General features: G+C 36.3%; 5 protein-coding genes across 5 annotated transcripts; all 5 read left to right on the forward strand.

The window, feature by feature from the left end:
* Nucleotides 1-15,725: 15,725 nt before the first annotated feature.
* LOC120543283 (protocadherin-10-like) lies at nt 15,726-18,038 on the forward strand. Its single transcript, XM_039776317.1, has one exon. It carries the CDS (start codon nt 15,726-15,728, stop codon nt 18,036-18,038), a length of 2,313 nt encoding a protein of 770 aa, XP_039632251.1.
* A 7,033-nt stretch (nt 18,039-25,071) lies between these two features.
* On the forward strand, nt 25,072-27,378 carry LOC120543284 (protocadherin gamma-A8-like). The gene has a single exon (XM_039776319.1). The coding sequence runs from the start codon at nt 25,072-25,074 to the stop codon at nt 27,376-27,378; it is 2,307 nt and encodes a 768-aa protein (XP_039632253.1).
* Nucleotides 27,379-33,265: 5,887 nt separating this feature from the next.
* Nucleotides 33,266-35,578, forward strand: LOC120543285 (protocadherin-10-like). Its single transcript, XM_039776320.1, has one exon. The coding sequence runs from the start codon at nt 33,266-33,268 to the stop codon at nt 35,576-35,578; it is 2,313 nt and encodes a 770-aa protein (XP_039632254.1).
* Nucleotides 35,579-44,258: 8,680 nt separating this feature from the next.
* On the forward strand, nt 44,259-46,571 carry LOC120543286 (protocadherin-10-like). Its single transcript, XM_039776321.1, has one exon. It carries the CDS (start codon nt 44,259-44,261, stop codon nt 46,569-46,571), a length of 2,313 nt encoding a protein of 770 aa, XP_039632255.1.
* An 8,942-nt stretch (nt 46,572-55,513) lies between these two features.
* LOC120543287 (protocadherin-10-like) lies at nt 55,514-57,829 on the forward strand. Its single transcript, XM_039776322.1, has one exon. It carries the CDS (start codon nt 55,514-55,516, stop codon nt 57,827-57,829), a length of 2,316 nt encoding a protein of 771 aa, XP_039632256.1.
* The last annotated feature ends 14,260 nt before the right edge of the window (nt 57,830-72,089 follow it).

A 72,089-nucleotide genomic window follows, 5' to 3' on the forward strand; every position in this document is an offset into this window, starting at 1 on the left:
TGAACTCAGTGTTAATAAAATGCTGGACTTCGAAGAGGCCCAGCAATATGTATTATTGGTGCAGGTGAAAGATAACGGGCCAAATCCTCTGAGCGGGCGCTGCAAAGTAATTATTCAAATCATTGACAGCAATGATAATAACCCAGAAATCACTGTTGTATCATCGCAGAGTTCAGTATCTGAAGATGTACCCATTGGCGCAGTTATCGCACTGTTTAGAGTCACAGATCTGGACTCTGGAAACAATGGCAGGGTTATCTGTCATATATTAGATAATGATGAGTTTGAACTTAAGCAAACTATGGATAACGTTTATGCTCTGGTGACTGCAGAGCGTTTAGATCGAGAAAGAAGATCTAGCTTTAATATCACTATTGTCGTCAAGGATGAAGGAACTCCGCCTCTCACCAACAATAAAACAATCTCTTTAAATCTTCTCGATGTAAATGACAACGCGCCATCTTTTTCGCGTGATTCATATGAAATACCAATTTCAGAAAACAACATCCCAGGTACTCTGCTGTGTTCAATTACTGCAAAGGATCCTGATGCAGATCTGAACGGCGCTCTGAAATATTTCATACGTGAAAGAAATGACTTCAATAACACCTTCCCGAAATATTTTTCAATAAATCAAGACAATGGAAATATTTACTCATTGCAGTCATTCGACTTTGAAAAACAGACATTTTATACTTTTAATGTGGTAGCTATGGACACTGGCACTCCTCAGCTAAGCAGCAGCGTGACTGTCAAGATAACTGTCCTCGATGAAAACGATAACACCCCGGTTATTGTTTCACCTTGGCGACCTCATGGATCAATAGTTAGCGATGTAATTCCTAGTTCGGCTGAAGAAGGATATTTAGTGACAAAAGTTATAGCAATTGATGACGACTCGGTTCAAAATTCTCGAATTACTTATCATTTACTTCAAGTTTCTGATCAGACATTATTTACATTAAACCAATACAGCGGGGAGCTTCGAACAAGAAGACGCTTTGGCCTTAGAGACTCTTCCAAACAAAGACTTGTCATTCAAGCCCGGGACAATGGCAACCCGTCGCTGTCATCAACAGTTACGATCCTCATATCAAGATCTAACCCAGAAATTGAAGGTCTTCCGACAGTAAAGGATGAGCTAGAGACAGAGTATCTATCTTCATTGAACTTGTATTTGATGATCGGCCTAGCATCGGTTTCATTTCTGTTTCTTTTAACAATAGTGATCTGTTGTGCAGTCAAATGTCGTCATAATCCATCTGAAGAAGGTGAAAAATCAACACATCGTATTAGCTGCTACAGCCAAAGGGATTCAATGATTTCTGAACTGCCGGCACACTCGACTTTATATTCGAGTGACGCTTACTGGCATAGCGTGCTTTTGGCGGAATCAAGAAAAGGAAAAATGCTGGTGAGGCAGTCAATGCCCAATGGAACTGGCTTCATTGTATCAAGTTTGGAGAGGAATCAGGAGCAGGGAACGATTAGCGAATTAGCTGACACACCGATTCAGGTAAAGTTTCAATGTTATTCTTATGTTTATTGTTATATCTTCGTTTATTTTTTATTTCAACGACGTGGATAAAATGTAATAAATGGTATTGAACATTTTCATAATTAATATACTTTAGGATTTTCAGTGTTTAATAAAGTTTTCTTAACGTTAAAGGATATTATTAGAATATATGTTAACTTATTTTTAAAGACTGCTTGTTTGTCGCCACGCTGCATTAAAATACACTGCCAAATTTCATTTGTAGTATTAAGTAGCATTCTATTATATATTTTAGTCACTTTGATTGTACTTTACCCGAATATTTAGGCAAAAAGAATGGTAATATCAATCTGAATGTAATGGAATAGTAAAATTGTTCACGATGAGAAAAAAAGAGGTACAAATTTTATGGACTCTGGTCGAAGAGTTTCCTTCACTTGTTCCTGAATAAAAGCGAAACTTGATTCATTAATTGAAACATAGCCGAATGTCACGTTTAATATTATTTTTTTATAACACCTACTCATTCATCAATTTTCCAAACCTCTGTTTTATTATAGTTTTGTACAGAGCAACAGCCATTACTGTTAATTTGGTTTTATAAGTTATAATTTTAAGAAAAGTCCAAGTTAGTATAAACTTTGAACTAAGTCATTGACAACTCTGGCTGTCCTGGTGGCAAAGGGTGCAAAGTAGGAGCCAACTTCGAGTGAGACGTTACTCACCCCCAAAGATCGTGTGGAAAAACAATATTCCCTCAGGGATTAACAAAGTATATCGAATCAAAAATCAAAAAAATAGAAAGTGAATATTCTGTACTCCCATACTTTTTAATACTGAATTAATCTGCAATTGCAAATTTAGACACATACACATTTGGACTGACACCAGGCTGTGCACATACATTTTAGAAGAGCATGCCACGTCTCTGGATTTTCAATCAAAAATGTGTTACGTCATTTTTAAATAATTTGAACAGCATGACTTAAAATGGGAATAGATACTTCAATGCCAAAGCAACTAACTGCTCCTTAAAAGTGAAAGAAGACACACTTGAAACTACCAGAGTGGTTCTTCAGAATAATGCCATAAGGCAGCGTTTCTCAACCTGTAAGTATTTGCGACCCGAATTTTCATAACAGTTTTAATTGCGCCCCCCACCAACATTTTTTCTGAAATGTAGATACATATTTTATTATACCTACTTAACTTTTATCGACATTTATCTAACTTTATAATTATTGTTCTAGTATCAGAATGTAATTTAAGTTAATTTGTTTTGGCTTCAACAGATGTTTTTTTCATATTTTTGATTCTTGTTTTCTTTTTTCACATCTTCGCGCCTCCTTTTGTTACTTTGTGCCCCCCTAGGGGGGGCCAGCCCCACACATTGAGAACCACTGTCTTAAGGGAAGTATTTTTCTTTCCCAAAAGAAGCATTGAGAATAAAGGACTGAGAAGAACTTCAATATATAACAGTGCTAAGAGATTTGTAAAATGCCAATGGTGTTTGAATTTTAAAGGGCTCTTGCTTCATACCATAACACAGGCTACGTTTTCCTGATCTGTGTATCCTGAAAAGTAGACATTAAAGTTTTTTTTTTTTGTTTTTTTTTTGTCGTTGTTGTCATATTAGAATTTTTTTCAAGCCCAAAGAACCAACTACATATGAAAAGTAGTTTTTCTGAAGGAATGGTTCTTGCAAAGAACCACACATCCCAGTAAAGTACCCTTTAGGAACCATTGTTTTTATCATTCTCTCAAACTTACTTTTTAATTGCCAAACCTAGTTTATTCCATCCATTTTTACCAAGTCATCATAGCTTATTTTTAAAAATGTTTATTTAATGCCCAATGTCTAGGCAAAGATTAGATGTAATTCTATGCTTAAAGTGTTTTTGAGCTTAAAAATCATACTGCAATATGAAATAGACATCCATTCATATATACTGTCAATACAACCTTATAAAATGCATTAAATCGTAACCAAAACTTGTAGCCCAATCATAACCAAGTTTGTTATGCTATGTGAATAAAGGCACACTGTAAAATACTTTGTTATATATATATATATATATATATATATATATATATATATATATATATATATATATATATATAACAACATAAAGAAAATCAGCAATTTATTTTAGAAGAACCATAATAAAATCTTTTCAAATTGTAAAACATGTCAGGAAATATGATTTTAAACATTATAGTATTTTGCTATCCAATTGATCCATGGAGAGTGTGATGGTATTCTTCTTTTTTAAAAAAAATATAAGTCAATATGCAAGTAATCTACTCTAGGAAATATCCATTCATTTATTGCTACATAATCTTCTACCATCTGGTGTTACTGATTAGGTGAAACTCTGAAAATGGGGTAAAGCATTCTGGGAAAAGATCCTGCTCAGTTAACACTAAAGATGAGAATTTTCTTTGCTGCTGTATAATGTTTGGTTTTGCATCTTTCTAATGTGTAGGGGCTGTGGAGGATATGGTACTAAAAGTGCAATGATTTGGCTTTTACAAAATGTGATCACAGTTTTAAAATTACAAGAAAATAAACAAAGTTTTCTATTTAGGTTTGTTTCTGTTTAGCCTGAAGTTCTCTGCGTATGCAGCTATTTGGTGAAAAACTTCCAGCAAGCAGTAAAGAATATAATGTGTACTTAATGGTTAACTATGGTTCAAGTGAGAGAATTGAAAGTAATTCCATCCATCCATCCATTTTCCAACCCGCTGAATCCGAACACAGGGTCTAATTCCTATTTTCAAATGAATTTCTAGTATGCATTTGTTATGTATTAACTTTGCTTTGTGTCAAAATGAAACAGTCAAATGGCAAATATGAAATAATCACATGAAAAAGTGACACATACGAGTGATGTTCCAAAAGTTTCCACATTTTTTTTTTAACTCTATTTATTAAGAATTTCAAAAACAAATGACATCACTTTTCTACACAGTCACCTTCTTTTGTGATGCAATTTTCCCAGCGTCATACCAACTTTTGGATGCCCATCTCTTCCTGCTTTCACCGTTTCCAACAGAAATATAAAAGTGCGGAAACTTTTTGAATGTCCCACGTATCTCTAAGGAATCATTGTGACAAAAGCTCATAAATAGTACTTTATTTGTCCACAGAGGGTAATTTGGCATCATAACTAAATAAAAGTCATCTATTTATTATAAAACACAATGCTATCATTTTATTCTACTGTAGTTCAATGAAGTAGTTACCTTACATTTAAATTTGGCAGGTTTTGTTCAGAATTTTCTTTTTTGCACTTTTTATTTGGATGTCCAGTTAGAAGTGTAATAGTGTAATAGTAACAGTGGCAATTCTGTACATAAAGTGAAAGCAGCTTATGTCAATCATCTGCCATTTGTTTCTTTACGTTTGTTCATTTTCTTTGCTAAGTACTGCATATTCAGGAAGGTAGTTGTTTTGATGATGTCTTTATCTATTGGTAATCAGCTGTGTCCCTGACTCAGAAACACCACAAGCTGTCAGAAGAGAGTGACGGTATTGAAGCATTGACAGGCAGTTCCATGTTAACATTTTCAATTTAAATTACAGCCACAGATGATCAATATGTACCTTATAAGAAATATTACAGAAGATCCTAAACCATTTAGACTTGTGGTTCACCAGTTCATTCCTAGGGGACCGCTTTGTTGTCATTTTTTTTTTATTCCAAAGAGTTTCTCAACCTCTGATTCATTCTTACTTTTATTTAATCTCATTGTTTAGTGAGCTGTTATTATTTATTCTCATATTTTAAGAAATTCTACACATTTTTAACGAAAGATTCCTCAAAATTTAACTGAATAAGTTCACCATTTTCTGTTATTTCATTTTTTTCTATAATGTATACTTTCTTGATTGTTTTCAGAAGCTGACGATACTAAATACTACTTGGAGAATTTATTTAAATGGCATTATTACTAGTCTGCAAAACTGAATGCAGTGAAGAAATTGTCCCCTTTTAGCATTAAATGTTCAGGTTTACTTTACATTTATTATCCACTAGTGTGAATTTTCTTTGATTCAGCCAACAAAGAGTACATACCTACTTACAAGGCATCCAGTGTTATACAAATTTTAAAGTATATTTTTATACGTAACAAGCAGAATTCCAGAAAAGTTTGACTACATTGAGTTTGGCCCATTTAAAAGTTTCTGTTGCTGTTGGACTAAAACTGTTCCTATTGCTATAAAATGTATTATTAATATTACTACTTGTTTTAAATTTTGGCTGTTAGTAACGCATCCTAAGTGGCAAAGTTATTTAAGAAATGGGTACTTTCCAATCTTATCCAACTTTATGTTTACTCTTTTGTTATTCAATTCTTGAATCCCTAATTATGATTGTGCAGAGAGAATAAACCCCAGTTGGATTATTCCTTAAGTTTTTTTTTATTAGTTACAGTTCCCGAACCAGGCCAGGAATGAATAAGTCAGTATGCTCTCAGTTTAACATATGAAATAATTCTGTAGAATGCTAATTGAATTTTAATTTTTTCAGTCTTCTTAATAAATAACTGTGCTCTTGGCATTTTTTGTAATTATATTGCGCGTTTCCATTTCAAACTGTTATCCAATATGGTTGCAAGGTACCTAAAGTTACTAACTCTTTCAACTTCTTTTGTGTGATTATACTGGTTTGACTGTCTTCCTAATATGAAGGGCAACTCTTTTGTGTTCCTCACATTTAATTGGATGATCTGCCCCTGCCACCATCTCTGCATCTTCTTCACGTCTTCCTCAAAATGTGCCACATGGTTAGAGGAATCAGTCAGTGCTGTACCATCTGTAAATTTGGCAGTGAAGCAATCGTCTCTCATGCTATTAGTGTAGAAACAGAAGAGTATAGGGACAATCACTCTTCCTCGTGGAGCTCCTCATGATGTATAATGTAAATTTTATTTTCATAATTAATAGACTGTTTCCTGTTAAGGAAAAAGTCCACAATTCTTTATCTGCACTGATCTTTGCTAATCATCAGCATTTTGACACCGTTAAGGCCAGAAATTCTAGACAACATGATAAGTTACTAAAGAAAATGGCAAAAGAAACACAATTATTTAAAGCTATGGCAAAAATAAAAATTGTTTTTGAGTCTCTAAAAAATATTTGTAGGCTATATACCTAAAATATGAGATCAATTACAAGTAAAATGTCTGACTGATTGTGAAATTGCGGTGAAAATGAAACCAACAGTTATGGGGGACTCAATACTGTACTAACTGGTATCTGCTTGAGTGTAGAATGCTTTATTGTAATGTCTGGAAGACATTAAGATATTAATGTTGCAAAATTTTCTGACTTTAAATGATATAAAAACAGAGATTGTGTGTTTTGGACCTTCTGATTTTAGTTGTGCTCCTGCAATTAAAAATTGTCCCTTTCACAACCTACTGTAAACCCTTCTCAAAAAATCTTGGTGTAATTTTTGATAATGCCCTTAAATCTGGTAAACGAATTAACAACATTGTTAAAGCCTGTTTCTGTCAGCTCACAATTTTAGTAAAGGTCAAGCCCTTTCTTTCTCTACATGATTGTGAAACATGTTGCATTTGTCTTTTCACAGCCTGACTATTGCAGCTCATTATATATTGAAGTTAACTGATCATCCCTCGCTTGTCTTCAGCCAGTCCAGAATGCTTCTGCCAGGCTTCTAACAAGCATACAAAAACAGAATCACAACACCAGTCTTAGCTTCTATTCACTAACTTCCTGTTCACTTCAGGATTGAATTGAAAATTTTACCGTTTGTTCATATATCCCTGAATCATTTTGCTCCCTTGTATCTTACCTCCTGCGGTGGGCTGGCACCCTGCCCGGGGTTTGTTTCTTGCCTTGCGCTCTGTGTTGGCTGGAATTGGCTCCAGCAGACCCTTGTGACCCTGTACTTAGGATATAGCGGGTTGGATAATGGATGGATGGTATCTCACCTCTTATACACTTACTTACTTCACAATCACTGAGGTCCTCTGAATAGAAGTTATTGGTTGTTCTGAGTTCCAGACCTAAGCTTAGAGGGACCGTGCTTTTGCAGTAGCTGCCCCCTTTAAAGTAGTCTACCTTTTTATATTGGGTCAGCAGCAACTTTGGTCACTTTTAAATCCCTCCTGAAAACCTATATATATATAGGTGTGTGTGTATGCACAATTATTAGGCAAGTGAGTATTTTGACTATATCATCATTTTCATGCATGTATTCCAACTCCAAGCTGTATAAACTTGAATGCTTATTGGATTTAAGCATATCAGGTGATGTGTATTTGTGCAATGAGGGCCTAAAGAGATCAACACCCTATATCAAAGTATTCATAATTTTTAGGCAGCTTCTTTCCCTCAGGCAAAATGGGCCAAAAAAGAGATATACTGTAACTGACTCTGAAAAGTCAAAAATTGTAAAAAGTCTTTCAGAGGGATGCAGCATTCTTGAAATTGCTAAGATATTGGGGCGTGATCACAGAACCATCAAACGTTTTATTGCCAATAGTCAACAGGGTCTCAAGAAACATGCTGAGATAAAAAGACACACATTAACTGCCTTAGATTTGAGAAGAATCAATCATGATGCTTTCAGGAAACCATTTTCCTCCAATGCTGTCATATTCTTGAACTGCAACCCACCTGGAGTTCCCAGAAGTACAAGGTGTTCAGTGCTCTGAGACATGGCCAAGGTAAGGAAGGCTGAAACCCGACCATCACTGAGCAAGACACACAAGCTGAAACATCAAGACTGGGCCAAGAAATAACTGTAGACAGATTTTTAACAGGTTTTATGGACTGATGAGATGAGAGTTACACTTGATGGACCAGATGGATGGGCCTGTGGCTGGATCAGTGATGGGCAGAGAGCTCCACTTCGATTCCATTAAGGTGGGTACTAGTATGTGCGGGTATTATTAAAGATGAGCTAGTTGGACCTTTTTGGATTGAAGATGGATCCAAAATCAACTCCCAAACCAACTGTCAGTTTTTAGGTGACACATTCTTGAAGTAGTGGTACAGGAAAATGTCTGTATCTTTCAAGAAGACCATGATTTTTATGCAGGACAATGCTCCATCACATTCATCGCAGTACTCCATTGTGTGGCCAGCCAGTAAAGACCTTTCAGATGAAAGAATAACGACATGGCCCCCTCACCTGACCTAAACCCTGTTGAGAACTTGTGGGCCCTTTTTGAATGGGAGATTTACCGGGAAGGAAAACAGTACACCTCTCTGAGCGGTGTCTGGGAGGCTGTGGTTCCTGCTGCACAAAAAGTTGATCGCCAACAGATCAAGAAACTGACAGACTCCATGAATGGAAGGCTCACTGATTTTTTTTAAATGTCAGAAATGTTTATTTGTAAATTTTGAGTTATTGTTTATTATTCTCATTTTAATAGATGAAATTAAACAAGTGAGATGGGGAAATTTTAGTTTTTCCTTTATTTGTGTAATAATTCTGCACACTAATAGTTGCCCAATAATTTTGGACATATGTGTATCCCCTTGAGAATGTTCACACTCACAGTTCTTTCGTAAAACATTGTGGATTGACTGATAGCACTGTATTTGTTCCATATTAAAATTAATCCTCAAAAATATAACTTGCCTAATAATTGCGCACACAGGTATATATATATAAAAAAGAAACGTCCTCTGACTTTCAACTGTTTTTACTTTCAGTAAACTTAATGTGTAAATATTTGTATGAACACTAAAAGAGTCAACACCATAAGACATAAACTAAAAATGTTTCACAATGTGTCCCTGAATGAAGGGAGGCTCAAAATCAAAAGTACCAGTCAGTATCTGCTGTGGCCACCAGCTGCTTGAAGTACTGCAGTGCATCTCCTCCTCATGGACTGGACCAGATTTGTCAGTTCTTGCTGTGAGATGTTACCCCACTCTTCCACCAAGGCACCTGCAAGTTTCTGGACATTTCTGGGGGGAATGGCCCTAGCCATCGATCCAAATCGATCCCGCTCCAGGGTACAGGCCTCGGTGTAACGCTCATTCCTTCGACGATAAACATGAATCCGTCCATCACCCCTGGTGAGACAAAACCGTGACTCATCAGTGAAGAGCACTTTTTGCCACTCCTGTCTGGTCCAGCGAAGGTGGGTTTGTGCCCATAGGCGGCGTTGTTGCTGGTGATGTCTGGTAAGGACCTGCCTTACAACAGGCCTACAAGCCCTCAGTCCAGCCTCTCTCAGCCTATTGCGGACAGTCTGAGCACTGATGGAGGGATTGTGTGTTCCTGGTGTGACTCAGGCAGTTGTTGTGGCCATCCTGTACCAGTCACGCAGTTGTGATATTCGGATGTACTGATCCTGTGCAGGTGTTGTTACACGTGGTCTTCCACTGCGAGGATGATCAGCTGTCCTTCCTGTTTCCCTGTAGCGCTGTCTTAGGCGTCTCACAGTGCGGACATGGCAATTTATTGCCCTAGCCACATCAGCAGTCCTCATGCCTCCCTGCAGCATGCCTAATGCACGTTAACGCAGATGAGCAGGGACCCTGGGCATCTTTCTTTGGGTGTTTTTCACAGTCGGTAGACAAGTCTCTTTAGTGTCCTGCGTTTTTAGAACCGTGACCTTAAATGCCTCCTTTCTGTAAGCTGTTAAGGTCTTAACGACCATTCCACAGGTGCATGTTAGTTAATTGATTATGGTTAATTGAACATGCATGGAAAACATTGTTTAAACCCTTTACAATGAAGATCTGTAAAGTTATTTGGATTTTTAAAACATTATTGTTGAAATACACAGTCCTGGAAAAAGGAACGTTTCTTTTTTTGCTGATATATATATGTGTGTGTGTGTGTGTGTGTGTGTGTGTGTGTGTGTATGTGTGAGTATTGGTGTATTTATGGAAGCTGTACAGCACTTTGGTTGACTTCTGTTGTTTTAAATGTGCTCTATAAATAAAATTAACTTGACTTGACTTGTACTAATTGTGTCTAGAGTCAAAATTAATATTTTGTGGACAACCAAAGAAAATAGGTTTTGAATGTCAAATTACATTTTGTGCGATGTTTTGCGTCTGATTTATTAATTGTGTTAATATAAATTACTTATGAATGCTGTCACTTCATTTTTTTCTCTTTAGCCTCCTGTCTCACTATTGTTCAACTCGACTTAATGTCCATTTGTGCAAGTGTCAAGCACTTTGGGATTTCCACTATTTGTAGCCCTCCCGATCTGAAAAACTTAGCATTTCTAGGCCATTTTTAGACCATATTTTCTGCAGCATATTAAATAAAGAGTAAACCAACAGATATTGTCATCAAAAATGATCGAAAGGTGTGTATGCCACATCAACCAACCCCAGTGGTTAAACCCCAATGGGATACGAGGTGTACTCCATTTCACAAAACTTTGACAAAAAGAGGATGGGTAATATGTAGGCATATAGAATGGTGTTTTTTGCTATTTTGAGATTGCTAATGATGAAAAGTGTAATGCTTTTGATATTTGATTCTTTACTGGTGGTTTAACTCCAAGACCTCTAAGACTCATTCCTAGAAGGTTGAAAATGACAAATGTCATAATGTGAGGTGCCATTTAAAACTTTTCAAGGTCAGTGAATATGAATATGATGTATTTTTTTTATTTTTGTCTATTAAAATTGAAAATATTTAGACTTTAAATATTTACACTGAAGCACAAGTTTTAATTTTTGAAGTATTTGATGCAACTTTTCTCATTTATTATGTACTCCTATCCAGTGCTGGTGCTAGGTTATTTTGCGCTTTATGCCAAGTTTATTAATGTGCCAACCAACTGTTTGGTAGCTAACTGCATCTGGATATTCCCCCCTAATGCTCTGTTCCCTAGATGTTTGCCTAATTTGTCTTAATGGTGGTGCTGCCACGCTCATGAGTATCTAATTTTTGAGCAGATTATGCTAATTCAGACTTCTGTCTCTCTATTATAAAAAATAATCTTGGGATGGCAGACTATGGAGACGAGATGTAATCTTCTCAGAAGACAATTTGAAGTCCCATGAGAGACACTTTAACTTGCTCCCAGCTCTTAAAACAATGACAAGCAAAACACGCAGCTTGCAGCAAATGATCCGACCACTTCTCCTTGTGTGCATTCAGCCACCCTAACCACCCCCACAAAACGCAAGCAGCAGAGACACAAATTGGCAAAAAGGACAGCGGCTGTACAGGCATTAGAAAGATCAACGGGCAGCACAAAAGCAGCTGCCCCCCCCTCCCCCTTCACAACACGAGCAGCGTTATATGTCCTGCAAGAAAGAGATTTAACCACGGCCAGGGCCGGAAATAAAGGACAAGTATTGTTTTTACAACGTCACGCCAGACAAGGCAGTGAGCCATCAATTAAAACAAGTCCACAGACATCTAACGTAGCACTTGTTGGATTGCTTTTGGCAGACACGCATCATGTGCTCCCAGCTCTTAAAACAACGAGATGCGACAAGCAGAACAGGCAGCAGAAAGACAGCAGATGATCCAACCGTTTCTCCTTAGTGTGCGTTCAGCCGCCCCGCCTTCACAAAGCGAGTAGCGTTATATGTCCAGCGAGAAAGAGATGTAACGACTCCCGGGGCCGGAAATAAAGGACAACTACTGTTTTTACAAACGTTTTTAAAGTAAAAGTGAAAATAATGCATATGTTACAATTCCCATGAAAACAACAATCTCTTTAAAACGAAACACGGTGGTGGGCAAGCAAAGCAAGCAGGGGGCAGAGCCCCCTAGCCTTTTCGAAAAGAATGTTATTTATTTTGCACCTTTCCTCTATGAATAACAAGCTGGCTCTTACTTGGAATGAATTATTTTCATGCACTAAGCCTTCTAGATAATTTCTAATTATAATTTCTATCATTTTATGGGGTAAAGAAAAGGTAACATTCTCCCTTTGTCAATCTTCTTGAGGACTGGTATCACATTTCCAGATTTGTCAGCCATTACGTTATTCCCCCATCTGTAGTGATGTTTGATCAGTTTAATAAAATGTATCATTTTCTTGCTTTTCAGCAGTGAAGGTAAAATTTTACCAGGATCTGTGGCCTGGCTAGCTTTCAAGATACCTAGTGCCTGAACCAGTTCTTAAGCATAGTGCTCAGTTTTACTTCTATCTGTGGTATTCCTTTCTTTGTAAACTAGCTGACTGAATATTCATATCATTAAATTTCCAATCACTGAAGTCTAAGACTTTAAAGTGTTAAATTTTTGCATTTTTAGCAGGAGTAATATTGAAGGAATTTCCTTCTGTTTGGATTACAGTTGATTATGCTTGATCCTCTCCCTCTCTCTCTCTCTTATGTGTTAGAATTTTCCTGAAGTGATAACATTCATTTGTTTTAGTATAAATCTTTTTATTACATCTTTCTTTTTTTCTTTTTTTATCCTCAGAATTAAAAACATTAAAACAAGTATAGAAAGATTTAGGTATAGGATTTTTATCTAATCAAACAAAAGACAAAAACATCACTGCAGTTTTATTTGGAAGTTCTCATGCCAGTAAAAGTTTTACATACAGAATAAAAGTTCACCACTGAAAAAAAAATGTGATGATTCACACTTAATATTTTCAATCTGAACCAATATAATTATTTTTAGCTTATTGATCCCACAATTGTTAAGTTGAGGCAAATCATTTAGAGTGATTGGGTGCAATTCACTTGTTTTATTTTACTGAAGTAAATCTGTTTTTTAAGTTGTTCTTCTTTTTTGGCAGTTGGAAAGACATAACGCTGGAAAGTTCGACCAGAAGAATATACAAATGGCCCCTCAAACACAGCACATGAACAACCTAAAATATTAAGTTAAATGAAATAGGATTTTTACGTTTTTTCCCTCCACCATAACTTAATTTGGTACAAACAATTGTTTTTTACTTTGATTGAGATCTGAAACCAAATATTTCAAGCTGCAACACTAAATGGCTAATCTTAAGTTGCTTGAAAGAGAAAATTTACATTGAATGAACAACATCAATGTTATACTTTTTTCAGTGATAGATATTTCAAAATGAGTTTTAGGTCTTTTTGAAAAAATGTAATGTAGACAAAAGTAGAACCAGTCCCAACCTTTGTCCATAGGTTCCTGGTTGCTAGTAGAAAGCACTACAACTGACCTGTGAGAGCACAGATGTCATAGTTCTTTCATCTATTACTTTTCCAAACTGTCTTCTATAATAGGCAAAATGCCAAAGCAAACATTGGGCACATTGCTAGTTTGACATATAAAACCCTAACATATACTCCTGGATTCATTTAACAATTGAAAGTAACTAATTAATCTAATATACACATTTTGGGATGTTGTTGGGAATCTTAGATCAGGAAATCTCCAATGGTTGAACAGGGCAGCGTTATGCCTGAGTTTCAGAGTCTGAAGATGTAAGGCAGCAGTTCTAATTACTGTGGCATGTTGTTCTCTAAATGTGTGATACTTTACTGTATTCTCATTTTGCTTTATATTTTCTCTTTGAACAAATTCACATTTGATCATTTCATTGACAACAGTTGTTTGTACCTGTTCTTTGCTTTATGTGATATGACAATCTTTTCGTGATACTCAATCTGTGTTGATGAACAATGATTTGTTCTTTACAACTGCACATTTTCAAAATCCAATGCATTTTGTAGAATGTCTCTAACAAAAATATATTTTAAAAAATAGAACTAAAATAACCTGAAATGAAGAAAATTATTTTTTATTAAAACAACAATAAATGGAAGTTATAATAGAGCAGTGATTAACAGGGCTGCATCACAACTAACAAGTCCTTTGAAGATAGAATATTACCCTTTGCTACAATATCAATACATTCAGACGGTTTTGATTATTTGGTGACTCACGCCTGGCCTGTAGTGTAAGAGTAAGTATGCCCTGATATTGTGTGGCATCCCATCTAGGAATGTTTCTATCCTTTCCTACATTGCATCAGATGCCACCTTAAGAAGTTCTGCCTTCCTGCAATTCTGTAAGGATTGAAAAAGCAAATTCCAAAATATGGTAAATATATTTGAAGACTATCCTGATGAGATCATTAGTGATGTGTCCCAAATGCTGTAATTTATCAGTGATTTTTACAGGTAGTCAGCCATGAGCTCATCTAATAATGTACATTTCTTCATGTATTTTCTTTTAATTATTGTTACTTGCTTAACAATATGTGAAAGCTTATGACTGAATCACATTACATTTATTTGTTAAAGAAATTAATTTAAGTAATCAAAGAATTTCCCTTTACTTGGAAATTCTTAGTTTACTGACATAAATTGTTGCAGAAGTAAAGCAAATGTATAATAGTAAACTAAGGAAAGAATATCCTGAGATCATAATTAGTTGGCCAATGTAATTACTGTGCACTTCAAATAATTTAGTTTAAATTACACATAAACCAAGCAAAATAGACATATTGTTCTGTTATTAGTTCTTATAAAACTTAGTATGCATGTAATCAAAAACTTTAAAACTGCAATAAAAGAAAACACACAGCACAATTTTCATTACAATTACAGTTTGCTTTTATGAGGTACATAATAATACAGAACACCTCATAAAATCTTATGAAAGACAAGCTGTGAGAGTTAAGTTGAAACCATATTTAATGGGCAAATACTAGATTTTACAAAGTCAAACTTTAAGTGGTGAATATTGAACAGTAGCACAAACCAAATGAACCAAAATATTTTAAAAATATTAATATTCCATGGAAAGTGTGAAATTAAACATTTAAAATGTTAAATGCATTGTTTTAATAGATGCCTCTGTGTGTCCTAAAATGATACAATCGAATACAGTTGACATTTACACGCAATTATTGATGGACTAAGAAAACACTCCTAACTTAAATTTAAGTATATAAATAAACAGGTAAAAGATGTCTATAAATTATAATCTATCCAAACACAATAAAAATAAAAGTAGGTACTGTACGTACTTTTAATTTTGCCGTGAACTATCTTCCTCACCCTCAGAGTGTCGCTGTTGCCTAATCCTAAAAGGAAAACAGCTTGAATGCTTCTGAAGCAGGCGGATAACAAAGACGTGCTACATATTTTTTCCTCTTTCTCTGAAAGGATATTTAACGGAAAAATCAGTCATACTTGATATTTTACAAATATTCAGTTGTACTCCTGGAGATGCTGAGGTTAGTGAATCTTTTTTTAATATTCTTTAAAACAACGAGCATATTTTGCTTGAAAATCCGTTATTCTGTTCCTGAAGAAATGGAGCACGGAACAGTAATTGGAAATATATCCTCCAATATTGATGTAGATACTAGTAATCTATATAAACGGGGCCTGCGGATTGCTTTGGGGAGTGGAAAGAATTACCTAGATATTAACACAATAAACGCACAGTTATTTATTAAGGAAAAAATCGACCGTGAAAATATTTGCGCCTTTAAAGATGAATGCATTCTTAATCTAGAAGCTTTACTACAAAATCCACTGCAGATGTTTAGCATTGAAGTAGAAATCTTGGATGTGAATGACAATGCTCCGAGATTTCCTTTCAGAGAAAGTCGAATAAACATTTCAGAATCGAAGCTAAAAGATGAAAGGTTTTTGTTGGTTAAGGCCGTGGACCGTGATATTGGTAATAACTCCGTGTGTGATTATAAATTGAGTGAAAATATGTATTTTGAAATCGACGTGCAGAATTGGAAGGATGGCTCTGTTTCTGCTGATTTATTAATTAAGGAGACACTGGACAGAGAACAACAAGCGGTGCACAGTTTAATTCTGACGGCCATAGATTGTGGATTACCTGCCTTGTCTGGCTCGATTAATATAACGGTTACCATACTTGATGAAAACGACAATGCTCCCAAATTTGAAAGACAGATTTACCAAGTAGAGGTTTTAGAAAATACATTAATAGGAACCACCTTTATTACTCTAAACGCAAAAGACGCTGATGAAGGCTCCAATGCTGAGTTATTATATTCATTTAATCCTCACACCTCCGAGGAGGCGCAGATAAAGTTCCGTTTGAATTCGAGAACTGGTGAACTCAGTGTTAGTGAACTACTGGATTTCGAAGAAGCTTCCCTGTATGAATTATTTGTACAAGCAAAAGATAACGGGCCGAATCCTATGACTGGGCATTGCAAAGTAATAATACGAATAAGTGACAGCAATGACAACCACCCAGAAATTGTTGTTGCGTCATTGCAGAGTTCAGTACTAGAAGATGTACCCATAGGCACAGTCATCGCACTCTTTAGTGTCACAGACATGGACTCTGGAAACAATGGCAGGGTTAACTGTCATATATCAGATAACAGTGAGTTTGAACTTAAACAAACTATGGATAATGTGTTTGCTTTGGTGACTGCAGGACTTTTGGATCGAGAAAAAAAATCTAGCTTTAATATCACTATCGTCGTGAAGGATGAAGGCACTCCACCCCTCTCAAACAATAAAACAATTTCTTTAAGTCTGTTAGATGTAAATGACAATGCGCCATCGTTTTCACGTTATTCATACGAAATTCCCATTTCAGAAAACAACATCCCTGGCTCTCTGCTGTGTTCCATTACTGCAAAGGATCCTGATGCAGATCTAAATGGCGCTCTGACATATTACATAAAAGAAACAAATGGGTATAATAACACCTTCACGAAGTATTTTTCCATCAATCGGGACAATGGAAACATTTACTCACTGCAGTCTTTCGACTATGAGAAACAGACATTTTATACGTTTGATGTGGTAGCTAAAGACTTTGGCAGTCCTCAGCTAAGCAGTAGTGTGAATGTGAAGATAACTGTTCTTGATGAAAACGATAACACCCCAGTTATCGTTTCACCTTGGCGCCCTCATGGATCAATAGTAAGCGATACAATTCCGAGTTCAGCTGAAGAAGGATATTTAGTGACTAAAGTTATAGCAATTGATGACGACTCGGTTCAAAATTCACGAATTACATACCAATTGCTTCAAGTTACTGACCAGACATTATTTACATTAAACCAATACAGTGGAGAACTTCGAACCAGAAGACGTTTTGTCCTTAGAGACTCTTCCAAACAAAGACTTGTGATTCAGGCTCGGGACAATGGCAATCCTTCACTGTCATCGACTGTTACGATCCTTATATCAAGATCTGACCCCGAAGTAGAAGGTCTTCTGACACTTAATGACGAGCTAGAGACGGATTATTTCACGTCTTTAAATATTTATCTGATGATAGGTCTCGCAACTGCTTCATTCATGCTCATTTTTACTATAGTGATCTGTACTGCACTTAAATGTCATCGTAAGCCATCTGAGGAGAGCACAAAAGCGGCGCATCGGATAAGCTGCTACAGCCAAAGGGATTCAATGATTTCTGACCTGCCGGCACACTCGACTTTATATTCGAGTGACGCTTACTGGCACAGCGTGCTTTTGGCAGAATCAAGAAAAGGAAAAATGCTGGTGAGGCAGTCAATGCCCAATGGAACTGGCTTCATTGTGTCAAGTTTGGAGAGGAATTCGGAGCAGGGAACGATAAGCGAATTAGCCGACACACCAATCCAGGTAAGGTTGTAAGAATCATATTTAATAACGACGTTTTTGTCAAAGTCGCTTGTTTCAGTTTAATCGAGAAGCTTTCATTGTACAAACAATTTAAAAAATAATTTTATGTTTATAATGAAGATTTTTAAAGGTATTATTTACGAATTAATCAGAATTCCAACATAGGACTTTGGAGTTATGAGGCTACAATGAGCATTGTGGTACTGCACTTTACTTCCGATTAAAAATACTGAGTTTCTTTAGTCTAATAGAGTGCGTATAGTCTTGGAATACAGTTGGCTTTTCAACTTGGCCTGATTTCTAGTGCAGATATATATTATTTGCTAGCACTGTGGCAAAGGTTACACCAGTTATGGCCTGACTAGAACATTACAGAGGCCACGGCTAACTTTCCTTAAGTTACAATCAAGCGTTTTTATAATTTAACATATAACTTGATTCATAGTTTCTTGTTTCTCTGCATAGCCTGGTGTTTTGGAATGTTGTAAATAAGTAAACCCTGCTAAGCTTAGCCTTATAGGCTAGCTGTCTTCATGTTGTGTTTAGTGTTATTTTTTCTTTTGTTTGAATGCAACACTTTTTATAAGTGTTTGGCTAAATGTGAATATTGTAATTTTTTTTTGTGTTGGCTTTCTGCTTATGTTTTTAGCTCTTCATATTTAATTAAATTTAATTTCAAATGCTTTCTCAATTTAATGAAATTCATGTCATAAATATAAACTATCCATCCATCCATCCATCCATTATTCAACCCGCTATATAACTACAGGGTCACGGGGGTCTGCTGGAGCCAATTCCAGCTAACACAGGGTGCCTAGATAACTTAGGAAGTCAAATCTTCTGCCTGTGCTCCAGGTTGAAAAGAAACTCCTTAAGTTATCTATGATACTAACCATTTCCAATTTCAGAATTAAAATATGGTGCAGAACCATGTGAATATCCTTTTGCGAGAATTTTGTCATACAGTATGTTGTGTGTTAGCTCACTACTCCAGTTGTGTTTTACAAATTAGACATTCTCTCCATAATAATAATTACTTTAATACAGAGCTTTGCTAGTGTACTTAAAGCATTTGCAAAGACAATGGAGAGTCACTTCAACCATGATGCTCAGTATCCAACTGAATGATGTGACAGCAATTATTCTTGTGCCAGTACACTCACCACACATTAGCTATTATGAAGTGAAGAAGTGAGAGGTATAGTTAGCCAGTAAGGGACAGTGGATAACTTGGTGACCAAAATGACAAGACCACAGTAGACAATTTATCCAAGACCTCACGGTAAACCTCTAATCTTTCTAAAGATGCCTTCAGATCTTTAATGACCACAGAGCCCTCAGGATTATGTCTCATCCAAAGGATGGCTCCAATTTTTACAGCCTAGTGTCCCTGTGTCTGCAATGGAGCATTTGGATCCATAACAAGACCACCGGTTAAGCGTCTGATGGCCTGACCAACTCTTCTTCCATCAGCAAACCCAGGTTTTCCTAGGTGGCTTGTATTCCAAGTACTAGTTTGGGCCCAAACATGCTGATCTTCAGGGGGATTGCATATTCTGAAGTGGAATTTTACTATTTGCATACAAGTAATCTTGTAGTTCATTTCTTCCTATTTCCATTACCATAAATCCATCCATCTATCCATTATCCAACACGCTATATCCTAACTACAGGGTCACGGGGGTCTGTTGGAACCAATCCCAGCCAACCTAGGGTGCAAGGCAGGAAACAATCCCCGGGCAGGGTGCCAGCCCACCAAAGGGCACGTACACACACACATGCCAAGCACACACTAGGGACAATTTAGTGAACCCGGATCTCATAACTGTGAGGCGGCAGCGCTATCCACTGCGCCACCGTGCCTCCCATTACCATAAATCTGATAGTCAAAAGGCCTGTTTCACTAAAATATCTGATTTACTTTTTCATCTTTGTTGTGAAGTGTTGTAACATTTCCAACTTTACATTCATCACATTTTTCCTTCTGATGTGACTGCTTGAATATTGTAAGATAAAATATACAAAGATTTTTTCAGCTCTGCAGGTAAAAGTCTGGCCCTGCATTTGTTTAGTAGCCAAAACACCCAATACCTGCAGCAGTTTTCAAACATGGAAGTCACTTTTATTCTATCATCATTTCTTTTGTATTAAAAAAAGAAGAAAAAAGAAAACATAAACAATTATTTTATTTATCTGCTATTTCCTGCTTTCTAATGCTTTAAAATCAGTCCTCTATTAACCATTAAGCAAAAAAAGCACATGCACAGAGCGCCAAGAGAATGAGGGCACTACCCCCAGCTATTCGACTTTTGTTGACTCAGCTTTAGTCAGTTTCCTTGTAGTTGTAGTTGTCCTTATCTGACTGTGATGACGTGGGTTCTGCTCCATGCTCCCATCACTGTTTGGAAGCCCTTGAACCCAACACTGTCGATAGATATAACTGAGGTGAGCTAGACAGTGAGATAACAATTGAGCAAGGGATTGGTATAAATGTGCAAAGTGCTTTTATTAACAAGACAATCAAAAACAAAGTGTTCAATAAATAGTGCAGTGATCCAAAAAAGAGTCATTAAATAAATAATCCAATAAAAGAAAACGAGGTTAAAATAGCAAAAAAAAAAACAATCCTTTAAAATTGAGGTTGAAACGTTCCATGTGGAAGCAGTCTTTAAAAACAACAAGCTTGGTGCTTCTTCTATGCTGGCGTCTCACCTGCTTCTCCCGACTAAGCTCTCTGCAGCTCCCCTCTTCAACTCACATCCTCCCGATCCCTGGCTTCGGTCTGGCACTCATCAGACTTGGTTCAATCCAATGGCCAGGACGCTCACATTGGACATTCCCTGACCAAACCTCCCGAATCCCGCTGCCTTTCGGCCAGTCGCCTTTCCCTAGTCACTCCCGCTACCTGGTCGCTCAGCGGGAGCAACAATAACTCCAACCCCTGGGTGTAGGCCTAACACCCAGGCCCTCGCAGCTGCCTGCGAGCGCTCGTTCGCTCACTTACCCACACGCTTTTCGTGGCTCTCCCTCTTGCATGGACATGCTTCCCTATAACCTCCGTCTCCTTCTCCTTTTCTCTCTCGTTCTTTTTTTTCCTGATCTCCCTCCCAACCGACTCGCGCTTCTTTTATACAGCGAGGGGCCATAGCAGCTGCAGCACATTAGCCACGGGAACAATCACGCATGTGGGCAGTCCCTCACCTGTGCACTAGGTGAGAAATGCCCACACCACAGATCGCCCCGTGGCTTGCTACGGCCACTACGCCCCCTCATGAAGCCGCCTCGAGTGCGGTGATTATTTATTTAAAAAGAAACATCCTTTGCTCAGCGAGCTGTGGACCCATAACACCACACTGACATGTTTAAAATAAATGTACATTGTTAACAAAACACACTTTCTTTAGTGTGGTGTGTTTTTAATTTTTATTTAAAGGTGTTATAAGATATCACGTCAATAAACACAGCTAGCTATGAGTGGCTAACATTTAACTCATCAGCTGATATATGCAATTAACCCCTAAGCTTTTATTAAATAATTCCGTTAACTGATTTTTCACATAAACAATCTAGGTTTTAGTGAACAAGATTTAAAATTGTGTATCTGAAGTAAGAAGTCATTGATTTGTGAAAGATCAAAGATTACTGTAAGTATAGAGAGTAGTACAAAATGTTGATAAAATGACATAAAGTATAATCATATGTTTTGATGTTTGACTTTCAAGATAAATTACTTTTCTTATTCATTCCTTCCCACTAGTTAATAGTTAATATTTAATATAGTTGTGGGGTCTGGCCTTGGGGATGACCTGGGAGGAAACTGAATTTTTAATCTCTCATTTCAGCTTCAGCACTTACTGAGTCTTTATGTCTTGTCAGTTAAACAATAAAGGGACAGAATCGACACTATGGTTGGAATGTGCTTAGGGCGTCATTTAAACTTAATCCACTCTGGTTCTTAAACAGTTTTATTGTGTTTTTTCTCTTTGAGCAGAACATGGATAAAAATTGGGTTAGAATTTACTATAATTTATACTTTGCACATCCTATCTTAAATTTGCAAGTGATTTTTGCATCGAAATGGGTAGTTTGCATGTTGCACTATATATAATATCATATACATAGTGTGAGGGACCAAACGGTGTCCCTGCTGGAATGAATCCTGCTCCCTTGCCAGGCCAGTAGACCATGGGAAAGGCAAGTCAGCTCAGAAGCAGCAAAATTCAGCTTTCATGCCAAGACATGGACACAGAAAGGTGCCATGGCAGCAGCTACCCTGGGGCTGAAGTCCTAGCAACCACAAAAGGACACTCTGGATGGGCTTGGGTATATGGAATGTTAGGACATTGGGTGACTGCCTGCTATGGGCAGAGCATCCCTCCGTACACTGGGTAGCAGTATCCCACATGGCAACATGGGAGTTGTTGCCCCAGGGGCCTGTCCTGGGCAGGACTGTAAGAGCCGCTATAGGGGGAGCTGTTGGATATTGATGGCAGATAGACCACTGGGATCCTGCCTGGCCTGGAAGTGCTTCCTGGAGACAACAGATTAGGCTCCAGAAGTACATCCAGGTCTGGAGTTAAAAGAGAGCCCTCAATTTGGCCTAGGGGTCAGAGTAGGTCGAAAAGGTGTGTTGAAGAGAGTAGAAGGAGAAAAGAAATACACAGAGAAGAGAAACTGTGGACTGTTCTTCTGTATATTATGAAGAGAAGCCTGTTGAGAGATATTTCCTTATTAATAAACTATTATTTGCAAGCAGGGGTTGGTGTTGTGCAATTCTGTGTGGGGTTTGGAGTGCTGCTACACCTCCATATACAATATGTAAGTATATATATTGTCTTCATGCATTTAGTTAAGTGATCTATTTATTGATATATTTATTTATTTGCTTTTGGACATTTGTGATAAGTTTTATTCACACATATTTATATATATAACCATCTGTGTACTGCCACATCTTTGTGTTCATGCACACTTGCCTGGAAATGACACTAACATATGCTCAGTGCCGGAAGTGGAGACACATAAATGCTGGAGGTTGCGGTCACGTGTCTCTGCTTTGGTGGTTTTAATATTTATATTTAATCATAAGATAGAATGTGATGCATAATGTTTGTTCCTACGCTGATAAGCACTGATGGTATGCACCAAACACTGCTGGTATGCACCTGCGAAAAATGCAGAAGTTTAGATAGGCCCACTTCAAGTCCTGCATATGGGAAAATGATGCAGAAAGTGTAAACTCAGAAGCATAGTATGTACAGGTAATTTTTTACTTGGTGTGTAATTTAAAGGCGTGTGCACTTCGTGTTTACTGAAGTACTGTATATGGAAAAGCATCAAAATGTTTAATATTTTCAGTCTGAACAGAGTTGAGCTTATGATTTGACAATAATTGATCAAAATCTTTACTAAGGTGACTTACATTTAACAACAACTCTTTTGATAATTAGAGGAATACTCCTCCCAAAAATAATATATTTTTATAAAATACTTAGCCTACCCCATGTAAATTGTACTGATAGCCAAGAAAATATTTCAGCCTTATATTTTCATATAGAAAACAGACACACACAAAACAAAATTAAAATGAAAGAGAAAAAGGACATTTTTTTGTCTAATGTTGCTTTATTGATATATGTTCCTAATAAATTTTATCAAGGATTATAATTATTTTTACTAAAATGTTGGTTAGAGAAATGAGTTCAGTTTAAGAATCAAAGACATTCTGCCTTCATCTCCCAGCCATTAGTCTGACAAATTGAATTTTGCTGAAATAATGTAAATATGTATTGAAGTAAGGAACAGCATATAAAAGACCAGTTTAGTTGACATGCATTTGAGAGATTATTTCACAGTTAAAAAAATTCATTTCAAATTTTACAAAAACGAGGAAGTTAAACATGTTTCTCCTTAAAGTTTATCGGCATTTAATCTCCTTCTCAAAATTTGTTTTAAAAGCTGTCATCAAGCACATTATTGCATAGACTTTAACCGTTTATTGCTTTAGGTAACTAACAATACACCTTCTAATGTTTGAAAACATTACACACACACACACAAAAAAAAAATCATAGATATCCATCCATCCATTTTCTAACCCGCTGAATCCGAATACAGGGTCACGGGGGTCTGCTGGAGCCAATCCCAGCCAACACAGGGCACAAGGCAGGAACCAATCCTGGGCAGGGTGCCAACCCACCACAGGACACACACAAACACACCACCTAACCTGGATGTCTTTGGATTGTGGGAGGAAACCGGAGTGCCCAGAGGAAACCCACGCAGACACGGGGAGAACATGCAAACTCCACGCAGGGAGGACCCGGGAAGCGAACCCGGGTCTCCTAACTGCAAGGAAGCAGCGCTACCACTGCGTCACCGTGCCGTCCAATCATAGATATGTTATGAAAAATTAACATCAGAAATAAAAATAAACATATTTTATAGAGTCTTTTATCATTTTTCTTATGGACATTTTAAGAAACAGAAAAATTAAAACAGGGCTAGGGGTATCTTGATTTTAGAAATAGTCTTAAAAAAGGTTTTACAACGGGTAAAAATGGGTCAGTCAGACAAAAATTTGTAGTATTTGTTCACAATTGCCACCCGTATGCCTAAACGTATGCATTCAAATAAATTACATGTTCACAGTTTTATTGCTTTGCAAAGTTCACGCACCGAAAATTTTTAAACCGTAAATAAATAAATGCTGTATAATCTAGCCAAATACAATCAAACTGAAGCGCCATGCTCTCACGGAAGTATCCCTTTCAGCCTCACAGTGTCGCTGTTGACTAATCATACAGGGAAAAGAATGCATAAATTCATTTGAAGCAGGAGGAAAACAAAGACAACCACCGATATTAAATGTTTGGTTTAAATCATTTTTCTGAAAGGATATTCAGTTGAAAGATCAGTCATATTTGATATTTTACAGGAGTATTTAACTGTGTTCCGGGAGATGCCAAGGTTAGTGTTGTTATTAATGCTCTATAAAATAGCAAATGTTTTTTGCTTGAAAATCCATTATTCTATTCCCGAGGAAATGCAGGAAGGAACAGTAATTGGAAATATAGCTTCCGATATCGGCCTAGATACTGAAAATCTTTCTAAACGGCGGTTAGGGATTGCTTTGGGGAATGGAAAGTATTTTCTGGACGTTAATAAAATAACCGGACATTTATTTATTAAAAAAAAAATCGATCGAGAAAATATTTGCTCATTTAAAGATGAATGCATACTTAATCTGGAGGCTTTACTTGAAAGCCCACTGCAAATGTTTAGCATCGAGGTCGAAATCTTGGATGTGAATGACAATTCTCCGAGATTTCCTTTCAGTGTAAGTTTCATCAATATTTCGGAAGCCAAGGTTAAAGATGAAAGCTTTTTGTTAGTGAAGGCCGTGGACCCTGATGTGGGTAATAACTCAGTATGTAATTATAAACTGAGCGAAAATGTATTTTTCGACATCAACGTGCAGATTTGGAAAGATGACTCTGTGTCCGCAGATTTATTAATTAAACAGACGTTGGACAGAGAAGAACAAGCGGTACACAATTTAATTCTGACGGCACTGGATTGTGGAAAACCTCCATTGTCTGGCTCGATCAATATCACGGTTACCATTCTAGATGATAATGACAATGCTCCAAAATTTGAAAGACAGGTTTACCAGGTGGAGGTTTCAGAAAAGACATCAGTAGGAATTACTTTTATTACAGTAAACGCGACAGATGCTGATGAAGGCGCCAACGCTGAGTTATTATATTCCTTTAATCCTCACACCTCTGAGGAGTCACAAATAAAATTCCGTTTGAATTCGAGAACTGGTGAACTCAGTGTTAATGAAAAGCTGGACTTCGAGGAATCCCATCAATATGTGTTATTTGTGCAAGCAAAAGATAACGGGCCAAATCCCCTCACAGGACACTGCAAAGTGATTATTAAAATCATTGACAGCAACGACAATCAGCCCGAAATCATTGTTGCCTCATCGCAAAGTTCAGTATTTGAAGACGTACCCATGGGCACAGTCATTGCACTCTTTAGTGTCACAGATCTGGACTCTGGAAACAATGGCAAAGTAAATTGCCATATTTCAGGAAGTGATGAGTTTAAACTCCAGCAAACTATGGACAATGTCTATGCTTTGGTGACGGCTGAACTTTTGGATCGGGAAAGGAAATCTAGATTTAATATAACTATTGTCGTCAAGGATGAAGGAACTCCTCCTCTCACGAACAATAAAACGATTTCTTTAAATATTTTAGATGTCAATGACAACACGCCATCGTTTTCATATTCTTCATACGAAATTCCCATTCCAGAAAACAACATTCCTGGCTCTCTGCTGTGCTCCATTACTGCAAATGATCCTGATGCAGATCTGAATGGTGATCTGAAATATTCCATTGAAGAAAAAAATGATTCCAATAATACCTTAACGAAATGTTTTTCTATCAATCGGGACACTGGAAACATTTACTCAGTGCAGTCTTTCGACTATGAAAAACAAACATTTTATACTTTTTATGTGGTTGCTAAAGACTCTGGCACTCCTCGACTAAGCAGCAGTGTGACTGTCAAGATAAATGTTCTTGATGAAAACGATAACACCCCGGTTATTGTTTCACCCTGGCGCCCTCATGGATCAATAGTTAGCGATGTAATTCCTAGTACGGCTGAAGAAGGATATTTAGTGACCAAAGTTATTGCAATCGATGAGGACTCTATTCAAAATTCACGAATTACTTACCATTTACTTCAAGTTACTGATCAGACATTATTTTCCTTAAACCAATATACTGGGGAGCTTCGAACCAGAAGGCGCATTGGTCTCCGAGACTCTTCCAAGCAAAGAATTGTGATTCAAGCCCGGGACAATGGCAGTCCTTCATTGTCATCGACAGTTACAATTCTCATATCAAAATCTGACACAGAAGTAAAAAGTCTACTGACAGTAAATGACAATCTAGAGACAGATTATGTATCTTCTTTGAATATGTTTCTGATGGTCGGCCTAGCATCTGTTTCATTTCTCCTTATTTTAACAATAGTGATCTGTGCTGCGCTTAAATGTCAACATAATTCTTCTGAAGACACTGAAAAAACAGCACATCGGATTAGCTGCTACAGCCAAAGGGATTCAATGATTTCTGACCTGCCGGCACACTCGACTTTATATTCAAGCGACGCCTACTGGCACAGCGTGCTTTTAGCGGAATCAAGAAAAGGGAAAATGCTGGTGAGACAGTCAATGCCCAATGGAACTGGCTTCATTGTGTCAAGTTTGGAGAGCCACCCAGAGCAGGGAACGATAAGCCAATTAGCCGAAACACCGATTCAGGTATAGCTTGTGTCATTATTATTGTTTTGTTTTTGAGCGAGGCTAAGGGGACAATTGAAAATGGGGTACTTGATAAAGAAAGTGTTTTAAAGTTTCATATTTTAAAGGAAGAGTTCCTAAATGGCGAAGAACATTATTAAATATATATTTTAATTTCATTGTGAACACTCCATGTTTTCATTAGTACTAAAATAAGCAATACATTTCAGTCATTTTTATTATGGACAAGGTTATATACCATCCATCCATTTTCTAACCCGCTGAATCCAAATACAGGGTCACGGGGGTCTGCTGGAGACAATCCCAGCCAACACAGGGCACAAGGCAGGAACCAATCCTGGGCAGGGTGCCAACCCACCGCAGGTTATATACCTTATTTCATTACTTATGCCAAAAAAAAAGTGAATTTCACTCTTGGGATAATGGAATACTAAGAACTGCCCAAGATGAATACTAAGAGGACATTGTGCATTCTTAAAAATAAAGATGTCAGAGTGATTCTTCAGAGCGATGCTGTAGCATAGGGCACTCATTTTCGGTCCCCCAAAGACACATCCACATACAGGTTCCAGAAAGAACCTTTGTTTACTTAGATTCATATCAGGCTCCATGCAGTAAACAACCATGAACAGTTGGTAAGGGATTTGTGAAATGCCAATGGATTTATTATTTTAAAAGGGCTTTTGCTTCATACAGTAACACAGGCCAAATCCAGGGTTTCTTAAAATGTTATTACCCTTCTAGTTGGCCAGCCGTAGTTTAAAGATTGAAGTTCTTTTCTACATATTAGGAAGATTTTCAAAGCACACAACACTAAACCAGCGTCATATGCGTTGAACCCTTAGAATGAAATGGGGCTTTGTCAAACAATGGTTCCATAAGGAACTACACAACGCAGTAAAGAACCAAAAAATGTCATTAAAGAACCAGTATTTTTTATGAGTGATAGTTCAAAGATTATATGCATCTGTCATTTCAGAGCCATTTTCTCTTGTTCTTCAGATACAACACAATGTGTAGAGTATAAGCAGAGTATAAGTCCTATAGGAGGTTATGCTCAAGTGTTATAATGCACTGCTGAGCCCTCATATGGACTGTGTGCTGTTTTGGTCTCCAGGCTACAAAAAGAACGTAGCAGCAGCACTAGAAAAAGTCTATAGAAGAGCGACTAGGCCAATTCCAGGGCTATAGGGGATGAATTATGAGGAAAGATTAAAAGAGCTGAGCCTTTTCAGTTTAAGCAAAGAAGAGAGGCATGATTCAAATGTTTAAAATTATGAAGGGAATTAATACAGAGGACCAAGACTGTTATTTTAAAATTATTTCATCAAGAACAAAGGGACACAGTTGGAATCTTGTTAAGATGAGCTTTGTTTGGATAAATGGCCTGATTTGGCTTATATTGTTCTAATGTTCTAATATACAGGACAATGAATACACATTAAATAGTACTAGCCTCATTTCTCCTTTAATCACAGTTTAACATAACACCTAATCATTCATCCATTTTTCAATTTTTTTTTTGTTCATTATATTCTTTTGTAAATCATCAGCCTCTACCATCAGTGATTTATAATTTTCACAAAACTCTAAACCTTTATGGAATTTTTGAGAACCGAGCCTTTCCTAGGGAGGAAAATGGTGCAATGTAGGAGCCAACTGTTTGAGAGCGCAGCCTTCAGAATCTCACACACTCCCACACTCACTCATACTGGATTAGTAATGAATGCAAATAATACCAGTGTGTCTTTTGAAACCAGTTTCACTGCAAACATCACATAAACTTTGGAAGCATTTGCTTCTTCTCTATAATTTCAATTTATAGTATGGAATGTCATTATATGACAAGTTTGGGGAACTTGGCTTGAAAGGGGACCAGTACATGTCAATGCAATAAACTAGTCTTTAGCACCAACAAGAAGGCAGCTTCATATTTTTACATCAGTCTCTTAAGTTTTTATTTTTAATCATAAAGCCTAAGCCCACTGAACAGTGTCATTTCCAGGCAGAGGAGTAGCTTCAGTGACAGACTTTTGTCACCGTCCTGCTCCACTGACAGACTGAGGAGATCGTTCCTCCCCCACACTATGTGACTCTTCAAATCCATCTTGGGGAGTAAATGCTAACATTATTTAAAGTTATTGTCTGCTTTTAAATGCATTTTTATTACTATTTAATGTAATATTGTTTTTTGTATCAGTATACTGCTGCTGGATTATGTGAATTTCACCTTGGGATTAATAAAGTATCTATCTATCTATCTATCTATCTATCTATCTATCTATCTATCTATCTATCTATCTATCTAATTTATTCTGTTAATGGTTTACCTATTTTTCATAAATTATTTCTCCAAGTTTATCGTAATGCCTTATTTAAAGCCAAACATTATACTTCTATTAAATTTCATTGAGCTTAAAAGTCAAGTTAAAATATATAAATCACAATGTTTTCAAAAGTACAGTAAATGAAACATTTTAAAATACATTTAATCATAACACTTAGAGCTCAACCCTGGCTATATTTGGAATGAAAGATGAATACAAGGCTAATAGATTCCTACATAATAAATAAGCAGAAAGCAGAACAAAGGCAGAGGCCTGGCATTTTATTTTAGAATAATTCTAATAAATTATTGTCAAATTATAAAAACTTTAAGTAAATTTGACTTTTTTTCTGTTTCATGTAGTATAACACCTTGCAATTCCATTGCGTTATTGAGGGTGCATAGAATTAATCTGTTTAAACAAAATTAGTCAAAATGCTAGTATATAGGAAATTACAAAGAATATACTGTTATATAATGTTGTATCATCTGATGTTACTGAGTAGTTGTAATTCTGAATGACCTGTAAAGTATTCCTAAAAAAAAGAAATCGTCATTTAGGACTCCACAGACGGGGTTGTTATGTTATTTGCACCAGTATAGATTAAATTTTGTATTGTACATTCTGCTAAAGTTTAAGTGAGGATATAGTTCGAAAAGTTTACAGATATGACTCTTTCCAATTATGCTCACAGTTTTGAAATTAGAAATATAAATAATGTGTGTTTAGGTGAGCTTTTGTTAAACTTTTCATTTCTGTAAGCATGCCGCCATTTAATGAAGAACTTCCAGCAGTTTGAGTGGCAAATTATATCATTTGTCCTTAACAGAAAAGACGGGTATGGCACAAACTATCAAAACATTGAAAGTAATACATATTTTTAAATTAATTTCTGTTGTTCAATTTGCAATACAGTATATGGAATTCAGTTTGTGCCAAAATTAAACCAATAAAATGACAATTATGAAATGAATAATGTTATGGTAAAGTACAGCGATACATACAGTATACTGTATAGATTCTATTTCTGTGTTATTTATGGTTATTGGTACGCCACTTGCATACTCTTGCAAATACTTGCTGATCTTCTGTAGTACATATTAAAGTTTAAACAACTCCTAAGCTTAATATTACCTACTAGTTTTTCTAATACTTCATTTAAAAAATAGACAAAATCATTTAAAAGCTTTAGAGTGGGAAAGAGCAAATGAATCAATAGAAAGAAAAAATAATAGAATATCTCCCAAAGTAGCAAAACTGAGCTCCAAGTTTAGGAACTGGTTCAAGCACTGAGTATGTTGAAGACTAACAAAACCACAGGTCATGCTGAAAAATATGAAAAGTTGGTACGTATACTGCACCCATTCTTACCAGGATATAGTTCCCAATGAGCCTATAGCTACAGGAATGGTGTTGGGATTGTCACAGCTGGAACCATCAGGCCCAATCTAGCTAAACTAAGGTAACCATAAAATCTAGAATGTAACATTAAAGCATACAGGAGTTGTTTAGACTTGAATATGCACTGCAGATGAAACAGCAAGTATTTGAAGAGTATGCAAGAGGTATACGAATAGCCATAAATAACATAGGAACAGAATCTGTATGATCATGTATCTCTGTACTTTACTATAACATTATTAATTTCATAATTGCCATTAAATTGGTTTAATTTGGGCACAAATGGAATTCCATACATTACAAACTGAAGAATAGAAATTAGTTCCTAGTGTGTGCTTGGTGTGCAGGTGTGTGTGTCTGCCCTGCCCGGGTTTGTTTCCTGCCTTGCACCCTGTGTTGGCTGGGATTGGCTCCAGCAGACCCCCTTGACCCTGTAGTTAGGATATAGCGGGTTGGATAATGGATGGATGGATGGATGTAAAAATATGTATTACACAGCTACTCAAAACACGTCACGTTAACTGGAAGGTACTAAGTATAGTAGCTTACTGAAGTTACTTTAACTCTCCCATTGAGCTCCATAAATTGATTCATATGATTCGTTGAAAAGAGTCGCTCAAGCAGAACGAATCGTTCGCGAGTCGCCCATTACTATTTACTGGGCTACGTCTTATTGAATGGAAACGTGAACAATCTGACGGCAAAAGAAAAGAGACAAACGTGTAAAACGTGACGGAGTATGATGTCACTTGTCAGATATTCAGTATTTGAGCAAAAGGTAAATAACAGCTGTGTGATTTTTAAGGGTATTTCCTTCCTTGCATTCAACACTGCCAGGAGAGGGTGGATTCAATCCATGAAAAATTAGTTAAAAAAAAAAAAAAAGAAAAGCGAATGAAGAGATAAACTTTTTAATGAAATACCTAACTATCCTAATTAGATGTTAACTACTGAGCCTGTAACTTCTGTAGCCTACTGCAATTTATTAATTATTTAAATTGTCAAAGAAATCCTCAAATAATTTGAAACAGAAAAAGAGGATTTTACATCTGATATTGAATGAGTCTGTTTTTACAGACTCCTAATATATTTTAACAGGAATTATGATTACATTACTAAATTGTTGGTGACAGAGATTAATTCACTTTATCAATCAAATAAACCCTGCCTTCAACTCCCAACCGTTTGTTTCCTGACGTTAATTTTTGCAGAAGTAATGCAAATGTTTATTAAGGAAAGAGTGTACAAAGGTCAAAATTAGTTTGTGTGCTTTCAAGCGATTAGTTCACAGTTGAAACAATTCACCTCAAAACGTTGTAGAAATAAACAGGTTATTGTTAGTTCTTATTAGAGATCAATATATGTTATCGCCACCTTTAAATTTATAATACAGGCAATCGTGTAGAATTTTTTTTGCTTAGATTTCAACAATACATTGCTTTAGGTACCTAACAACACACCTTCTAAGGGTTTAAAACATTACAATGACATATCAAAAACAAGTTTTGATAATTTTATAATATAAGCAAATGCAAAAATACTACTATTTATAGAGGCAAGTTTTATTTTACTAAATGAAATAAAAACGCACATATAAAATAAAGTGAAGATAGTAAAAAAAAAAATTATTTTGGTACTTGTTTTCAGTAATGTTTATATTTGTGAAAAAGAGTGAATTTACATTTACAAATTTCATTTCATAAATTCTGTCGTATGCTGTAAAATGATGCAGTCAGACATAAGTAGCATTTTTACTATATTATTGTAATGGACATTCAGAATATTTTTAAACAGTAATCGGTTTAAGACGTGATTTTGCTATTGTTTTGTCAAATACCATCAAGTTGGATTGTAACCGTTCATCCTTGAATTTACTAGGGAATTACCTCTTTTAGACTCACAGTGTCGCTGTTGACTAATCAAACAGGGGAAATGAGGCTTGAATTCATTTAAAGCAGGCGGAGAACAAAGACAAGCACAGATATTTGTGTTTTGTCGAAATCGTTTTCATGACAGGATTTTCAGCTGAAAGATAAGTCATATTTGATTTTCTAAAGGCGCATTTAACTGTTTTTCTGGAGATGCTGAGGTTAGTGTTTTTTTTAATGCTGTGTAAATTAGGAAACATTTTTTGTTTGAAAATCCGGTATTCTGTTCCAGAGGAAATGGAGGAAGGGTCGGTAATTGGAAATATAGCTACCGATATCGGTCTAGATACTGTCAGTCTTTCTAAACGGGGGTTAGGGATTGCTTTGGGAAGTGGGAAAAATTATCTGGAAGTTGATAAAATTAACGGGTATTTTTTTATAAAGAAAAAAATCGACCGAGAAAATATTTGCGCATTTAAAGATGAATGTGTTCTTTCTCTGGAGGCTTTACTTCAAAACCCACTGCAGATGTTTAGCATTGAGGTAGAAATTCTGGACGTGAATGACAATGCCCCGAGATTTCCTTTCAGTGTGAGTTTTATAAACATTTCAGAATCCAAATTAAAAGATGAAAGTTTTTTGTTGGAGAAAGCCGTGGACCCTGATATGGGTAATAACTCAGTATGTAATTATAAACTGAGTAAAAATTTGTTTTTCGATATCAACGTGCAGTCTTGGAAAGATGGCTCCGTGTCCGCAGATTTATTAATTATGCAGACATTGGACAGAGAAAAACAAGTGGTGCACAATTTAATTCTAATAGCTTTGGATTGTGGAAAACCTGCGTTGTCTGGTTCGATTAATATTACGATTACTATACTTGATGAAAACGACAATGCTCCAAAATTTGAAAGACAGATTTACCAAGTAGAAGTTTCAGAAAATACATTAATAGGGACCACTTTTATTAAACTTAATGCGACGGATGCTGATGAAGGCGCCAACGCTGAGTTATTATATTCATTTAATCCCCATACCTCTGTGGAGGCACAAATGAAATTCCGTTTGAATTCGAAAACTGGTGAGCTCAGTGTTAATAAAATGCTGGACTTCGAAGAGTCCCGTCAATATGAATTATTTGTGCAAGCAAAAGATAACGGGCCAAATCCTTTGAGTGGCCGCTGCAAAGTAATTATAAAAGTTATTGACTGTAACGACAACCATCCAGAAATTATTCTTGCCTCATCGCAGAGTTCAGTATCTGAAGATGTACCCATAGGCACAGTCATTGCACTCTTTAGTGTCACAGATCTAGACTCTGGAAACAATGGCAAGGTAAACTGTTTAATATCAGACAATAATGAGTTTGAACTTCAGCAAACTATGGATAATGTTTATGCTTTGGTGACTGCGGAGTCTCTGGATCGTGAAAGACAATCTAGTTTTAATATCAATATCGTCGCGAAGGATGAAGGAACGCCTCCTCTTTCGAACAAAAAAACTATTTCTTTAAATCTTTTGGATGTAAATGACAATGCGCCATCATTTTCTCATTCGTCATATGAAATTCCCATTCCAGAAAATAACATCCCTGGCACATTGCTGTGTTCCATTACTGCAAAGGATCCTGATGCAAATCTGAATGGCGCTCTAAAATATTCCATACAAGAAAAAAACGACACCAATAACACATTCACGAAATATTTTTCCATCAATCGAGACAATGGAAACATTTACTCACTGCAGTCTTTCGACTATGAAAAACAGACATTTTACACTTTTGATTTGGTAGCTAAAGACTCTGGTACTCCTCAGCTAAGCAACAGCGTGACTGTCAAAATAATTGTTCTTGATGAAAACGATAACACACCGGTTATTGTTTCACCATGGCGATCTCATGGATCAATAGTTAGCGATACGATTCCTAGTTCGGCTGAAGAAGGATATTTAGTGACCAAAGTTATAGCAATTGATGACGACTCAGTTCAAAATTCACGAATTACTTACCAATTGCTTCAAGTTACGGACCACACATTATTTACATTAAACCAGTATACTGGGGAACTTCGAACCAGAAGACGCTTTGGTCTTCGAGACTCTTCTAAACAAAGACTTGTGATTCAAGCCATGGATAATGGCAATCCGTCACTTTCATCTACAGTTACAATCCTTATATCAAGATCTGATCCAGAAGTTGAAGGTCTTCTATCACTGAATGATGAACAACAGACGGATTATTTATCTTGGTTGAACTTGTATTTGATGATCGGCCTTGCGTCTGTTTCGTTTTTCTTTCTTTTAACTGTGGTGATCTGTGCTACAGTTAAATGTCGGCAAAAAACATCTGAAGAAAGTGAAAAATCGACACATCGTATTAGCTGCTACAGCCAAAGGGATTCAATGATTTCTGACCTGCCGGCACACTCGACTTTGTATTCGAGTGACGCTTACTGGCACAGCGTGCTTTTAGCGGAATCAAGAAAAGGCAAAATGCTGGTGAGGCAGTCAATGCCCAATGGAGCTGGCTTCATTGTGTCAAGTTTGGATAGGAATTCGGAGCAGGGAACAATAAGCGAATTAGCCGAAACACCGATTCAGGTAAGGCTGTAAAGGAATATGTATTATTATTATTATTATTATTATTATTATTATTATTATTATTATTTGAAACATTCCAAAAAGAAAAGTGCAAATAAATCATTTTTCATGTTTATGATAAAGATAATGTTTGAAATGTTATTTTTTTAATGGACATTTCTTAAATGGTGAAGGACCTTACTACAATGCATATATTTTTGGAAATAGTGCATGTATATTAACATACTTTGTTAAAATTTACAGTTTTCATTTGTAGAAGCATCATTCTTTTGCACATTTTGGTCAATTTTGTTATGGAATAGACATGGTGCTTTATTCCATTTTATATGTAAATAGAATGATGATATCAATTTGAGAATAGAGAATTGGAAAAGTAAAAACTGTTTAAATGAGAATAACCAAACTAACAGAAATAACACAACTTTGGTTACAGAGCTATCTTCACTAATGTAAAAAAAACAATAAATGATCCATTAGAATATATATAAATACATTTCATAATTTGTCACAGTGTACCTGAACATCTACTCATTCATCCATTTTCCAAACATTTGTCCTTATTATAGAATTGTGTAGAGCTTCAGCTGTTCTTTTTAGTTTGTTCATATAATTGCATTTTGAAGTTAAACTCTAAGTTGCCATAAGATCATTGAGAACTGTTGCTGTCTTGTTGACACAGGTTGCAATGTAGGAGACAAAATCAAGTAGATTCCTGTCAATGCAAGGTGAATCTCCCACACACTCTTGATAAATGATCAATTTATATCTGAAAATCAGACTGAATGCCTTTTCAGTTTAAAATGAAGCCAGACTGTAATCTACACATAAATGCTGTGCATACTACTTCCCCTTATATTCAATCAAGAGTGTGTTATGTCATTCTGTAAAAGATTGTGAAATGTAGCTTTTACAGGGAATTGCAATACTAACGCAATAAAGTGCTCTTTATTAAAATGCAATACAATTTTTTTTTAATACTGTATAGCCCAAAATCACACAAGATGTGTTTTAATTGGCTTTAACAGGCCCTGCCTTTTGACAGCCTCCCAGCCTTGACTCTCTAAGAAGACAATGAAAACTCCCCAAAAAAAAAAAAAAACACTTGTAGGGAAAAAAATGGAAGAAGCCTTAGGAAAGGCAATTCAAAGAGAGACCCCTTTCCAGGCAGGCTGTGCATGCACTGGGTGTCAAAAAAGGGGGTAAATACAATACAATACACAGAACAGAACACAAGTAATCCTCAGTAAAATATAATAGTGCAATAGAAATAGTACAAGTACAGAGCAGAATTCAACAGTAGATGATATTACATAATACAATCTGGATTTGTTCAGAGTCAAGCTGCCTCCTCCTATTGGTCATTCCGCAGCTGAGTTAGCGCTGGGCCAGCCAAATTAAATGAAAGTACTCCTCTACACTTTCCTGCACTTTTTCTGTCAGAGATGACTTTACCTTAGGCAGGCAAAAAAACTTGGCAGGTGGGCACTGGTACCAAGTGCCACATTTGAGTACTAAGAAGAGAAACAGAACAGGTGAGGGTTAGTAACACATTGTAACTATCATGTTACTTATGTTTTAGTGCTAATGACCAACAACAGAGATACAGTCTGTACAGCTAATCAGCAGCTCTAGTCAGGGTGTGCTAAACTGAAGTAGTAAGTCTTCAGCTGGGATTTGAAAGCTGAGACTGAAGGTGCATCTCTTATAGTAGCAGGCAGACCACTTCATAGTTTAGAGGCCCTGTAACTAAAAGCTCGACCTCTCACTGTTATTTTATTCATCCTTGGAATCATAAGCAGACCTGCATCTTGAGATCTTAATATGCGCTCACGATTGTAAGTCATGATAAGTTCAGACAAGTAAGTCGGACCTTGGCCATTTAATGCTTTATATGTTAAAAGGAGGATTTTGAAATCTTTCTTAAACTTAACCGGGAGCCAGTGTAAGGATGTACAAACTAGAGTTATGTGTTTGTATTTTCTTGTTCTTGTAAAAATTCTTGCAGCCTCATTTTTGATTAACTGGAGGCTGTATAAAGAACAGTTTGAACAGCCAGTGAACACCGCATTGCAGTAGTCAATATACTAGAAATAAATACATGAATTAATTTCTCAGAATCCTGTTTATTTAGAACAGCATTTCTCAACCTTTAAGTATTTGCGACCCGAGTTTTCAAAACAGTTTTAATCGTGCACCCCTAAGGTTTTTTTGAAAGGAGCCCACTAATACCAATTTGTTCTTTTTTAATTAATGATATATCATAGATGCATATTTTATTATACCTACTTAACTTTTATCGACATTTATCTAACTCTGTATTTATTTTTCTAGTATCAGAATGTAGTTTAAGTTAATTTGTTTTGGTTTCAATAGATGTATTTTTCATATTTTCGATTCTTGTTTTCTTTTTTTCACATCTTCACGCCCCCCTTTTTGTTACTTTGCGCCTCCCTAGGGGGGCCCGCCCCACAGTTTGAGAAGCACTGATTTAGAAAATACCTTAAATTCCAAACAATTTTAAGATGGAAGAAACATGATTTGGACAACTTCGTAAAGTGCACTTTAAATGACCTGCTAGAGTCAAAAGTAACTCCTAGATTGTGGACTGATTCAGTAAAATTAATGGTGATTCCAAACCTGCTTAATAATGACAAAATACTATTGCAATCAGTGTCGTTAATATTATTAGTATCTGGAAGTCATCTAAATTTATCTGCACTCTTGAAAATAAATATACTAAAGTGGTTCTTCACAGCAATGCCACAGTGAAATTGTTTTTGGTTCCCAAACAGTCATCTGTATGAAAGACCTAGAATCAACCTTTTATTTAGATTTATACCAACAATAGTAAGTGATTTATAAAATATCAGTGGAATCATGAGTTTGAAAAGTCTCTTACAACAATAGAATAAGTGCAGTTTGTTTCTGTATATCCTGATAAGTACACATTAAAGATTGATGTTTTTCCACATATTAGAAGCATTTTTAAAGGACAAAAAAACAGTTTTATATGCAAGAAAGTCTTCTCAGACTGAAATTCTTTTTTTGACAAGCAATAGTTCAATGAGGAACCATAAAAACCAGTAAAGTGCTATTTTAGAGCCAGTACTTTTAACAGTGTACATCATTCTCTCAGAATTACATTTGAAATTTTCTAACCTTTTTAATTCTGTTCATTTTTATATTTTCACTTCAGCTAATTTGCTAATGTTTATTTAATACCTTATTTCCAACCAAAGCTTATGCATAATTCTATATTTAAATTTTATTCAGATTAAAAATGAAATTGCAAAAAAAAAAAAAAAATAGTATCCCATGGGAAACTGATTTACTTTAAACAATGCTAAAAGTGTATAAATAAATGTAACCATTAAATTTCATGGTCTCCAAACCCAGAGGCCTCTGTATTTTTGGAGATCAAGGAAAACTTAAGAAGAATTAAAAAAAGAAACATCAGATTATGAAAACCTGAGGGTATTTGGGATGTGGTAAGAAATGAGAATATACACTCCACTGAGGCAGTGATTGGGCTGGAAGTTCAAGCACTGAAGTTGGAGGCCATGCTGTGCTACCATACTTTTCTGTTAAAGACTAAAGAGACAGAATTTCCTCAGCATGTTAAAGTAGGACATGGCTAATTGCAAATTGATATTTAGTTTTCATCCTTAATATGCTCTTTAGTGCATCTATTTCAGTGGCATTGTTAAGAAATGGCACTCCAATTGTGGTCTCACTTGCACTTTTCTGGAGTCTGAGCTTAACTTCCCTTGATTTATATTTAAAAAAAAAAATGTTTCTGTGCATAGATTTGCAATGTTTGGTCTAAGTAGATGAGTAAGACTCTTAATAGAGAAGCTTCCTATATGCCAGCATTTGTATTTAAAATGTATGATCCTTTTATTTGAATGTAGCAGTGTGTACTGTGACAGATTGGGGTCGCTACTGCTCCCTTGAACCCTTGTTCAAGATGCCAGACACCAGATAAAAGTCCAAAAATAGACTTTATTTATACTGCACAGTGCACAAAGCACCCTCATCTCCACAATACTCATTAAATACTCCAAAATACACAATAAACAATTCCTCCACTCCCAGATGCGTTGCCACCCTTCCACCCAGCTCAGCTCATCGTCTGGGAGCTCCCACAATCCTTTTATCCTCCCTGACCCGGAAGTGTTCCAATCCCCAGTCCATGTGATCGCCTATCACTTCCGGGTCAGATCAAAAGTCCTTTTCTTCACACCCCAGAAGCACGTCATTTCCTCTTGTCCATGTGACTCGGACGTACTTCCGGGGCGTAGGTTAAATAAACACTGTTCCTCCCTGCAGCACCTTCTAGCGGCCCCTGTGGTATCCAGCATGGCTGTAAAGGAAAACTCCAATGTCCATAATTCCCTGCTGGCATTCGGGGCACGTCCATGCTGCAGGGAGGGCTCCACCTGGTGGGCTGGTGGTATTGGCCGGCCATATTCCACAGTACTTTTACAAATGATTTCGTCAATGTGAATATTGTTCAGTTCTTCTTTATTAAGTACTATTTCATTTATGTTAGGTAGAATGCCCAGAGGGGACTGGGTGGTCCCATGGCCTGAAACCCCTGCAGATTTTATTTTTTTCTCCAGCCGTCTGGAGTTTTTTTTTTGTTTTTGTTTTTTCTGTCCACCCTGGCCATAGACCTTACTCTTTTTCTATGTTAACTAATGTTGTCTTATTTTAATTTCTTATTTTGTCTTTTATTTTTCTTTTCTTTATTATGTAAAGCACTTTGAGCTACTTTTTGTATGAAAATGTGCTATATAAATAAATGTAGTTGTTGTTCTTGCTTAATATTGATTATCTCTCCAAGTCATCAACAAAAGTATTTTTTTTGCACTGCACTGCAATTTGTTTAATAATATAAATTTAAACTTTGTTGGGTCTCTCTTGAAGTGATGTTACTGACATAGCCCACCACAGCATAGTGTCATCTGAGAGAATCACCGGACATGATTTAATCTTTGTGGTGCCTACCTGGCCACAATCCCATTTAAAACTGGAAGTTCAACAACATAAAATAGTGCTATAGAACATAAAGCAAAGTAATTGGATGTTCTTCGCATGTCTCGTAGGCAGTTATAGTGAGATCCATCTTTTTAAGTTGCTTGAGTGAAAAGTCAACCTCCACATCTTGGCTCCCCAGTTATATCGGCCTGCTCCTGGAAGGGGTGAGGCTGCAAACGACTGATGGGCCGATGCTAGGCGTCATCTCCTAGAGACCGCTAATGTGCTTTCAAGGTAACAAAAGACACAGCTATCAAAAACTCTCAACAACAGAAAAACACAGTGCTCATTACAGACATATAGATTCATTAAAGAAAGCCATTACCTTTATTAAAGGAGCACAGTCTCCTGAGAGAAAAAAATGTCTGCTCTTCCCTGTCTAATATGGTTCTTCTGCCTCACAATACAGTCTAGGCTGTCTTTGATGTGGACCCCCAAATGCTTGTAGCAATGCACCACCTTTACATCTAACGATTGAGCAGATGCTCTTCGCTCTGGAAAAAGTAATAACCATTTCCTTGGTTTGGTTGATGTTAAGTTGCAGAAAATTCTTACTGCACTAAGAAACTGATCTCAACATTTCTGCAAGTGACATGATCTGGTTGTATATTTATAGTCTAAGAGGTGTACTGGGTGAAGAGAAGAGGTGACAGGACTGTTCCTTGTGGGCTTCCGGTATTGTTCACATTTGTATCAGAAACACAGTCCTTGTGCCTCATAAACTGACAGACAGATTGTGTTTTATCCTGAACACCATAGGCTCGTCCACCTGCATATTTCTGGACTTACCCCTTAACAGGGATGGCTAGATGGTACTGAAGACACTGCAGGTGATGTCCTTACCACATATGGAGCATGATACTCCTATTAGTTCAATTCATCTCTAGTGTCTTTTCCAGCCAGAAACTTAATTGTATAAGGTATTTTGATACCAATTGCTTCTAGATTCAAAATGAATTTTTGGTTAATATTAAAAGCAGATGATTTTTGAATGTATTTTGCATTTCTTTCTCCATCTGTTCTGCTATTTAAATTGCCTTTTCAAAAGGAAAGTAATTTGTTTTGGAGGCTCTTCCTGTACAAAACTAAAGCTGTACTGAATGTTATTATCAGGTACATAATTCCAAATAACTTAATTTCTATAAGCCTATATAGGAGGGAGATGAGGCAATATTATTCCTTTGTATATCTTCTTGTGGACTTCATGGCGTCACATTTCCAGCTTTCCTGTCATCATGGTGATCTCCCAAGTCATTGCTTGATCAATTTAATAAAGGTCAAATGTTTTGTGCTTTCCGGCTCCACATAATTCAACTAGGATGTATGGCTTGGCAAGCTTTAAATGCACGTAGTCACTGAACCAGTTCTTAAGCACGGAGCTCACTTTTGCATCTCTCTAAGGCATTGTTTTCCTTGTAAGTAAGTAGAAATGTGCATGTCATTAGTTTTCTGTTTTCTTGATGAGGCTTTTAAATTTTAATTTTTTTTCTTTTTATTGCTGGAGTAGGAAGAATTTCCTTCTGTTTGGATTAGAGTTGATTGTGTGTTTTTCAGGTCTTTCTCTCTCTACCCTTTATGCGCCTTTTATCATTTCATTTCCAACTTCTCGTATTCCTCTTTTTTAATTTTCATGTAGTTTGATTAAGTCTTTTTAATAATGTCTCTAAACATTTACATAGGCTATTTTAAATTTTCATCTAGCTACTTTTGGAAATATATTTCTTATTTATTTGTGTCTGAATTTCCCTGGTGATACAATTTACTTTTGTCGTCCATCCATCCATTATCCAACCCGCTATATTCTAATTACAGGGTCAAGGGTGTCTGCTGGAGCCAATCCGAGCCAACACAGGGCGCAAGGCAGGAAACAAACCCCGAGCAGAGCGCCAGCCCACCGCAGACTTTTGTTGTACAAATATTTTATTTTAGTCTTTCTAAATTTTGTAGATGTCTTCTAATTCTCAAAATGATGCAAAAAAGCTGTCAGTGAAGGCTTTTAAAAATGTCATTCAGAGAAACAAAGATTTAAGTACAGGTTTATTATGTAACAATTTGGTAACCAAGACATTATTACAGTTTTATTTAGAAGCTATAGGTCAGCAAAAGTTCTACATACAAAGTAAATGTTCACTTTACAGAAATAGTTCAAAATCAGTTTCAGGAAGTTTGGAAAAAATGTAATGGAAATTAAAAAAAAGAACCAGCCTTAACCTTATTCTGTGGTTGATTGCTATTAGAAAGCCCTGTAACTGACCTGTGTGAGTAAAAGTGTGATTGTTCGTTCATCCACCTATTTTACAAGCCTAGTTCTGCACTGGGTAAAATCCAAATTTTGGACATGGCGCTAGTTTGTTCTGCGGTGGGCTGGCGCCTTGCCCAGGGTTTGTTTCCTGCCTTGTGCCCTGTGTTGGCTGGGATTGGCTCCAGCAGACCCCCGTGACCCTGTAGTTAGGATATAGCGGGTTGGATAATGGATGGATGGATGCTAGCTTGATGCATAATATCCTAACACAAACTCCTGTACTCAAATAACGGAGAAATAATAATGAATCTAATATAAAAAATTTTGGGAAGATGCTGAAAATCCTAATACCATGAAACACCCCCACTGATGAACAGGGCAATGCCCAGCTTGATTTTAGGAGATCTTAGCAGTTCCTACCTCTGTGGCAAGTTACCATCTTTGATGCTTTATTATAGTTTACTTTTGTCCAACATTTTCTCTTTGAACAACTCCACATTTGATCATTTGACCCTAATTAACCATAATCATAATTAGTTGGTCTAGTTTAATAAAACACAATTACTTTACAGTTAAAATAATTCAGCTCATATTCCCAAACAACATGTTGTTATGTTGTTAGTCTATGTAAACTTATGCATGCAATCAACAGTTTTAGAGTTGCAATAAAGGGAAACATACAGCACATTGTTGAGTACAGATTAGCACAGTATACTATAATAATACAATTCATCAAATATAATCTGATCAAAGTCGAGCTGTGTGAATTAATTTGAAGACATGATATTAATAGATACACTTCATTTATTAACTTTAAGAAATGAAAAGTGAAAAATAAACTGGAGACTCCCAAACCAGATTTACCTTAATGTTATTAATTGCATAAGAAAATATATCCCATGTGAAAGTATCAGCCTATATTTAAAAATGTCAATTGTAATTTGTTCAAAGATGCCTCTGTGTGTCCAACGATACAATCAAATACAAGTGATGTTTCCACGCTATTACTTCTGGACTAAGAATATACTTCTAACATATTTAAATAAAGTTGTCAGTATTAATATTTAGGTAAAAACCACGAAAAAACAGTAAATCTAGGTATATATCATTTTTATTTCTTTATTTAATTTTTTTGGGTTGGGAAAGTATATCTTATTTAGCCTCACAGTGTCGCTGTTGACTAATGCTAAAAGGAAAATATGCTTTTGAAGCATAGCAGAACAAAGGCATAGCTATTTTCTCCAAATGCTCTGAAAAGGATATTCAGGGGAGAGATCATCCATATTTGATATTTTATACATATATTTATTTGAACTTATGGAGATGCAGAGGTTAGTAAATCTTTTTTTCATTTTCTGTAAAGCAGCGAGCATATTTTGCTTAAAAGTCCATTATTCTGTTCCCGAAGAAATGCAAAAAGGAACAATAATTGGAAATATAGCTTCAGATATTGGCGTAGACACCAGTAATCTATATAAACGGAGGCTACGTATTGCTTTGGGGAGTGGAAAGAATTATCTGGATGTTAACAAAATAAACGGGCATTTATTTATTAAGGAAAAAATCGACCGAGAAAATATTTGCGCCTTTAAAGACGACTGCGTTCTTAATCTGGAGGCCTTACTTGAAAATCCACTACAGATGTTTAGCGTTGAGGTAGAAATCTTGGATGTTAACGACAATGCCCCGAGATTTCCTTTTAGCGAAAGTCGAATTAACATTTCAGAATCGAAGCTAAAAGATGAAAGGTTTTTGTTGGTGAAGGCCGTGGACCCTGATGTTGGCAATAACTCAGTGTGTAATTATAAACTCAGCGAAAATGTGTATTTTGAAATCAGCGTGAGAACTTGGAAAGACAGCTCTGTTTCTGCTGATTTACTAATCAAGGAGGCACTGGACAGAGAACAGCAAGCGGTGCACAATTTAATTCTAACGGCTATAGATTGTGGGTTACCCTCATTATCTGGCGCGATTAATATCACGGTTACTATACTTGATGAAAACGATAATGCTCCAAAATTTGAAAGACAGATTTATGAAGTAGAGGTTTCAGAAAATACGTTAATAGGAACTAGTTTTATTACACTGATCGCGAAAGACGCTGATGAAGGCTCAAATGCCGAGTTATTATATTCATTTAATCCTCACACCTCTGAAGAGGCACAAATGAAATTTCGTCTGAATTCGAGGACTGGTGAGCTCAGTGTTAATGAAATACTGGATTTCGAACAATCTTCTCAATATGAGTTATTTGTACAAGCAAAAGATAACGGGCCAAATCCTATGACTGGACACTGCAATGTAATAATAAAAATCATTGACAGCAATGACTATCAGCCTGAAATCATTATTGCCTCATCGCAGAGTTCAGTATCTGAAGATGTACCCATAGGAACAGTCATTGCTCTCTTTAGTGTCACAGATTTGGACTCTGGCAACAATGGGAAAGTAAAATCTCATATATCAAATAATGATGAGTTTAAACTTCAGCAAACCATGGATAATGTTTTTGCTTTGGTGACTGCGAACATTTTGGATAGAGAAAGAACATCTAGCTTTAATATCACTATTATCGTCAAGGATGAAGGAACACCTCCTCTCTCAAACAATAAAACACTTTTTTTAAATCTGTTGGATGTAAATGACAACGCACCATCGTTTTCACGTTCTTCATACGAAATTCTAATTCCAGAAAACAACATCCCTGGCACTTTGCTGTGTTCCATTACTGCAACAGATCCTGACGCAAATCTAAACGGAGCCCTGAAATATTCCATACAAGAAAAATATGAATTCAATAACACCTTCAGGAACTATTTTTCCATCAATCGGGACAACGGAAATATTTACTCATTGCAGTCTTTCGACTATGAAAAACAGACATTTTATACGTTTGATTTGGTAGCTAAAGACTCTGGCACTCCTCAGCTAAGCAACAGCGTGACGGTGAAGATAACTGTTCTTGATGAAAACGATAACACACCGGTTATTGTTTCACCCTGGCGCCCTCATGGATCAATAGTTAGCGATACGATTCCAAGTTCGGCTGAAGAAGGATATTTAATAACCAAAGTTATAGCCATTGATGACGACTCGGTTCAGAATTCACGAATTACATACCACTTGCTTCAGGTTACTGACCAGACATTGTTTACATTAAACCAGTATACTGGGGAACTTCGAACCAGAAGACGCTTTGGTCTTCGAGACTCTTCCAAACAAAGACTTGTGATTCAAGCCCGGGACAATGGCAATCCTTCATTGTCATCGACAGTCACAGTCCTAATATCCAGATTTGACCCAGAGGTTGAAGATGTTCTGACACTAAATGACGAGGAAGGGACGGATTTTTTATCATCTTTAAACGTATATTTGATGATCGGTCTCGGTTCTGTTTCACTCCTGTTACTTTTAACTTTATTCACTTGCATTGCACTTAAATGCCATCATAATCCATCCGAGGACAGCACAAAGTCGACAAATCGGATTAGTTGCTACAGCCAAAGGGATTCGATGATTTCTGAACTACCGGCACACTCGACTTTATATTCGAGCGACGCATACTGGCACAGTGTGCTTTTAGCGGAATCAAGAAAAGGAAAAATGCTGGTGAGGCGGTCAATGCCGAATGGAACTGGCTTCATTGTGTCAAGTTTGGAGAGGAATTCGGAGCAGGGAACGATAAGCGAATTAGCTGACACACCGATTCAGGTAAGGCTGTAACAGAAACATTTAATATATTGATTTTTTTGATCAACGTTTAATCAAGTTTAATAATTAAAAGGAAATTACCTTGGACAAATGATTAAACATATACTTTTAACGTTTTTGATAAAGATTTCCTAAAGGTATTATTACATATTTATGTCATTCTAATGACTGCATGTTTATCCACGAATTATATTCATGCCAAATATTATAAATGGAACATTTCCATTATACACTTAGATCAATTTAATTGTAAAAGAGACAACACATTTTAATCTATTATTAAAAAAATATGAATATTAATGTGAGCATTTAGACTGATTAAGACTGTCCACGGTGAAGTATAATCACACTAAGATCATATGTAATAATGATAGGTGCAGAAACATCTTCACTTATCCTTAAAATGAACAATAACTACACATTAACTTTTGAAACATACCGACTTCATGTTCGATTTACCATAAATTCTACACATTGATCTATTTTCCCAGACCGTATTGCCCCCACAGTAGTATTCTGTACATCAGGTGTATTTGTAATATGTTTCAGGATAACGTGTGGTGTCCAGCGTAATTAGCTGAACAGCGGGTTAGTAGAGACATGCATCTCTGAAAGTTTGTGTCCATACATTTTCTGAACTCTGTTATTTAGCAGGGTCATAGTTAACTGTGCTAATGCTTCTATGCACTGTAGGTCAAGAGACATATCATTCAATGGCAGGTGAATATCTCACATTTCCAAACTCACTGATAATGGATCCATTTAGATTTGCAAATCAGTCTAGTAACATGTCATTGGCATTTAGGATAAAACAAGACTACATATGAACTTTTAAAAAGCAGGCTTCTACTTCAGATTCTCAACAAATAGCATGTTTTGTTATAAAATAACTAGTTTGGAGAGTGTGATGTAAAAGGTGTATACAGCAGATTTTTCCATATTAAATAATGTAATTGTTCTTTAGGAGTGACAAGACCTGTCAACGTGTACTGGTTTTATGTCATTGTGTTAAATTTAGTTTTTCACTACCAAATTTAATGCATACTTTTAAATACACATTCTCCTGCAATATTATACACAGTTTAATTGAACATCTAATTTCCATAATTCTATATTTATGTTTTATTTTGCTTAATGATTTCATTACAATGTATAAAACACAATTCTTTAAAATACAAAAAAATCATAATCAGCATAATTAACCCCCTTCCCCACCTATGTGAACTAAAAGGGCATGGTTAGTGACATACTGCATTTTAGAACAGGTAATCCATGTAAAACTCAACATGTTTGAGTTTGGCCAATAATTGGATTGATGACCAACCCGGAAAATCCTGGGTTACTGCTGTAAGAGGTGTTGGTTAGACAATAATATTGGGTGCGTACCCTCTGATCTGTGTGTGGAGCCCTAACCCCAAGTGCAGTGAAGGGAACACTGTGCTGTAAAAATGGTGCCATCTATAGGATGAGACATAAAACTAATGTCCTGACTCTCTGTGGTCATGAAAGTTCCCTGGAGATCTTTTAAACTGAGCAGAGTGTACTGACTAAGTTTACCATTGTGACATTGTCCTTAATTTCCCCCTTCTCCACATATCAGGTAGTAAAATAGCTGCCTTTGCATCATCCAGGTGGATGCTGCACATCGGTGGTAGTTGAATTGGCTCTGCATTGTCTATGTAAAATGATTTGAGCAGTTAGAAACGTGTTACATAAATGTAGTTAACTCATTAATTATTGTTATTATATTTTAAAATGTCAAAAGTAAACAAAACAGAGGCCTGGTAGGCATCTTTTAGAACAACATGAAGAAATTCCTGCCAAAGAGACTTAGAGAGAACATGTAAACACCTTAAACATGACACTTTGGAGTATGAGGGTGCATTAAGTACTATGTCACCACACTTCCCTTCTAACCGAATGAAAACAATTGTCCTTATTCTGATGGAGTTGGGTAGGGTTCATTAGCCAGGGATACAGTTGCCTTCTCTTCTTGGAATAGTTTCTAGTGCAGATATATCTTTTTGTTAACACTGTGAAAACAGGTACTCCAGTCTTGGTCTCACTATAACATTACAGAATCTGTGCTTAACATCTGTTGATTTATAGTTCCAACAAAATGACCAAACATTGTATTCATTTATTTGTTGTTTCTGCAGCATAGCCTGGTGTATAGGAATATTGCATCAAAGTAAATATTTAAATGCAGTTCAGTTTAACCTTCTTATAGGCCAGCCACTTGAATGTACCACTTTGTGCTCTTTCAAGTGTTTGGCTTAATGTGAATGCTGTTAATTTGCTTCTCTTTTTTTTTGGCTTAGCATGCTTTACTTCTCAGAATTTAGTTAACCAACAAGTTTCAAATATTTTCTCACAGTCACTGAATATATAGGGTTAATTTAAATGATTATTTTATTGTTTTTTTTTTTTTGTTCTCTGCCTATTTTCCAGTTTGAAATCAAATTTCCTAAATATTATCTGAAATTAACCCTTTTAATGTTTGAATTAGTTTTTGGAGCAGAATCATACCAATGTTTGTTTTTGCGAGTCTAAAGAAATGTTGTCATAAAATAGGTTGTGTTTGCTTACTACTCCAGTTGCCCTTTACAAAAAAGTCTTTTTCTCCATAATATATGTCAACTGCTTCATGGAATGTTATTTTCATACTGTACATGTAATACTTGTTACAAAAATGACCATAAGATGTTAAGAAGGCTTGGGGAAGCCACCCATATAATTTTTCCCGGTTGCAAAACTGAGTCAAAAGAACAGACATGTTCACGCAACTGAGTCCAAAACAGAACTGACTTAGTATACACAAGATGGCAGCTTTAAAGGCCAGTAGGGGAAGTGATGTCATCAGAACCAGAACCAGAAGTGACGTCGTTGGCTTCCCCAGAGCCGGGAGGGATTTTCCTAAGATGGTCTGCAAGAGATCAAGAGGAAGAATTAGTACACTTCGCCACCCCCTGGTCCGGCGTGGAATTACATGTACTCAAGCCCTTTAGTTGTCTCCTAAACACGCGTGTGTGACACACCTACTATCATTTCCATTACCATAAACATAATACCTGTAATGAATTTCTGGTTTATTTTTTCACCTTTCATGAGGACAACAGTCTAACATTTCAGCTTCACTCTCATCACATTCTCCCTTCTGATGTGATTGCTTGAACATGTTCAGCAAAAATGGCAATTTTCCAGCACTACAGGCAAAATTCTATTCATCCTAGATTTTTTTTTTTACTAGACAAAACACTCAGTAGTTCTCAAACATTGACTTGAGTTTTATTCTATTAATATTTAGTTTATATAAAAAAAAAACGTAGCTATTTATTTTGGTTATTTTCTATTTCCAGCTCTCTGAAGCTTTATAATCAGCACTCTATTTGCCATTACGCAAAGTATATACATTCTTATGGCAAATGTAAGTCTTTCATTAACATGGTTGACTTTAGTCAAATTTGCTGAAGTTGTCCTTATCTGCCTTGTTGTGCATTGTAAAAAAAAGTGCTTGGCGTGGTGAGTGACTAAAGTTTAAAGATTTAGTTTGTCATAAGATATCCCATTTGTTTCTATTTCACTGCATAAGAGTTTCACTTCCACTGAGTGTAAACACAGGTGGCTGGCTGTAGCTACCATTTAACCCATCAGCTGACTTACATAACGGACCCTTAAGCACATTATTTTATTATTCCATGTACTGACTTTTCACATAAACAAGGTACACTCTAGTGAACAAGATGTAAAATCATATTTCTGAAGTAAAAAGTCATTGATTTGCAAAAGATCAAAGGTTACTATAAAGAGCACTGCAAAACATTAAAACAACAAGTAAAAGATTGTTATATATGTTATGATTTTTTTACTTTTGAAGTTGAAATATTTTTTTCAGTCATTCCTTCCCGTAAGTTTATATTCAATAGAGTGGTGGGATCGGGTCAGGGGGGTGGCTTCACAGAAAACCAAACTTTTAATTTCATATTTTACCTTCAGCCCTTATTAAATCTTAATATATCATCAATTAAGCCAAGGAAGGACATATTTTTCAAGATTCAAGATTCTTTATTTGTCACAGCATAGTTATACAGGACAACGCAGAGTGAAATGCATCCTGATCCGCTTATCAGGATGTATTTCACTGCATGTTGTCCTGTATAACTACGCATGTGATAAATATATAATATAGGGTACACAATGGTTTGGCTGTGCTTAGGGCATCAATTTGGCCTTATTCCAAACTGTTTAAAAATTATTGTGGAAGCTATAATATATAATACAATGCTACAATATACTGTATTTATTACTAATGTACTGATATAAGCAAATGACTAATATAAGTGTGTGTGTAAGCAAAAATATTTAAAGCAAGGTGGCAACAACTGTTAACAAAAAGATGTTTTGTAATTTCCTAAAAGCAACTGTTAGCAAAAGACTGTTCTGTGTCTAGGAATAAAAATAAAAATGTGATGACAAAGAAAAAAAAAGCTTGCTAAAAGAGGAAACACTAAAGCACTGAAGCAAGTGTTAAAATATATTGGAAAAGGGCACAGAGAGCTAAAAACTATATAAGCAGCCTGAAGATGGGGAAGTGAGAGTCTTTCTGATTTGCAAGCTGAAAGCTCCATACTCGCTACTCACCTATTTATTCTTTTTTTTTTTAATAAGCTAACATTGATTAATTACACTTCTGTCTTCCTCTGTGTCTTTCTTTCACAACACTCAAGCAGTATAACATAATTTTCTTCTGCTGGATTAAATCTTTTTGTAATTGAACAATCTCTGGAAACAGCACCAGTCTTTGCAGAGTGAACACACTCAACAGGACCAATTTAGCGCAATCCACGAATATCTTCTGTGGTGGTATGGTGACCTGCCCAGGGTTTGTTTCAAGCCTTGCGCCCTGTGCTGGCTGGGATTGTCTCCAGCACACCCCCGTGACCCTGTGTTAGGATATAGCGGGTTAGGAAATGACTGACTGACAAATATCTTTGGACTGTGGAAGGAAATGGGAGCACTCAGAGGAAAACAACATAGACATGGAGGAGACATGAGAACTCCATGCATGGAGAACTTTGCACTTGAATCTTGGTCTCCTTGTTGAGAGGCTGTAGGGCTACCATACCACCACTATAGTTTATAATATAATTCATTTCATTTTATTTTTCTATTTTTTTATAATTTGCATAATAAAACAATTTAAACAAATGTCCAAAAAGGGCATGCAGGTATGGGGTAAGAATTTGTAATTTTCTTTAAAAACTCAGTGACTATGGAATCACTTCAGTCTTGTTGAGGCAATATCAGGGCATACAAAGAAGAAGGCAATGATGTAGAGAAATTTCAAAATTAGTTTCAGAAATCTTTGAAAAGAAAATGAATATGAATAAAATTGAAAACAATCAGAGCCTGGGTTTACAGGTTCTTGTTTGGCAGTGGAAAATCTGACTAAAAAGCCCAAGATAATAACAATATAATAGTACTTCCATCTATCTATTTTTTAAACTTTCTCTTCCCAATTCAGTGTTGTGAGTGCAGGAGCTGAAGCCAGTTGTATAGAGCAAAAGACAGAAACAAACTTTGGATGCAGAACCAGTCACTCTGATTTCAAATTGACGCACACATCCATTCACATTGAGAGACATTAATCAACATAACCTTCATACTTTTTTGGTATGTAGGAGAAGCAGAAGAAAATCCATGAGGATGAATAAGCTCTATACAGGCAGTGGCTACCCTGGATCTTAAATCTGCATCTCTGTACATTTAAGACAGAGGGCAAACACATAATACACTGTGCCAATTTGCCACACTTACTGATATTATAATGCAATTTATGATGATTAAAGACCAATTTATAATTTCTGAATATGCATGACTTGTGTGAGAACACACAATGACTCAATTTTGACATTAATGCAAATAATTACACTTGAGTCAATTTTTCTATTCATTTGACCTATATATATATATATCCAGTTCTCTAACTGTTTTATTCCAGGATTTTTTCCAAAGATTGAATACTGTGTTGATTTGAGATAGTTGAAAAAGGTAATTTTCATGTAGAGGAGCAACAAATTAAAATTTCTCAGCATTGAAGTTCATACTGCTTTGGCTCCACATTCTGAGTGATTGGTGGAAATTGAATTATTGGTATATTGATGAAAAAAAAAGTATTTACTGGAGCACAAATCAGTGCATATAAAGTGCTGAACCAGCTGGAGTAAATTAATCAATTTGTGCTAATTTCCAGGTCTTTATCACTTGTATATTTGTGGCTCAGTAATAAAATTGAAAAGTAGTGCCATGCCACCTTCTGCTTTAGGTTGTTGTAGAGTTGCCCTTTAAATGTATTTATGAGTCAAATTCCAGATAAAAGAAGTTATAATTAAGTTTGTTTTATTAAAGAATGATATATTAATGTATATAGGGATGCTCTGAGCAAGAAATAGTTGCCTGGAAAAGATATTTATCTTGATAGTATGCTAATAATGCTAATATGATATAGAGGTTGTACCATCTGTTGACATCTTTTTACATTTTTTTCTATGCTGATAATACAACTGTGTTGGAAATAATATTTAAATTTACTTGTGATATTTACTCTTATATATTTAAAGCGTTTTGATAAAATAAACAGATTTATGTCCTGTCCAGTATGGTGTGCTAGATAGTTCATTGGAAAACGCACAGTTTTATTCAAATCAATTTTAATTCCAGATATCTTTTGAAGTTCTGCTAGTGGATTAAGGCCTAATGATAAAGATGTCTGTACATCTGATATATACAGTACTATATCATTTGCGTATAGCAATATTTTCTTTTCAATTCCTTCCCTGATAATCGATTTATCTTTAATGTAGTTTGATAATAAATGACCATAATTGGTTAGAATTAACAGATGCAAAATTTGACAAACCCCCTGAAAACATTCCCCACACCATTACACACCACCACCAGTTTGGACTGTTAAAGAAAGACTTGAGTGTGGGAAAGGCACTAAGTAAATAAAATGTATTATTATTATTATTATTATTATTATTATTAAGACAGGTTAGGTGCAAACAGTGCTTTCATGCTGTTATTGCCAAATTCTGTATACCATTTGTGTGCCTTGGCAGAAATCGTGATTCATCAGACCAGGCTATGTTTTTCCAGTCTTCAATTCTCCAGCTTTTGGTGATCCTTTGTCCATTACATCCTCAGCTTTCTGCTCTTGCCTGACAGGAGTGGAACCTGATGTGGTCTTCTGCTGTTCCTGCATGTCATGTTCCTATATGTTAAATATGTTTTGCATTCTAGAAACTTTTCTGCTCACCACAGTTGAACAGATTGTTTTTTTGAGTTACTGTAGCCTTTCTTTCAGCTCAAACCTACTCGGCCATTCTCCTCTGACCTCTTACATCAACAAACTGTTTTGATTAACAGAATTGCTGCTAAGTGGATGTTTTTTTATTTTATGCCATATTCTGAGTAAAGTCTAAAGATTGCCGTGTGTGAAAATCCCAGAAGATCAGCAGTTACAGAAATGTTGAAACCTGCCCATCAGGCATCAATAATCATGTCACGGTCAATATCACTGAGATCACATTTTTTCCCCATTCGGGTGTTTGATGCCAAAACTAACTGAAGTTCCTGACCGGTATCTGCATGATTTTATGTATAGCAATGCTGCCACATGATTGGTTGAAAAAATAATTCCATGGATAAGCAGTGTACAGGTGTTCCAAAAAATGAGTGTAACTAATGTAAAATATCTCAGACAAAGTCAGTTATGTATCAGAATATAACAAAACTTAATTGAAATAAATAAATTTCATTTGTATATCTTTCCTTAAAGAACTTTAACTGGGAATTCATCCTCAAATTCATAATGAAGTTTTTAAATTTTCCCAATGTCCACTAGAAAGTTCACAAGTTATTCCTTCCTTGCACATAATCAGAGACGCATTGGCACCCTCTGACCGTGTCAGTATAACTGTAAGCTGAAGCAGTGGAAACTTATATGGAAAAAAATATATAGGTTAAGATTTTTAAACAACAATTAACCATTTGAATGAGATTTTCAGCAATGGATACCTAACATTTTTAGTTTACTTCTGTTTATGAGTTATTCTGTATATCCAGACAGATTGTCATGAATGTATCTAATAAAAGGAAACTGGAAACTGAGTTTTTTTCAGTCTAATTTGCTTTTACTTTTTTTATGTTCATTAATGTATTTTATTAAGGGACAATGTTAAATTATTTGTAATACTGTCTCTTTCATAGATTTCTGTAGTTAATTTCAAAAAGTAAAGAAAAATTAAAATATTGAACTAAGAAAAGCGAATGCTGAGACATGCAGTCTCTCAACATCCTGAGATTATAATTAGGTGGCAAGGTTGATAGCAAACTTAAAATGAAATCACTTTACAGTTAAACAAATTTACATAAGACAAGTTTAAATTGCATATATTACAACCATTTTTTTCTGTGTTTTAATTTAACGTACAGTTTTAATTTCAGTTTTAATTTGAACTTTCAAATAAAAGAATAGATTGTAAGCAAATCTATACTGATTTCAGTAAGCATAAAGTGTAGATAAATATTATTATAGAATGTTGTTTAAAGGTGCCACTATTGTTTTCTAACTTTACATAAAGTAAATATACCTGTATTTTAATATGAAATAGATACAATTTCTCAGCCACACCGTGTCGCTGTTGACTAGCCTTAAAATATTAACATTCGAATTCAATTGAAGAAAACTGGGAACAAAGACTGTCATTGGTATATTTTGTGAACGTGATTTCTCTGAAAGAATTCTCAGCTGAGACCCGGCTTTATCTGATATTTCACAAATATATAATATTGTGCTCGCGGAAATGCACAGGTTGGTGAATCTATTTTTAATACTCTATAAGACATCATATATATTTTGCTTCAGGTTGCATTATTCTGTTCCCGAGGAAATGCAGGAAGGAGCAATAATCGGAAATATAGCTTCTGATATTGGCGTAGATACAAGCAGTCTTTCTAAACGGGGGCTACAGATTGCTTTAGGAGGTGGGATGCAGTATCTGGATGTTAACAGAATAAGCGGACAATTGTTTATTAAGAAAAAAATCGACCGAGAAAATATTTGCGCATTTAGAGATAAATGCGTACTTAATCTGGAGGCTGTACTTGAAAATCCATTGCAGATATTTAGCATTGAAATAGAAATATTGGATGTGAATGACAATGCTCCGAGATTTCCTTTCAGTGTAAGTCGCATAAACATTTCCGAATCAAAGACAAAAGGGGATAGGTTTTTATTGGTGAAGGCTATGGATCCTGATGTTGGTAATAACACTGTATGTAATTATAAGCTGAGTGAAAATATTTACTTCGAAATTAATGTGCAGACTTGGAAAGCTGGCTCTGTTTCTGCAGATTTAATACTTATAGAGACATTGGATAGAGAACAACAAGCTAGGCACAATTTAATTCTAACGGCAGTGGACTGTGGAATCCCTCCACTGTCTGGCTCGATTAATATCTCTGTTTCCATTCTGGACGCAAACGACAATGCTCCGAAATTTGACAGACAGATTTACGAAGCGGTGATTTCAGAAAATGCATTAATAGGAACGACTTTTATTACACTGAACGCGACAGACAATGACGAAGGCTTCAATGCAGAGTTATTATATTCATTTAACCCTCACACCTCCGAGGAGGCACAAATGAAATTCAGTTTGGATTCGAGAACTGCTGAACTCAGAGTTAATGGACTACTGGATTTCGAACAATCACATCAATATGAGTTATTTGTGCAGGCAAAGGATAACGGACACAGTCCTATGACCGGGCAATGCAAAGTAGTAGTACAAATAATTGACAGCAATGACAACCGCCCTGAAATTAAGGTTGCGTCATTGAAAAGCTCAGTAGTAGAAGATGTACCCATAGGCACAGTCATCGCACTCTTCAGCGTCACGGACTTGGACTCTGGGGACAATGGTATGGTAAACTGTCATATATCAAATAATGAGGAGTTTGAACTTCAGCAGACTATGGATAATGTTTATGCTCTGGTGACAGCAGAACTATTGGATCGAGAAAAAAAATCTAGTTTCAATATCAGAATCGTTGTCAGGGATAATGGAACTCCTTCCTTGTCAAACAATAAATCGATTTCTTTAAAACTGTTGGATGTAAATGACAACGCGCCATCGTTTTCACGTGTCTCATATGAAATTCCCATCCCAGAAAACAACATCCCTGGCTCTCTGCTGTGTTCCATTACTGCAAAGGATCCTGATGCAGATCTGAACGGCGCTGTGAAATATTCCATACAAGAAAAATATGAATTCAATAACACCTTCAGGAACTATTTTTCCATCAATCGGGACAATGGAAACATTTACTCACTGCAGTCTTTCGATTATGAAACACAGACATTTTATACATTTGACGTGGTTGCTAAAGACTCTGGCACTCCTCAGCTAAGCAGCAGCGTGACAGTCAAGATAACTGTTCTTGATGAAAACGATAACACACCGGTTATTGTATCACCCTGGCGCCCTCATGGATCAATAGTTAGTGATACAATTCCGAGTTCGGCTGAAGAAGGATATTTAGTGACCAAAGTTATAGCAATTGATGACGACTCGGTCCAAAATTCACGAATTACATATCATTTGCTTCAAGTTACTGACCAGACATTATTTAAATTAGACCAATACAGTGGGGAACTTCGAACCAGAAGACGAGTGGGTCATAGAGACTCTTCCAAACAAAGACTTGTGATTCAAGCCCGGGACAATGGCACTCCTTCACTGACCTCGACAGTTACAATCCTCGTTTCAAGATCTGACCCAGAAGATAAAGGTCTTCCAGTACGAAATGATGAGCTAGATCCTGAGTTTTTAACGCCCTTAAACATATATTTGATGATCGGTCTTGGGTCTGTTTCACTTCTGTTGCTTTTAACTTTATTGATCTGCATTGCACTTAAATGTCATCATAATCCATCTGACGACAGCACAAAATCAGCAAATCGGAATAGCTGCTACAGCCAAAGAGATTCGATGATTTCCGACCTGCCGGCACACTCGACTTTATATTCGAGCGACGCCTACTGGCACAGCGTGCTTTTAGCGGAATCAAGAAAAGGCAAAATGCTGGTGAGGCAGTCAATGCCCAATGGAACTGGCTTCATCGTGTCAAGTTTGGAGAGGAATTCGGATCAGGGAACGATAAGTGAATTAGCTGAAACACCAGTTCAGGTAAGACTGCTGTAGATACAGGTATTATTTTAATTTATTAGAGATGTGTCAACGACATCACTATGGAATTTGTACATTAAGATAAGAAAAACTGCTTTGTACAGCTGATTTAAATATAGTAAAGATTTCTTTAATGATGAAGAAAAATGTTAAATATGCTTTTTGCTCTTTCTAAATACTTCATTGTATATCAGATGTCTTAAAATATAGTTTTAATTTGTATTATTATAAAGCAGCTTTGCCTAGCAGTTAGGAGACCCGAGTTCGCTTCCCGGGTCCTCCCTGCTTGGAGTCTGCATGTTCTCCCCGTGTCTGCGTGGGTTCTCTCCGGGCACTCCGGTATCCTCCTATAGTCCACAGACATGCGGGTTAGGTGAATTGGCGATCCTAAATTGTCCCTGGTGTGTGGGCGTGTGTGTGTGCCCTGCGGTGGGCTGGCACCCTGCCCAGGGTTTGTTTCCTGCCTTGCGCTCTCTGTTGGCTGGGATTGGCTCCAGCAGACCCCCGTGACTCTGTGGTTGGGATATAGCGGGTTGGATAATGGGTGGATGGATGAAGCAGCTTTCCTATTACACATCAGATCAGGTTGGTTATGGAATAGACAATACATTTAAAAACATACAAAAAAAATTAAGGAGTCAATTGGGCAGGCTGTCCAGAATTAAATACAACCAAATAAGCACAGATAATATAAACAAATGCAAGTCTCTTAGTTTAGAGCTGTCCTCTCTTATATTGTCTTTTAAGTAAAATAAACAATATTAAATAATGATAAAGAACATTATGATGAACAAGAGAAGAATGTATAATGTTTAAACTACGGACAGGCAATGAACAGGTTGAAAATTGAACCCCGATGTTATGAAATTATGCTTTAAAACTGCTTTAGTTAGCAATTACAAGATTAGCAAATCTCTATTATGCAGAATATATTACAGTGTATGATGGATAGCAATTTGTGATGTTTATTAAATGAATTGAATATAGTGCAACCATAATCATTCAGAGCTGAAAACGAAGTGCGTGGATACGGACAGATGTATCAAATGAATAGATATATGAGTATATTTTTTTTTATTTTGTAAAATTGTTTCTTCAACTGTATAGGTTTCTAATCAATTTTAGACATGTGCAGCATGTTATGCATGTGTGAGATATTGGGACAGCTTAGCTATTAGTTAAACAAATGAACCTGATGAGCTAAATGGACTCCTCTCCTTAGTTATATTTAATATGTTCTTATGTCTTTGAAACATTTTTTGGAAAGGCTTCTTCTGCAACAAAGTCTAATATATTATAATTTTCAGGTGATTGATGTGAGTGCAGTTCTTCTTTCTTAGAAAACTGCAGTCAATGTGAGGTTAATCAATCTTACAGCTTTATTGAAGATGCACTCAAAGGAGTAGGTTGACAAGCATTTCTGATCAAGTAATCCCAGGCACTTTCTTTTATGCATGATGCAATGTTAAGCAGATTAAAATAAATGTAACTTCTCTAAATCAATGTCTGCAACAGATAATAATATTTTTTTGCATTTATATAGCGCTTTTCTCATTACTCAAAGCAGAGTCCCTTTTGGCATTTACAGGATTCAAACCGGCAACCCTTCAATTGCCAGTGCAGATCTCTGACCTCAGAGCCACCACTCCACCAACTATACTTCACTTCTACTTCATACTTATTCTTACTTACTTACTTACTTACATATACTTCACTTAATAGTGGTAAAGTAGAATGAGGAACCACTTTTTTTACAGTTTAACCAACCTCTGACCTAATGTTCTATTGTTTTTTTTTGCCTGCTACGGTGCAAACACTTTTAACCTTAGCAATCCCATAAAGAAATGCATCCATATTGTTACTTGTCTTGACATGGCTTTAGACAGCTTTAACCAAATGTGTTCAGGTCTACACACCTTGCAATACAGTAATAAAGATATTTTCTCCCACATTGGGCATGAAGTATCATCTTTATTGCTGTGGTATTGTATTCATTTTATGGCACAGTTTTGTACTGTAGATGTTAGTATGGGTCTGAACAGAAGAAAAGAGAAGTGTTTTTCAGACAAAGTAGACATGAACATGTATAGTTGTTGACAATTTTTGCTCTCATTGTGAAAGCTAAAAAGGGGCATATCTGTGAGACTTAATAGGGATGAGGCTAACCAGGTGAAATGTGTTTGATGATGGAGAGTTTTGAAATTTAAATTGAACCAACTGAATGAGATTAACACATATTAATCTCTTCTCCTTTTTGTATTTGGTTTGTAGTCTATGATGTTAACATTTCAGTTCAATAAATACCTGTTTATTTTCTCTGTCTTATTAGTTTTGGATTCCTTAATGAGAGTACTTTCTTAGTCTGGTGAATACTTCTGTAATGTTAGTTGAAGTATGCACATCATTAATTGCTGAAAGTCATGGCAGTCTGTGCTATATTAGTAAGAAGTGTTTTGTTAAAGCTTCTTTTTCTATTCATTTAATTGGCTGCCAATATTTTGTTCGGTTTAGGTTTTTTGTTATAAACACATGGTATGTATTGCTAACAATGTCAAGTGTTTTGCTAGTGCTGATTATGGAAACACAGATTATTTAATGTGTATACTTTGGTGCATTGTCTAATAGTAATTGTCATATATTAAGCTGAATTTATGTGTATTTTTATGTTTTCTAGTTGATTTTGTTATGTTTGACATGTCTTTATGTTGTTTATGTTGATTTCAAATGTGATTTTTTGTAATAGTGAACTATCCCTTTTAAAAGTAATTAAGTTGCATGTTCTTTGTGAGTGGAGCCTCAGGAGGTGGGACCGCCCTGACATCAGCACTCCTGAGCCATCCCTCAGGCTATTTATGGAGGCAGTTCAGGAGTAGGGATCATTAGTTGTTGTTGGATTTCATTGACTGTAACAGTTTTGATTGGTTGGATTTCCTGTGTTTCTGATTAATTTGTGTTCATTTTGAGGATACTGAGCAGTGGACTGTGTATTAGGAGCTTGGATGTTTAAGATTGCCTTTCAAGCAACCATTTTGCCTCTTTTTGAGTCTTTGAGGCATTTTTGCTTTAAAAATGAATATTTCCTGTTTTATAAAGACTCCTTGTTTAGTTGGTCTCATGAAGCAAAGGTTTTAAAGATTCTTTTCTTGAGAGGCTCTTTTCATAGATAGATGTGTAAGGCACTATATGATAGATAGATAGACGTGAAAGGCACTACATGATAGATAGATAGATAGATGTGTAAGGCACTATATGATAGATAGATAGATAGATAGATAGATAGATAGATAGATAGATAGATAGATAGATAGATAGATAGATAGATAGATAGATAGTTTATTAATCCCAAGGGGAAATCCACATACTCCAGCAGCAGCTTACAAAACATGTAAGTTTATTTTGACCGCTTAAATCCCTTTTGTGCCTGGAAAGCCTGATGCAGGCCAGTAAAGTTTGATTAAAATATTGGGGTGGGCCGTTTCCAGGATGGCCTGGTCAGTGAAGCCTTTTGTAGGTCTCACGCCTCATTCTCATTATTGTTCTGGCTTTATTCCATGTAACAGTGTATTGCCAAGTTTAGTGTGACTTGATGTTCCTGTGCTTTGACTGTTATAATAGTACCTTCAGTATTATTTCTCACTCGGTAGCAGTTTAACTCTCAATATGCATGGCTGATTAGATGCAGGTTTATATACTGATTGCTACAGTCAATTGCAAATAAAGTAATGAAGTTTAAATTCACTTCCTTATTACTAGTGAGTATGCATATTTCATACTGGTGTTTGATAAATTAAGATACTTCTGTAAGAATTTGTCACAAAGAATTACAGTACACTGGGCAATGGATATTTTGCTTCCTGAGCTCTTTTTTGTGTGTACCCTATGGGTTTTGGCTTGCTAATCACATAAATTACACTGACATTTCCTTAGATACATAGGTAGAGATTGCTGTGTACAAAATGTGTAGCAGCTGTACAAAAATGTGACATTTGTTAAAGGTTTAACTTTTTGTAAAGCCAGTGTAGTTTACTAAAAGCCTTTACAATTCTGAGCTGAAAAAATACATTTAGGTTATTTCTTATGTTGTGAATATATTAACAACCAAAAATGCAGTGGAAAGTCATTTAAAGTCAAAGGTGGGACAAAATTGACACAAAAACATGGCAAGGAGAACATTTTTTAGAAGCTATACGAATTATGGAATGTTTAAATGTTTTCTACTGTTCATTAGTTTTGGGGAAATGTCAAAAAAATCACAGTTGCTTTTTTCCAGGAGATTAAATTTTGGGTGGTTTTAGTCTTTTCAAACACGAAATGAGATCAGAATTGACCCAAAGACCTTTTAAAGGTTAAAAGCAATACACATGCTGTTATCTTTAAATATAATAGACTATTGTGGCTGTTTGTTTGTCTATGCAGGATATTAAATCACCTGTAGCTCGTAAACTGTTTGAACTATTGACCTGAAATCTGGTACACATATACTCCGTGAGGTCTACTATCCGCTTTCGGGGTGATGATTGACCTCCAAGGTATTCCTCTTTTTTTTATTTTATTGTAGAACCAACTCTCGGCAGCAGTCAGCAGGGCAGCCATGTGGCCCATGTGTACGGGCACCGATCTCATCCCTACCACCTTCACCATCACTTCCCCTACCTCTTCATATCTTAAATCATTCTTGAGGCAGATTGAAGACAAAAGTGCCAGCTTAAGTGAAAAAACTAAGGAAAACATACTAAGTAATTACAACACAAACACTGACTTAATCAGATTTAATGCGAAAAGATGCCGACGAAATAATAGAAAGAAGCGATGCAGATGAAAAATTGGGATGCGCCATTTGCGTGAAGATTGCGGATGAGTCAGCCATAATGGATGTTGCGGCGGATGTGTGCCACTGAAGAAAACGCTGAGTGGAGTAAAGAAGAGCTGCTCAGAAGGCAGCAAGCACAGCAACCTCTGAGCAAACGAATGCTAAACATACACAGAAAGAGGACAAAAACTATGAATGCTCAAGTCACGTGTATTCACTAACGTTATCGTGCAGTGCGCCATTACTGGTATATGACATCTTTCACAGGACATGGATTTTTAAAATTGAGTTTTACTAACCACATACTATTTTTATTGCATTTACATGACAATACAATATACAATGCACACAAAAAGCACTGCAAATATTATCCATTTACTTTCCAAAAAAGTGCAAACTTTTACCTAGGTGCCAATGTGAAAAAAAATCACATATGTTCACAGTAACATTTTAGTCCATTAAAAAAGTGTGAAAGACATCAAAAAGGAATGGAGAAATGATATACAAACTATATTTTTTTTTTTGTCAGAGGTGTTGATAACATAGTGTCTGAATTTAGTCAGTGCTGAATAAGAAGTCAGTAGAAATATATTTTAGTGAAATTGTGTATTTCCATGTCAATTTTTAGAACCTTTTTGCCAGTTTATAGGATCTCTAAAGACCAGTTCCTGTCCTGGTGATAGTGTGTCCAATGAAGGAATCAGCTTCAAGTGACATATTAGTCATTAGCATGTGAAAATGAATTCATGTTGGATACATTTATATTTGCAAATCATTCAAATAATGTGTCTTGTGCATAGATGATGAAAATAGATTCAATGGAGAGTACACATAAACTTTGAGAAAGTTTATGAAATTAACTGCTTCTCTGCATTCTCAATGAAGGGCATGCTATTCCACCCCATGACAGACTTGGAGAGATTAGCTTGATTTGGGCATACTGTAGACATTTTAATGTCATTGTAATATGACAGTCTTTAGCAGAAGTATGATGGCAGCTGAATTTATTTTGGTCCATCAGTACTCCTTACAATTTATTTTTTTTATTAACAAATTTAATTGAATTTGAGTTATTCATTTTTCACCTATTCAGTGAGCATGTAAAGATGAAGCCTCTTCTAGCAACCTAAAATAGGAACCCAACGTACCTTTCTTATTTTTGTATCTGTTCTTTTCTTTTAATAACTTTAGTGTATGTACTTTTTCTGCATATTGATTCTGATTGTGACTTTTTTGATTAATTAAAGCATAAAATGCAGTACCATTTGCAAAGCACCAAACATTAGGGTGTGCAAATTGAAATGTGCTGAAAGATACTCATTAAGGCAGAAAGATAAATGTTAATATTATACAAAGTTATTGTCTGTTATACCTTCATTGTTATCACTCTTTAATTTAATATTGTTTTTTATCAGTATGCTGCTGCTGGAGTATGTGGATTTCCCCTTGGGATTAAAAAGTATCTATCTATCTATCTATCTATCTATCTATCTATCTATCTATCTATCTATCTATCTATCTATCTATCTATCTATCTATCTATCTATCTATCTATCTATTATATAGTGCCTTTCATTATCTATCTATCTATCTATCTATCTATCTATCTATCTATCTACAGTTAGTTTAGTCTCGCATTTTGGCATACAATCTGTTTGATAATGAACAGCTGGGATTGTGTAACTGTATAATAAATATTTTCTACTGATTTCATTAGTGACATTTGATATTTAGGCTTGTTGCTTGGAAACTCACTTTGAAATGAAAAAAATGAATTTTAAAAGTTGAACAGTTTCTTATTTCTTATTTGCTTCATCCAAGCAACATTCCTTTTTATTGAATATTTTGTCATAGTGGTGTATGAAGTTTGCTGAGACTATTGCACTACTGTTTGTACATGCAGAACATTTAATCATAAACTGCAGACAAATGCATGCAACTCTGTAGGTGTTTCAAGCTCGGCAGCTGTCTGATGTAACAGGGAAAACTACTACTCTATATAAAAATATTCAAGTTGAAGTGATTTCTCAGGAGCTAAATCTGAAATAGTAAACTAATTTGTAATTACTGTCATACAGAATGTTTTCAGGATAGGCTATGTGACAGAGAGAATTGCTTGGGTTGAGATTAATTTAATTACTGTATACATTGGTTATCAACATATTTACACTACTGTTGCTGTGGCTTTAAAGTTAAAAAAAAAAAAAAACACCCTTTATTCTAAAATATTTACCTGTGATGTACTTTACACTTTCTAACATATAGTTTCTAGAATATTCTTTTTACATAATGAAATAATATTTGATATTTTCCAGTTCCAAAGATTTTCAGTGATTGCCAAAAAATGTGCATCAAGGGTTCATATGCACTCACTGACCTCCTTAAGCCCTGAAGGATACATGTTATAAGTTCTGATGATTTGTTAGATTTCAGCCATTATCTAAGAAACACTTTCTTCCTCTACATTTTCCAAGTGACTAAGTTTCTTCCTAGTGGTTCCTGTTACTTTTGGGAGGTGATTGTTTTCTTCATATGTATGAACTTTAATAAGGTGCTAGTTTAAAGCATTTGCTGTTTCACTGTCTTTATATTCTAGCTCACTTTTATCGTACATGACAGTCTTCACCTACTCCATGACTGTTCTTTTAATGGTAAACTATTGAAAGAATCTCTTTAGGTCATCTTTTGCCTTTTTTAAAATATTTTTCTCCATCTTCCTTTCAGCTTCCACAAAATCCTTCTTAATGATTGCTCTCATGCACTCACGCTGGATTTATAGGATTTATATTACAGTTTTTCTCGATTGGTTTGGCTCATTTCTTGAAACAGAAATTACATTCTTAAAACTATAAGATCATTTGGCCAAACAGTCTTACAGTTCTGCGCAACATTACAGCTCACTAGCAAAAGGTCATATCTTTCCCAAAACTGTTCATACATGCTTCAAAATATTCCTTTCCCATATAAAGAGTCAGTACCATCAAAATGTCAAAGATCTTTCTCAATTGCGTTGGCTCATTTGCATTCACTTAGTGCGTTTTTCCAAAATAACCTGGATGGTTTAGCACAACACCATGGATCACCTGCAAAAGCTCGTATCTCTCCCAAAATAGTTTACCCATGTGTCAAAACTAAATTCCTTTCCCATTTAAATAGTTAGTGCCCCCAAAATGCATCGTCCCTTTGGCATCGTGTAAGCACTGCAAGTCAAAATGCCTAGATGTTTTGTCACTATGGCAGAGGTCTAGCCAACAGAATACAATTATGTATAAAACTGAAAAAAAAAGGATTTTACAGTAAGAGCAGCCTCCAAAGTTTGACATCAGACACACTGCACTCCTACTTCCAAGGAAATTGTAATCATTTTTATTGACACACATAAAGTAACTTCCATACATTAGAGTACATAAAAATGTATACAGTATTCTGTACATGTACGAAATATAAACACAAACAAAAAACAAGAAAAATTATATCTAGCCTACAGTAGGGCTTACAGTAAATAAAGTTTCACAACTAAGGTAACTTTCACTGGTTGTTGTCGTCACCGTCCCTCTCCTGGCCACCATCCTCATCCTCCTGGCCATCCACACGCTGCTCTCTGTTTGGCCATAGATTCTCATCCACATCGCAGCGGATATTTTCCCTTGCGATGCAGCAAGGGAAGAAACGTCGCGAATGTCTCAACCATCCCCTACACTGATCCCCTGTAATGTCCTCACATGCAGCATCCATTGCATGGAGCAGGGATCTCTGGTCTTGAGCCTGATGTTCATAGACTTTCCACCTCCAAGCGGAAAAAAATTCCTCAATGGGATTAAGGAAAGGAGAGTATGGTGGTAGTAGCTCCATGAGCATCCTTGGATGGGTGGTGAACCAGGCCCTGATGAGCGCCCACGGTGGAAATTTACATTGTCCCACACGATCACATAGTGTGGTAGGTGAGGCCCTTCGAGACCTCTCTCATTTTCTGGGACCAGATGTGTATAAAGACGGTCCAAGAAAATGAGGAGCTTTTGAGTGTTATATGGGCCTAAACTGGGGATGTGTGTGGCCACACCATTCTCAGATATGGCAGCACACATTGTTAAATTGCCCCTCGCTGGCCTGGGACATCCACCGTGGCCCGCTGACCAATGATGTTACGCCACGTCTGCGGCCCTTGGCCAGGTTGAAACCAGCCTCATCGACAAATACAAGGATGTGAGATGTTTCATTCCCTTCCAATGCCATTATTCTCTACAATAGAGTAAAAAAAATCAAATCAGTCATATAGAGGAGTCATACACAACAGAAATAGAAAATTACATGGGATTGTTCTATGTTCTCCTCCACAAGTTCAATATAGCCTGCTACTGGCCACTACTCCAGTGGTTCCAAACCTGGGGTACAGGCCTATGCAGAGGCACTGCAGGGAGTATTTGACACAAAGAGGGAGAAACACTGTTGCAGTTTTAGGCAAAATGCTGTAGTCAGATAAAGCTGGATTCTAAAGGTAAAGAGGATACTGAAAACCAAACAAATTGGGAACCACTGCTTACTGTAATGTTACTATAATAGACAACCAATAACTGACTTACATGCACATACTGGTACCGCAGCTCTTTCACTCTGTCAGAATTCCTCTCAAATGGTACCCTGTAAATCTGCTTCATGGTCATCTGATGCTTCTTCAATACCGGTCTATTGTGGAGATGCTGATAGAGTTGACATTTTGGAATATGGCATTGTCTTGAAGGATTGCATCACGGATCTGTCTCAAAGTGAGAGCATTATTTGCAATCACCATGTTACAGATCTCTTGTTCTTGTTGTTCATTGAGAAGTTTTCTTCTGCCACCCATGTGAGGTTGTCGTCCAATCCTAGACGTAGAAGTCAAAGGACAACACTGTATGACAATTCGTAATGTATGCCGTATTTGTTACAGAATGAGTTACTGTACTGTAACATCATATTGCAACATCACATTGAGGTAATATATTACAGTACTGTGGGCCTACACACACACACACGGAATGAAGAGTTTATACATGTCTTGCTTTACAGTATGCACAGTACTGTATACTGTAATGACTCCATCATTGACTGAGTACATACCTGTTTTCCCTGCGAAAGGTTTGGATGATGGAGGAGACAGTAGAGCGAGGCACATTAGGCTGCACTCGGCCCAGCCTCTGCCATTGTCAGGCGATGGTTAACCACATGGTCTACAATTGTGGCCCGAATCTCATCCGGGACAGCATGGTGTCTTCGTGCTCCTCGGCCTCTTCCCCCTATTCCACCACCACGCATCCTCACTCCTCCTCCTCCGCCTCTTCTTCTTCTTCTTCTTCCTCCTCCTCCTCCTCCTCTTCTTCCTCGAGCAGGAGGTTGCCCTTCTTGATTTACTTGGTGAGGTACCTCCATGTTCAAATGGTACTGGCCCTAGCCAAGCTCTATATATACACGTTTGGCAGCATTCACAACAATAGACAGCACCTGTCAGGTAACTAAACAAACTGTTTGGTTGGTCATCTGAGATGTGGGAAACTCCTCCTTCGTTGGTCAAGTTCTAATTTCACCTGATTGTCAATTACTGTCATGAATTTATCAAATGTTCCAAGAAATTCATATATGGTGTTCATGGTATTATGTTCTTGACTAATTTTGACAATTGAACAGACTATTGTGCATATGATGACTTACACGATGAAATCATGCTGACATGTTTTGGAGAGAACAACCATTAGACTGAGAATCAACTAATCAGTTTAGATCAGCAAGATCTATTTATTTGGAAAATGTGCTAAATGTGGGCTTATTGTGCTAACTGCAGGCTACTTGTACTTAACCATTTGCAAAGATGCACTGAGACACTTGAGACATGTACTAAGGCATTTGCAATTTGATGAAATCAATGAGAAATGCCATTCTGTTGTGAACATTTGCAAGGTGGTTTGGAGATCTGTCCATGTTATTTTGAGAATGTCATCTCGGTTTCAAGAAATGAGCCAAACCAATCGAGAAAAACTGTAATAGACTATATACAGCTGTTTTATCCTTTGCAATTTCTTTTTCATTTATTTTATAAGGACTGCAAAGTTTTTTTTTTAATTTCCTACTATTTCAAAACTTTGGGATGAACATGTCCTGTGTTCTATGTAAAATATTTTAAAAAGTATTTAACTGCTTCTCAACTTTCTCCACATCTAAATGCTGTGACATTAGAGGGTGCTGTGACTCCTCTAACCCGACAGACAGATGTCCAGGACACCAGGTTAAAGTACAAAAAGGTGTTTTAATTCTTTTCCTTTCTTTAAAAGTGCCTCTAAGCACCATAGTCACCATACTCAGGCAAGCTTTAATAATCACAATGATAAACACAATCACCAAACACAATTCCCTCCTCCACACCTCCCAGCAAGCTTAGTCTTTTACCTCCCAACTCCGGCTTGCTTGCTGGGTTCTCAGCAGTCCTTTATATAGTTGTTGACCTGGAAGTGCTTCCGTTCTTTCTCCCACATGACTTGCCAACACTTCCGGGTCAGATGGAGGACTTGAGTTTTCTTCAGCCCTGAAGTACTTCTGGCCTTCCATCCCTGTGAGTTGGGAGTACTTCCATGCTATGCGGAAAGTACAAATCCCCAGGTCTTCCTGCAGCATTTCCTGATGGCAGCCACGTTACCCAGCAGGGCTGTGAAGCCGAACTCCAGACGACATGGTGCCCTGTAGGAATCCGGGGCACTGCTCTGCTGCAGGGAAATCACCATCTAGCATCCTGGGGGAGGCAGTGTCTTAAAGTAGCTGCCTTCTCTCATCCTTCCACAATTTGGGCGTCCCAGCCGGGTTGAGCTGCCAACCGTCCATCACAATGCTTAACCCAGTTTGTCCCATTTTAGTTTTGTTACTTCTGTTCAAAATTTGCTCTACTAAAGGTAATAGTTTTAGTCTTTGCATGTGTGCTCTGCCTAATTACTGTGAATTGTATTATATTATGGTCAATTGATGCTAGTGGTCCAGTCATTTCTATGTACTGAATTCTGTCCTCATTATTACAAAATACTAAGTTTTGACAGGCTTCCCTCCACATTGGTACTTTTACAATTTACAGCTTACTAATATTCTCTTGATAAATGTGAGCATATGCAATATATTTGCACATGAATGCTATCTACATAATACATTGAATATATGTTAAATAAACAATATGGAACCAACGTAGAGGTAGAAGAGAAGGAATTAAAACAAAACTGAGTGCCATTATGAATAATGCTACACATCCTCTCTCTGACACATAACACTAAGGAGTTTCAGTCAACAAATCATTCAGCAGAAGTGTGTCAAGGAACGTTACAGGGGCTCATTTATAGCAAAAGCAATATGCCAGTGTTTCACTGTGACTGTCAAGTCTAATGGTCTCATTCTTTTTAATGTTCTTCCTTTTCAGTCATTCTGGTCTTCAGACTATTGTGGGTGTATGTACAGTATATATTTATTTATCTGTGTATGTATTTATTTATTCAAAGAACTTCTATAAAAATCTATCTATCTATCTATCTATCTATCTATCTATCTATCTATCTATCTATCTATCTATCTATCTATCTATCTATCTATCTATCTGTCTGTCTGTCTGTCTGTCTGTCTGTCTGTCTGTCTGTATAAAGCTTTAATTATGTAATTTATGTCTCCTGGTAAACTCAGGTCTTTAAAGTGCTTTCTGATATTTAGATATCTCAGTGCCACATCAATCCCACTTGAGAACATCATCAGGAGGAAGTGTGCAGATATTTATTTTATTACTACTAAATACTGTGGAGGATATAATGAAATGAATTCTTCAGTTCTTTCTTTCAGTTTATTGCTTTAATCCATTTATCTTTTTCCACATCTTTTTAAGGGGACAAATGCACTATATCACTCAGAAGCAGATCAAATAAATGCTGTACCGTAAAATGTATTATATTCGTCATCATAACAAGTTAAGAATCTGATGTAGGTATTGTTTGAATAGAGTGCAATTCATATTCACACTCTGTGCATCAGATGATTTTCTCTGAGTGCTCTGTTTATTCAGCTCAATCTCACAGAGATGCTTAATACAATGTTTTTAACTCTATATTTGTCTTGTGTTGGTGTGAGTGTGAATATGAGTGTGAATATTCGTACCTAGTGAAAGTATTTTTATATACTAACAATGCAGAAACTACTGATTTTAAGGCATTATGGAACATACAGATTATGTGTTGATATACTGTAAAATCACAAAAGGAAGCCCAGACAATACTTCCTACATCCTAATGCTGCCAGGGTAGTCTATCACTTGGTTCAGCTACAGTCTTAAAATACTTGTTTTTTAATGGTACTGTACTGGGTTGTGTAGTTTCTTCTTGAAACATTGCTTGACAAAGAAACATTTCATCCTGGGAAGGGATCTTTGCATATGAAATGAGTTTTCTAAACTATATACAAAAGTTCCTAATATGCTGGCAAAACAGAAATCTTTACTGTATAGTAGACTGTCAAGCAGATCAAGAAAACCTAAACTTAGCATGTGTTACTGTATACAGCAAGAATCCTTTCAAAATCAGGAACCCATTGGCATTTCACAAATCTGTTATCATATTTTCATGGTTATTTATAAAAAAATGTTGCAGATCTAAATAAATAAAGGTTGTTTATGAAACCTTCATGTGGATGGTTCTTTCGGGAGTCAGAAATACTTCCCCTATAGCATCAATCAGAAGACTGTCTGTGGCACCTTTATTTTTAAGAGTTTAGGATGAGAAATGAGTGAAGTAATACTTGTGTGAAGTATTCAGTTAATGTAGTTTGTGTGCCATTGTAGTCAAAATGCTGAAATACCAATCACAAAGTGGCAAGTTTTGTCCTTTGTATGTCTCTAAGATATTTTCTTAATGTCCATGTGCTCAAATTATATCCTGATCGCATTAGTACATACAGATATGCTCACTTCTGGTATAGACAGATAAATAAATCCTTATAAATACACTAAATTTCTCTCCCTCTTGAACTCACACACACACACGCGCACACTCACACACGCACACTCACACACGCACGCACACACACACACACACACACACACACACACACACACACACGCACACACACACACACACTCACACACGCACACTCACACACACACACGCACACACACACACACACACGCACACACACACACGCGCACACACACTCACACACGCACACACACGCACAGTAGATGCCATGCTGTTTAAAGTTTATGCATTTAGCTCACAGTTACCTCCAAAATCAAGAAGTGCTATCCTGTTATATCTGGACATCTGCTAAAATTATTTTTTATATAAGCCATCTAAACATTTTTAAGTAGATTTTTTTTTTAATTATTAAATGAAATTATTAAATTAGCAAATTTTAACATAAAAGAAGAATCAAATACTCCATCAATGTTTTCCTTCTAAAAAAGTATTAAATCTTCCCTAT

The sequence above is a fragment of the Polypterus senegalus genome, chromosome 13 (assembly GCF_016835505.1).
Source record: "Polypterus senegalus isolate Bchr_013 chromosome 13, ASM1683550v1, whole genome shotgun sequence".
Lineage (NCBI taxonomy): Eukaryota > Metazoa > Chordata > Cladistia > Polypteriformes > Polypteridae > Polypterus > Polypterus senegalus.

Coding starts and splice junctions, on each gene's coding strand:
- LOC120543283 (XM_039776317.1), top strand. CDS start 15,726: ATGGAGCACGGAACAGTAATTGGAAATATATCCTCCAATATTGATGTA.
- LOC120543284 (XM_039776319.1), top strand. CDS start 25,072: ATGCAGGAAGGAACAGTAATTGGAAATATAGCTTCCGATATCGGCCTA.
- LOC120543285 (XM_039776320.1), top strand. CDS start 33,266: ATGGAGGAAGGGTCGGTAATTGGAAATATAGCTACCGATATCGGTCTA.
- LOC120543286 (XM_039776321.1), top strand. CDS start 44,259: ATGCAAAAAGGAACAATAATTGGAAATATAGCTTCAGATATTGGCGTA.
- LOC120543287 (XM_039776322.1), top strand. CDS start 55,514: ATGCAGGAAGGAGCAATAATCGGAAATATAGCTTCTGATATTGGCGTA.